We start from the raw sequence: 72,089 nt of genomic DNA, 5'->3' as shown, positions 1-72,089 counted from the left end.
CACATGAACTTTAAACTTGACATATAATATCACTGGCGACAAAATCTAAGTACACTAAAATGAGATCATATATGCATTATAGGGACTTTGTAATCACATAACTTTAATTTTTCAGTGATAACCATATCCGACGTGTTGTGATGGTAAGTGACATGTGGTCGGATTTTGTTGCCGGTGCTGAAAGTACTACTATATAAGTTCATGATATTATATGTCAAGTTTAAAGTTCATGTGAAAAAACAAACTTTGTCAAGTTTAAAGTTCATGTGAAAAAAACAAACTTTTGGAAATATTCGTGATATCAAGCGCCAGTATCTCATTGCATTTTGGTTCAGACCAACTACATTAGCAACAAATAAACATCAATTAATAGTTCCTCAACATTTTATTACTAAGCTTGTCTTTGTCCTGACTTTGAAATACCTACTTACATGAAAATGTCACCTTCCTACAATGATAGTAAATAATCTGCCCACTTTCCTGAAAATGTTACATGTAAAATAAGATAGTACCAAATCATTACTCTTGAAATTTGACAAACAAAACAGAGGATGCATTTTTGCAAACTAGTAGAAGAAAGAAGTAGTGATTGAAATCAATGAATGTGAAAGATGAGAGGAATGTTTTGACTTGCTTATTTTAAAATACAATCCAAATAAAAGTTGCTCTGCACAATAAATAATGTGGGGGCAAGTTGAGAGTAATGAATCATAGTGTAAGTTCAAAATGTAGAACAAGAATCGAGACAATAACAGCTCATATTGTACTGGCAGTTTTATACTAGTATTTGTCATGACATTTCCAATTTGATTTCTTGTGTTTGTGCAGCTCACTTTTTTCTGATGCCCTCTTCTCCATGCCTCTAACTTTCATGCTGAGTTTTATTTTTTCATTTGGAGCTATATCACAACTTTCTTTGAGGGGAACATGCTTTCTTACCCACCAAGTGTATCACATGTTTCTTAGCTGTATATAGGAACACTGTAATTGTAGTCTGGTAAATGGTAAATTTCATTGCTTCTTCAGACTGAGAAGAAAGAAAAGATGCAGTTAGGTTGGGGAGAATCAATTCTTCTGCAAGTAATATTAAAACATGGGCTATAAATGGAGAGGTAGATCAAACCTATCTACATTTGGTTAAGAAAATTTGAAATAAGCATGTTTGAATGTAAATGGCATTAATGGTGATTTGGACTCTTCATAGGGTGTCAACCTGCTACACTTCTCTCTCAAGAAGCTTTTGCCTATTGAAAAATTCAACACCAAAAATTGACAGAAAAGCCTTCTTCTAATAGCCTTTGTCATCTGATGCATTCTGCAATCCAGGAAAAAAAGAGAATAATAATATTAATGGTTTAATCTGTTTGTGAAACTGGAGTTTGGGTAGACTAAATCGATCTGCGATATCTTAGACCTTATGTCATGATTTAAGTGGCACAATGAAACAGTTACTGGCATCTACACCAGGCAAATGTGTTCACGATGGGGTGCGACGAGCATGGTTCGTGAGCTGAGCTACTGTTCATATCATACTCTATTCATGCCAGTATCAACTCATTTAGGGGTCATTCAGTTTGCAAGATTGTATTTCAGGATTAAATATGTAGTGTGTTTGGTTCATGAGATTGAATCTCACAACTCAATTCAAGATGGATAATCATGTGATAATTAGTCATAGCCAAACCTCATCCAACTAAAATAATCTCATGACTTAATATTTTGGACTATTTTATCTAGGAAACCGAACATCAATCATGCACCTAAGAGAAAAGAGAGTAGAAAAACCTAAGTTTAACCTTATTTAGTTGATTAACAGCATCTTCACTGCATGACATTCAAGAAATTACAGAAAGAGATATAGCTATTCACATCGAGAGGTTACCACACACTAAAGAATCCATCAAAATTTTATCGAATTGGTCATATTAAAATTTAGGAAGGAACAATTAGTGTGTTCTTAGAATGTAAGTTAACAGAATAAATTGAGGAGTACAAATTGTAGATCTAGATTATTACATAGGTGGGATACATCGAACGGATATACAGAACCTGGTCTCCTAAGAGGCAGTAGCTAATTCTGTTGCTTTCTCCTTTTCTTTAGCCACTCTCTTCCAGTTCTCTGCACTGTCAATAATCTCTCCAGGGTTTTATGACCTACCCTGCTCACCACATCCTTCTCTTTTGAATATAGCATAACATTTGAGGTGTGAATAGGAGCTTCGATCTCAAATAGATAATACATTAAACTTATCACTTGGACTTAGTTGCATATCACCATATAAAATTTTCAAGCGTGGATTGTAGGTCGAAGCTCAAAGTTGAGGAAAGAAAATAACCTTGATTATCTGGCCTGGTTCATCCTCCCCCTTGCTCTTTAATTACAATGCTGCTGTTATGCGTTATAATCCTGCTTACTTCGCTGACTTTCCCGAAATGACTTTTACAGTATCTCCAAGTTTAACGTGCATTTTGTGTAGCACTGTTCGGTTTGCACTCTTTCCGCTCCCATCGTTTAAGCTGTTTGTGAGATTTTAATATAGTTAGTAAGGGAGCTTTAGTTGCAACTTTGCAGATACATTCAGATTTGTGGAACGCTCTGAGATGTGTCACACTACAAAATGTCGAAACAGCAAGCAAGCAACAAGAAGGTCATTTTTAAAAATAATCATGACACCATAAAAGAACGAACGTAATACAACTGTTGGAAGCAAGAATTGTTCATGTCGATTCCTAAACTACTTATGAAAGAATTAGTATCATCAGGTTATGATAAATATGCAAGTTATGCACTGGGAGACAATAAGAAACATATCCTCCTACAAGGGCTCAGGAGAAAATTTATAGATCGACGAAGCTAAGTCAGGTACATTTCTTCCCTACTAGGAACAACAAATGGGTGTAAACATGATCAAAAGAAAAGCACCTTGGCGACAATAGAACTCGGCTGCTCTGGTAGCTTAACCTGCAATCAGAAGCACGAATTATTAAAACATAACAAAAAAAAAGAGATGCACCAAGCTTCACGACTTCAGGAATATAAAAGGACACCTCACACATTTAACCAAAAACAACTCTTCAAGTTTACAAAGCATGCTATATGTATATGTGCATTGGCCTCTTAAGCCTAACTATGTTGGACCAATAGCTCAGAAAACCTCTGAGTTTTATGTTTCCAATTCAAGTGTATTGATGTGTGAAAAGAAGCATACAAAACTGTAATCAATCAATTCAGCTGCTTCAACATTTCTGTCGTTACCATCAAACAAGAAGACATCGTTTAATTTTCAATCGCTCATAACCACTAGAGCTATTTATCCCAAGGGAAAATATGGCAATTCACGACAGGGATAACACAATTTAATTGGACATAGTGAAATTTTAAGTGATGATTTGAAGAAATGAATTGATAGTAGAGAGGGAAATTGAAAAGAAATAAAAGTAAGTTAGGCTAGATGCATGCTTTCCTTCAAATTCATAATAAGCATAGTAGTCTTCAAACTTCATTTATTACGGGAGTAATTAATTATTCTACCTTGAGACCAGGCCGCAATTTGGAGTTTGATAAAAGCTCTAATAATATAACTAGAACTGTAACAAAGGTAATGTAATCAGTAATCACGCATCTTTACAAAATTCTGGGAATGACCAGTCTCCAACAAAAAAGAGCATAAATAGCCTAACACATAGTGCTAGCAACATTTTATCAGTTCATATATTGCATAAACAACTCTTGCTTAAAAATCATAAAAATAAACCTCAAGCAGCAACTAACAATGGCTGTGGATCAGCTTATCAAATTAATAGGAAACGACATCGTTATTTTGCTTTCCTGATTCCAAATTTGCATTTACTATTTTAAAACAAATTACCGTTCAAATCAACAAAAACTACGATCTACAAATATTAAACAACGAATCAGCACAACATCAAGGCTGAATTTGATGCGTAACAAAGAAATAACCGAAAACATATTCCAAATCTCGAGATTAAAAGACGAATTGCATACCTTTCGCTGGAGCCATTTCTAAACGCTGCTGCTGCTGGCTGTAGAGAAGAGTGGCGTTTTTGGGTTTTGGAGGAGAGTGGCATCAGGCCTATTATAAAAATACAAGTCCGGCCAAAATAATACACATTCCGTCCCTTAAGAGTATGCATTGTTTGCTTTTGACTAAAGTCCCAAAATGGTCCTTAACATATTGCGTTTTTTTTTTATTTTGGTCCAAAACGTTATCTTCTGAATTATTCGGTCCCTCACATTTGAAATCGGACCACATTTGGACCATTTTGGACTGTTCCGTCAAATATTTGACGATTTTAATTACCGGGTCACAAATCCGTCACTAATCCGTCACTAACTGGGAGAAACTGATCCATCACAAATCTGTCACTAATCCGTCACAAATCCGTCACAAATCCATCCCGTTTTTATTACCACACCATAACTAACTTTCTAATAATAGAAATGTAGTAATCAAATAAATCTAAACCAAGAAGAGTGAAACGAGGACTGGTAATGAACCAGCACAAAAAGCAGGAGCAGCACCAGAACCAGCCCGGACGCCGACCCCGTGTCGCCGTCAGAAGCCGCGTGGTGATAGTGGTGCGCTCCGAAGTTGTAGCGCAGGAGGCAGTGGAGGAGCGTGACGAGGTTGAGGACGACGATGGGGAGCAGAGGCAGCAGGAGGAGGCTGAAGCGGAACCCTGTCTTCCGTTTCTCCATCATCTCCTTGTAGTCCGAGTGCGTCGCCAAGTAAACCAGCATCAGCAGCACGGTCGTGAACGCCATCAGTGGCGGCGGCGGCGCCCCGAAGGAGGCTATGGCTTGCTCTTTCCAGCTCATCCCCTTTTTCACTTGTAGAAACCAACCCATCTCTATCTTCTAAATTGTTACAGGAATTGATGGATTGGAGAAGAGAGAATGGATGATTTTATTTTTATCACCGACTTTGGCCTTTTCGCTATATATAAAGTTTGATGCCCAATTTGAGTTACTTTTTTTCGTTGCTAAATTTTGAAAAAATTGTTAACAAAAGACTTTAGTGATGGACTAGTGACGGATTAGTGACGGATCAGTTTCTCCCAGTTAGTGACGGATTAGTGACGGATTTGTGATCCGGTAATTAAAACCGTCAAATATTTGACGGAACCGTTCAAAATGGACTAAATGTGATCCGATTTCAAATGTGAGGGACCGAATAATTCAAAAGATAATGTTTTGGACCAAAATAAAAAAAACGCAATATGTTAAGGACCAATTTGGGACTTTAGTCTTTCCTTTTTCATCCATCTTCAAAGAGTATAAACATTCCAATTTTGAAAACTCTCTTCTCTCTAATGAGGTGAGACTAACAATACTTAAAAAACTTTCTCTATCTATCTCTCTCTTACTTTATCAATAATGCATTAAAACTCGTGTCGTATCCAAAGTTCATACTCTTGTGGAAGGAAGGAGTATTATTTCATCAAAATTGTTAATGGAGGAGAATATGATGAGCTAGTAAACACGTCAATCATGTCAGTCCGCTCGGGTTTGGATCAGTCCGCACATATAGTGAAGAAAATGTAATTTTTTTTACATATTATGATAGGTTTCAAGCTAAAATAACAAAATAAAATAATTATTTTGATGTTATTATTTTTTAACATTTTTTAAAGATATAGATTATAGTTTATATAATATTTAAAGTTTGCATTTAATTACATCACTGCCACAACAACTATGTCTAACAAGCAATAAGTTTATACACTAGGTCATTCAAGTTCTTATCCTACTTACCAATTAACAGTGGCGAATCCAGGATTGTAGATTAGGGGTATGATAAATAGTTATATCAATTTAGAGATTCAAAATTCATTTGATCTTATATATTTATATTGTATATAAAAATAAAAGTTCTTATATATTTATATTTTATGAATGTTTTATTTCAAGTTTGAAAAATATATATGAATACATCCCTATATATATATTATTTTTAAAAAAACATTTCAATTATTTAAGCAAAGTTTTAGTTGTTTTAAAAAGTAGAAAAGATACATATTTAAATAGATTATAGAAAGAGCAGAAATTTTAAATTGCATTAAAATGTTTACAAGTGATCAAGAAATAATAAAGATAAAAAAATGTATTACAGAGAATCAAACAATATTTTATAAGAGAAAATTAATACATTAGTTAGATGTACAAGAAATGAAAAGATAAAATAATTACACTAGCAAAAATATTATACAAGATATGTATTATAAATCAAAACGAGAAAAAAAACATAATTGAATAGACTAGTAGAAAATAAAAAAAGAGAGAAAAGTATAAAGAAAATAAAAACCATGAAATATACACTGGCAAGAAAAAATAGTGACTGAATAAGTATTGAATGCATTGCTCTTAAGGGGAGTTGATCTCATGTTTCCCAGATGCCAAGGCAGCAAGTCTACCACTAGGCAACTAATAAAATATTGTTTTGGAGATACACTCGTACCCCTTTGTTCCAACATAGATTTGCCCCTGCATATTAATGACATCTACCATAATCGCAACTCGATTACACTTTATTTCACATCAACCACATATGCACATATAGCTCAAGTAATTCGCATAGAACTCCATACTCACAAATATCATCAATATTAACATTACACATCAATAACAACAACTTGCATCCATAGCCTCATTTCTATTACACATCATATAAATCATATATATCATCACATGATTCATGTAATGTCACATAGCAGTTTAATATCATAACCTTGTATAATTCTTGAGTGGGACGGAGGGAGTATCAATCTATATCAACCTGTAGTATAATACTCTTCACTGCAGTGTTATGATGTCCTAGGTTAATTTGCATAAGACCTAAGTGCAATATATATAATGTCAAACTCTCTTTGTCCCATGATAGTTGAGCCTTATTCCTTTTTGCATCATACCAAGATAGTTTAGTCATTTACTTTTTGGTAAAAACTTTATTACTACATCCGTCCCACATCAAGTGTCACATTTAGTGTGGGCGCGGACTTTAAGAAATGTAAAGAAAAGTGAGTTGAATAAGTTAGTGGATTATGGGTCCCACTTATATATATTAGTTTTATAATAAAATGTGAGTAGAATTGATTGGTGGAATGTGGGGTCTACGTACCATTTATGGTAAAAGTGATATGTGACTCTTATTGTGGGACGAACCGAAATAGCAAAATGTGACAATTAATGTGGGGCAGAGGTAGTATTTTTTACGAAAAGAAATACCCTAACTAAAGTGAGACGGATAAAGTAATATTTCAGTGTATTTCTCAATTTGCAATGAAAATGACAACTGTCATATTCCAACAAGTTGCATATAATGAAGTGAGTTGTAGTGGTAAGGGCAACATATAGAAAGGATAGTGGAAGTAGTGTTAACTGAGAGTGGGGTCTACATTATTAATAGTGTAGTTGGTTTCTAAAATTAGAAAGTTTATACTTTTCAGAGACGACTAAAAAGGAGATAGTTCATACTTTCTCAGGGACGGAGGGAGTACGGATGGAGTATATTATACTCTCTCTGTCCCATAAAATATGTGCACTTTCCATTTTCATCCGTCCCACAAAAATATGTACATTCCATTTTCGGAAAGTTATATCAATTTAATAATATATGACGTACTATCCACTAAAACTACTTTAACAATCGTTCTTATCATCTCTCTTACTTTATCATACCATTCTCCTTCTCTCTCTTACTTTACCAATTTTGTCTTAATTCTTGTGCCATACTCATTGCCCTTATTTTTATGGACGGCCGTCACGGCTAAGATGATACATTTCTTAGTTAACACATAATTTTATTGAATTATTGGTTAATGTGTTTAATTAGAAAAGGAAAAGGTCGGTGAAAATATTAAATGGAGAGAGACAGGGAGTTGGATATAATTGTAAAGTGAAAAAAGTGGTTAGGTGTGTTAGTTGAATATCGAAAGTTTTCAAAAATAAAAATATGTCATCTTGTGAAAGTGTATCATGTTTTGTACGAAAAAGATGTACTCCTTCCATCTCACTTAAAACGACACACTTTCCTTCTTAGTTTATCTCAACCAAGATAATATATTTCTTTTTTTGGTAACTTTTTCCCTCTAATTAATACACTAACTATTTTTTTCTCTTTACAATCAACTTTTTAATTCTCTTTTTCTCTCCATTTAATACTTACACACAATCTTTCTCCTCCAATATACCATAATAACCATAACTCCTAAAATCAATCCTATATCAACTAACAAATGTGTTATCTTAATCGGGATGGAGGGAGTATAAACCACAACATGGATTGGTTTAATAAGATCAAATGTATGGTTGACATACTGAAACATGACTGCCACTGAAAATATGCCAAATGAAGACCCTACACAATAAGATTAAATTATATTAGCTCACATTACAATTATTAATTCACGTATCCTGATAGATTGGGTGTCAAAACAACTGCTTTCTTAAAATTGGATTATTTTATGAAATAATAAAGTTGTCAACAAAATATTTGCCACATGTAAAAAATGAATTTAAAAACAACTTTGGTCGTATGAGTTGTTGCAATATTATTTTTATATGTCATCATTCAATGCTTCGACACGGTTTATTTTATTTATTTCTCTTGTCCCAAATTAATAACAAACAAATATTTGTCTGGGTTCATCAACTCGAATCAGAACACACTCATTCTCCATTAGTTTTTTAGTTTAAACACTTTAAAGCTAAATTCTTAGGACGTCCACAATAGGGGAGCCGCGGCTCCCTATTGCTGGAGCCACCGAGAGCCACGGCGGGGGTGTTAAGGACTCAATTCCTCAACGGTGATCGGCGGCGAATTTGCTCGGAGATCAAGATACTTCCGGCGTCCTGCGACAGGATCGGCGGTAGCTCTAGTTCGAGCTGTGCGCGGAACTCCTCCGACGGGTAGCGATGGAACTAGGGTTTGATTAATTCACGTTTGTTGTGGGCAAGAATACTATATTTTCATTCATGATAAATGAACATAGCCCTATTTATAGACTAAGGACCCTAGGGTTGGTTCGACTCCTAATATCTCGGGAAAGAACCAACAAAGAAAACCCGAAACAGAGCTTATAATTATGCTCGACTCTTTAACATAATTAAATAATCAAAATAACTAATATCCAAAATAAGAAATAAATAAAAGGAAAGTAATACTCCTAACACTACTTTGGAACGTAATCTCCGAACAACTCTGGCGGGCGTCGGTTTCTCCTTCCTTTGGTCGTCGCGATCGATGGCTGCATGTCCTTCTCCACCGATGCCGCGGCCTCTCGTGCTGTCTCTATCGCCGGCCGCTGTGGCTCCTGTACGGGGTCCGTATCAACTCCCCCCTCCATAGCGACCTCCTTGTCCTCAAGGAGCACATTTGGAAACTTGCGCTGCACTAGTTCAATTGGTTCCCACGTTGGCGACTCAGTTCCATCGGACCAACGTACCAAAACATGCTCCACTGGTCTATCATCGTGCCACAAAACTCGCCTATCCAACACTCGCACCGGATAAACCACCAGCCTGTCTCCAAAGAACTCCGATGGCAGCTCCATGCCAGCCCCAGAGTCGCCGCCTGTCACAAACGCGCGAAGAAGGCTCACATGGAAGACGTTGTGAATCCTACTTCCTTCCGGCAAGCGCAACCGATACGCGACCGGCCCAATGCGCTCCAACACCTCAAACGGGCCATAGTATCGACGGGACAGCTTGGCCTACTGCAGACGGGCCACCGAATGCTGTCTATATGGCTGAAGCTTCAAAAGGACCATGTCGCCCACCTCAAACTCCAAATTGCGACGGTGTTTGTTGGCCGACTCGCGCATACGCTGCTGGGCGCGCTCTAAATTCTGCCGCAACTCCACCAATAACTCCCCCCGTTGACGGATCAATTCTGCCACGGACGGGGGCGTCGACATCGATGGGGCCACAAAAATCAAACTCGGAGGCTCTCGGCCATAGAGGGCATTAAATGGAGACATGCCCAAACCTGCATGATGGAAGCAATTCAAAGCTAGCTCCGCCCAAGGAAGAAAATTAGCCCATTTGGATGGTCGATCGGCCGTGAACGCTCGCAGATACTGTTCCAACCCTCTATTCCGTACCTCCGTCTGACCGTCCGATTGGGAGTGGTAAGCCGTCGAAAAATTCAACTTTGTACCACTGAGGCGCATCAAATCCCCCCAGCACTGGTTTAAGAACACGGAGTCCCTGTCGGAGACCAACGTCTTCGAAAAACTGTGGTGGCGAACAACCGTGTTGATAAACAAATGGGCCACCCTTAACGCATCAAACCTTGTTGGTAACGGAGCAAAATGTGCATATTTAGACAAACGATCTACGACCACCATGATTACCGTGTAGCCCTGGGATTGAGTCAAGCGGGTAATAAAGTCCATGGACACGTCCTCCCAAACTTGGGACGGAATTGGAAGCGACACCCAAACCTGTACGCTGGGTAGGAGTCGTGGCGGCTGGCGCTCCAAACGGCCTTGTTGTTATTGTGGTGGTAGTTGTTGTTGTCGAATCGTTTCATGAGTACTGGATGAAAGCACCAGATGTTAAGGACTCAATTCCTCAACGGTGATCGACGGCGAATTTGCTCGGCGATCAAGATACTTCCGGTGTCCTGCGACAGGATCAGCGGTAGCTCTAGTTCGAGCTGTGCGCGGAACTCCTCCGTCGGGCAGCGATGGAACTAGGGTTTGATTAATTCACGTTTGTTGTGGGCAAGAATACTATATTTTCATTCATGATAAAGTTTATGAACATAGCCCTATTTATAGACTAAGGACCCTAGGGTTGGTTCGACTCATAATCTTAGTTCATCTCGAGAAAGAACCAACAAAGAAAACCCGAAACGGAGCTTATAATTACGCTCGACTCTTTAACGTAAGTAAATAATCAAAATAACTAATATCCAAAATAAGAAATAAATAAAAGGAAAGTAATACTCCTAACACTACTTTGGAACGCAATCTCCGAACAACTCTGGCGGGCGTCGGTTTCTCCTTCCTTGGTCGTCGCGATCGATGGCTGCATGTCCTTTTCCACCGATGTCGCGGCCTCTCGTGTTGTCTCTATCGCCTGCCGCTGTGGCTCCTGTACGGGGTCCGTATCAGGGGGGTCGCCCAACTCAGCGCCACAAAGCTGGCCGGGCCGGGGCGCGGCGCCCTATTGTGGCGGCCGAGAGCTGCGGCGCCCGCCCAAGTGCAATTTTTTATTTTTTATTTTTTCAGTTTTGGTGTTAATTTTAGGGATTTTGGAGAAGATGAAGTGTAGAGAGAAATATGGAGAGAGAGAGAGAGCGTAATTAGACGTCCCCAAACCGAACCGAACCGGACGAACCGGCCTGAAACCGGAACCGTCGGCGACGGTTCGAACCGTGACTGGAACCGCCGGTTCCCCCGGGCCGGTTCAGGTTCCAATTATTTGCAAACCGTAACCGCCGGTTTTGTCGGAACCGGCGGTTCGGCGGTTCGGCGGTTCCGACAGCTTTTCAGGCCTATTTCCGACCTACACACTAGCCTTTTCAGAAACCGTTGACAAAACCGACGGTCCCATCCAAAAAACCGGCGATTCCGCTGGTTTTTCGAAAATTTCAATTTTTGAATTTTTTTTATTTAATTTAATCACATTTTTCCCCTATAAATACCCCCTTACTCTTCATTTCTACTCACCCCATTCTTGTGTTAACAAGTCTTTCTCTTCTCAATCTCAATTTCTCTATTCTCTATCATCAGTCTCTCTAATTGCTCAAGTTGTTTACGTTATTTGCGCTCATAATTTACTTACGTTGTTTACGTTATCATATTCACACAATCACACTACTCTCTATTCTCCACTTTCAATTTCCATCAATATCATGTCTTCATCTCGTCGTAGGCATCTCAACTTAAATTTTAAATTTAAGTTGAGCTCATGTCCTTTTCCTTTATTTCTTTTTTCTCCCATTTGTTTCGGATATGTAATTTGTAAATTGTAATCAAGACTATAAGTCTTTTGTAATTTATAATTTTTAAGTTGTAATTCGTAAATTTTAAGTTGTAATTTGTAATTTTAAAGTTGTAATTTGTAATATAGTTGAAATTTGTATCAATAAAATTGCATTTGTACATCGCATTATTCTAATTTTATTTATGCAAGTATATTTACATTTTTTACTTGAATTACAATTTTAACAAAAAATAAAAATAAAAAATAAACTTGAATCGCCTAACCGGCCCGGAACCGGCGGTTTCGGACCTTGACGTGAACCGCCGGTTCACGGTTCAGGAATCGGAACCGTCCAATCTACGACGGGCCGGTTCAGGTTCAAGAAATTTTGAACCGGAACCGGCGGTTCCGAACCGTGAACCGCCGGTTCCCGAACCGTGGTGACGTCTAAGTGTAATTAAATCATCTCTAAAACTATGAAATAAATCATGCCAGTTTTCAAAAAATTAATGTAGCATTAATTTAACATTAATTTAGAAAATAAATCATATCTAAAACTAAATCCCAATTAAAATGGGTCAACTTTTTAATTAAGGATGTGATTTCAATCACACCCTAATTACGGAAATAATTCAAATTCGAATTTTCAATAAATATATTTACTTGTAACTGTTAACTTTTTTTAATTAATTTATATATATATATATTTAATTTATTATAGTTGATAATTTTTATTCTAGTTAAATTAAAATATAAGTAAAAATGAAAAAATAAAATAAAATTGGTGGCTTGGACTTGGACTCCACTACTGTGCATGCCCTTAGAATCTTATTCTTTGTTAGGACAATGTCTTAATCAATTGTACGGTTATAGATAGGCATGCACAAACCGAACCGGACCACCGGTTAACTGGCAGTTCGGAACCGCCAGTTCATGAACCGGAACCAGCGGCGGTTCAAGCGGGCCGGTTCATGTTAGAAATATCACGAATTGTAACCGGCGGTTCACCGGTTCGAACCGCCAGTTCAATAAATTTTTTTAATAAAATTCATTATTTATAAAATCAATTTTTATATATAAAAATCAATTTTCATAAATAAATAAATACAATAATTTCATAATAGCCCATATTTATTTGTTGGGCCTATGATTCTAAGAAACCATTCTTGGTTGTTTCTCTTTTATAGAGACATCCTTGAATATTTTGTGTTTCACTTTCGATGTGGGACAAAATATGTTGAATTATTTTCTATTATAAGTACATGTTTAGATCATTCATTCATCTTTTTCCAATGTGGAATACAAAACTTTCATTTGTTTTCTATTTTTCTTTATTTTTTACTACATTTTATTATTCACTAACTTTATCTTTATTTTTGTTATGATTCATTTTCTAAGACAAATTTATAGATAATAATAGAATCAAATAGAATAGTTCAATTAAATTTGAATGTTGCATGTTACTCATAATTATAGAATGCGGATGTGTTCAAATAATAATAATAATTGGATTTAAATGTGCTCACTTTTAAGAATTTTAAGAAACATTCTTGGTTGTTTCTCTTTTATAGATACATCATTGAATATTTTTTGTTTCACTTTCAATGTGAGACAAAATTTGTTGAAGTATTTTCTTTTATAACTACATGTTTAGATCATTCATTCATCTTTTTCCAATGTGGGATACAAAACTTTTATTGTTTTCTACTTTTCTTTATTTTTTACTACATTTTATTATTCACTAACTTTATCTTTATTTTTGTTATGATTCTTTTTCAAAGACAAATTTATAGATAATAATAGCATCAACTAGAATAGTTTAATTAAATTTGAATGTTGCATGTTGCTAATAATTTGTATATTTATAGAATGTGGATGTGTTCAAATAATTGGATTTAAATGTAAGTATGTTGTTAATTTTTCTCAATATATTGATTAAAATGTGAAAAAATAACAATTAATATAATTGGTATAATAATGATAAAAATAGATAACTAAAGAATGATTTGTTTAGTGGTATAATATAGTTTATATATTAGTAGTAGACTAATAGTATGATTTTGTATAATAGTTGTTATTCTAATAGATGTAGTATAATTTATATAAATAAAATTATTATCTGTGAATATATTCTTGATAGATAAGAATAAACAATTATTGAGTAATATGATTTGTATATAGATAAATAATATCCATATTATAGTTATCACTATATTAATACAATTTGTATAATAATTATTCTCTTAATGTGTATAAATTATAATGGCATTTATTAGTTAATATACACATAAACTTATACACAAACAAATCGATAATGATAAAGAATTAAAGAATAATACTTTATGTAATTATATTTGTTGTTAAGTTATAATAATAGAAGATAGTTAAGATATAAACTAATATAAACAAAGATGGTGGAGATGTATCATGTAGTTATAAATAAGGAGTTTTATCCCACATTGAAAGAAAGAGCAACACATCCAAGAACATGTAGCTATAAAAGAGAAACATCCAATACACTATCTTTCAACCAAAAAGCTCAAGTCCAACATTAAGTATAAATTGTAACTTAAAAGTTGTGACTTGTGACTTGTAGTCTCGTTGAAATAAACACTAAAACGAGAAGAAATGCAAAAAAAAAATATTACAAACCGCCGAACCGGCCCAGAACCGGCGGTTTCGTGATCCGGCGGTTTTTTGAACCGGAACTGGAACCGCCAGGACCCTTGGCGGGTTGGTTCCGGTTCATGGGAATGATGAACCGTGAACCGCCGGTTCATGAACCGGAACTGGCGGTTCCGACCCGTGTGCATGCCTACCGTATAGAGGAGAGGATATGTTAATTTATGAAATGTGCTTTTTATTTCTTACGATTTCTTATTTTTGTGTAGCTTAAACAATAAATCGTAAACTGCATACATAATTTCCTAAAAACAAATTAAACGTGAATTATGCACTCTAAACGCTAACTCACACCATCAAGACTACAACATCGATCTACCTTTAGAGCACCCACAACGATGGACGGACGACGTCCATCCGTCCGTGCCAGTGGCACGGAAGATGTCGTCCGCCGCTGGCACGGCGCTGCTCGATGCATCGAGCACGTCCGTGCCAGCGAGCAGGTGACGTGTCGACGGCTGATTGGGTAACGGCATAGTCGTTGCATTTGAATATTTTTATTTTTTTTGCAAAAATTTAGTTTTTTATTATAAAAATCGATTAAAAAAAATATTTTCCCAATCCCAAAAAAATGGCCGTTTTTTTGCCCGTTTTTCTGTATTTTTTTTTATTTTTTCCCCAAAATCATCTATCAATACACACATTCATCATCCATTTTCCACATCAAATCATCTCTCATTCATCTCTCATTCATATTTTTCATACAACTTATCTACACATTCATCTCTCACTCAAAACCTCAAATGGATTTCACCCATCTTATTGCGGAAGCGGAGCGCGAAGAACAAGAATACTACGAACAACACCGTGCCGCTTATGATGCATATGTCGCAGCGAATACCCCCGCCCCTCCTCCTCAACCAACTAGATAAACTCGCCGCTACATCCATCGTGATCGGGGGGGAGCCCACGAAAGGCTCATTGCCGACTATTTTGCTGACCAGCCGCAGTTTCCGGCGGATTACTTCAGGCACCGTTTTCGCATGTCAAAGCGCCCGTTTATGCGTATTGTCAACACATTGTCCGCCCGTGTTGAATTCTTCCAAACAGGTCTAGATGCAGCATGCCGGCAAAGTATCACTCCGTTGCAGAAGTGTACGTGTGCCATCCGACAACTCGCTACTGGGCAAACGGCCGACCTCTTCGACGAGTATTTGCATATCGGTGAGTCTACTGGAATCCTTTGTCTTAAAAAATTTTTCGAGGGCATTCATACAGCTTTCGGTGATGAATTCTTTCGGGCACCCACCACCGATGATTGCCAACGGTTGCTTCGTCTTCACGAATCAGTCCATGGCTTACCCGGAATGCTTGGTAGCATTGACTGCATGCATTGGAGGTGGAAGAATTGCCCGACTGTGTCACGACCGCATTTTCTAAGGATAGAAAACACGGTTGATCGCGACTAGGGGAGGATTAAAGAAGCGGGGAAGAAAGGGGAAAACACAAATCGACCATAGCTCGAAACAAATGGGAATAACTCGAAATAAAATCAGAGTTTTGAACAAAATAGACTTGAGTCTTTTAAGATGCACAACGGAAGCAAATGAACGCGGTTCCATGTATGAAGACATGAACCTCCGAGAGTCAAAATCTGACTGAATTAAGTATCTTGTCTCAATAGCACTTCCTCCACTACTTCGCTGCTCAACCTGCACATTTAGAAATATATGCAGGGCTGAGTACAAAAAGTACTTAGTGAACACATTGCCGAAAATTACACATATACATTTGAAAATATTGTCAAGCCATCATCACAGTAACACTCGGGGGTGTTATTTAAAAGACCTGAGCTTACTAAAAATATCACATTGGGCTGCAGCCCCTTTTTCCTGTACTTTTAGCCATATCTGATCACATTGTGCCGTCGAGATGGTGTTCTCCCACGGTCACCTTATATTTATGTGCCGGAAGGTGGCCACCTTCCTCGGTCACCTGCTCTGCCCAACATGTCAGAGGTAGCTTGTGTACACTAGTCCAAGCGGGGACACCACCCTCACTGGGACCCGAATTCGACTTATATCATCATTCATAATTCCTTTGGCCTTAGCCAAACAGATAGGCCCCATACAAAAACATTTATGGCAAGACAACATCTTTAAGAATCACGAACATGTGTTCGTGTTTCATAAAATACGATTTGTATTTTTAGTATAGGAAAGCTCACCTTGAATGTTTAGCTCCCTTAGCTTGAATCTTTCGTTCCGACTTTACTTGCGGACGTACCCTTTTTGAAAATATCACAATATAATAATACACTAATTAGACTCAAGGGCAGAACTACTTAAATTAGAATGCATGCACTCTCATTAAAGTCTTTTATCTCTTTTCTTGATTTTTGCGTATTTTCGATTATTCGGCGGCCGCCCAAGGCGTTGCGGGGCGATGCCGGTCGGCCACTCACGCCCATATTTCCACCTTTGACTCCTCGTATTTTCCTTCACGATATCGAATTAAAATCCCAAAAATTATAAAAGTGCACAATTAAATTATCGCAACCATTTCCCTTCGAAAAAATATATTTATTTCGGACTTAGGATAAAATTATTCATCCTTTGAAATATTACGGGATTATTTAAATAATTCATCACAATTAATTATCGACCCAAAACTTAATTAGAAGCCCCAAAGCTTAATTATTTCCCCACTTTATATCTCTAATTAAAAGTTTAAAGCCCAAAATAAAAATAAATGGAGTCCAACTAAACAAATCATCCACTTTAATTTAATGAGGCCCAATTCTTTTAAAACTAAAGGCCCAACATCTAATTAGAGCCCATTTCAAAACTAAACTAGCCCATATACTCCCCCTTCCACCATACGTATCATCTACTCTCTCACCTAAACTACTATTCATTTTCTTCCCCAAATTTCCCAAAATGCACAGCCTCTTACTCTCCCCTCTCTCTCTCGTCGCCGATCCGCCTTCGCCATCCTCAGCACCACCGTCCGCCGACGTCTCCTCCCTCTTCTCTCTCTCTCTCTCCTTCTCTCTCCCTCTCTCTTCCTCTTCTCTTTTTCTCTCTTCTTCCCCCTCTCTCTCTCTCGGCTATGCTCACGCCGCCGCCGCCGCCGCCGCCGCCGCTGCTGTACGCGCGGCGGCTCGCCGTCGCGGCCCTCCACCTCCCTCTCTCGATTTCCACCGCCATCACATCATCGCTGCTCCACCGCCTCAGCCGAGACCCCTCCCCCGCCGTGCGTAGCTTTCCGACAGGTAACGTGAGTTTTGCTTTCTTTATTTTCCTAAGTGTCAAATATCTTACCAGCTTTGTGTTTTAACTTTGTAGATTTGTCAAGATTTTGAATTTATTGAAAGGCATAAGCGTGGGGCTGCCCTCGTCGTCTCCGGGCTGCCGAAAGGCAGTCGCTGGAATCCGGCAGATTCGTACACATAAGATAAGTTTCTTTAACTATCTAGTTCTAGCCATTGTAGGATTTTAGTCTCTCTATTCGATGGGTATGTGTTTGGTGAATCATGGTGTTACTTGCTGTGTATTGTTGACTACTGATTTGAGCAGATCCTACTTCCTCTTTAGATATGCATATGCGTGTTCTTATGTGCAAGAAAGGAAAGGTTTGTTGTTTACCTTGATGATGGTGAGGAAAGTAAAGTGTTGGGTTGTAGTGTTTGCGTCTACAATCGTGTGAAATCTCCCTCCTCGGACTGCTCTATCCACGTTGGGTTGGTGTGTGCAGAGAATTTAGGATTTGATGGTGATTTGGGTAAGTGGCAAAAATGATTTATATATATTTATGTATACTTAAGAGATACACTTAAGAGATGGCACGTGAAAGTGACAGTATAGCAAGTTATATGATTTGATTTGCCTTCGTCAGGAAGGAAGGAATATGATTTGTTATTCTCCTTAGTCAGGAAGGAATATAATTTGTCTGCACTAATTAAATGCCGTGTCTAAAAAAAATCGATCCACTTGATCTGCTCTCTCTCTTTCTTTTATATTTTATTTGTTTTATTAAATTTTATTATTTGCATCTTTATTTACTTATTTATTTAAGTTGGTATAGGAAAAACCCAGTTTAATGTTTCTGAAAGTGGCGTGGCTTTGGTGTAGGAAAACAAATAACATCCATAGTCTTCCATGATGATGTACCGGACTTTCTTGGAGTGCAAGCACGACCATTGAACGTCTGCGTGAACTTTTCTCTAATTGTAATAGATAAGGATTTGATAAATTTGTATAATAGTAATTTAGCGGACTTCGGAGATATGCCGGACATTATAAATTTTTATTTGGTGTTACTTTTTTTTTTTACTTGAAATCTTCGTTCGAGAACGAAGAAATGATTTTTTTTTAAAAACCAAGATTTCGAATACTACAACGATCACTTATTATTTATCTTTAGGCTAATAATAAAAAAAATAAGGTACGAAAGTTCGGGTTGTTACATTCTACCCCCCTTAAAAGAAATTTCGTCCCGAAATTTAGGAGTTATCTAGGCAAAATCTCGAGATATTTTTTCCTCCGTTTTCTCTTCTAGATCCCATGTTGCTTATGCCTGTCCATGGTTTGTCCACAAAACTCTTACTGTAGTAATCGATTTATTCCAAAGTTGCTGCACTTTTCGATCTAGTATTTCCACCGGCTTTTCTTTGTAACTCAGGTTAGGCTCTAGGGCGATTTTTTTTGGTAGCGAATCACATGTTTTGGGTCGAACACGTATCTTCGAAGTTGGGAGGCGTGGAATACGTTGTGTACGTTCCCAAAGTTGGGTGGTAATGCCAAGCGCTATGCTACTGGGCCCACTTCCTCTAGAATTTCATAGGGTCTCACGCGAGGAAATATAGAGTTGATCTAACTGTTTTAACTTTGATCGGAACTGAATTTGGGATTCCAAGAGAAATATTCTAATAGTTCTTGCTTTGTGTAGGCTCCAAGGTAGCCATGAAAATAAAACGATTATAATTATTTCAGTTACATGAGTGTTTGGTTCACCACAAACTTTCACCAGTAGCTTGCAACAAAGGTTTTCATGAAGTGCAAAGACTAGGCCCAATTGGGCTCATTATGATCACTCCCAGAAGAGAAAAGATACAACTTCAAAGGGCTTGAGCTATACCCATAGAGCTTGGGAATTTTATTGTGGGAAAACTTACCAGATGGAATAAATTGCGAAACTGAGGGTATGACGAATAAAAATGCAGATGTCAATAATAGGTTGCCAATAATATAATCAAAATGAACAGTGAAGTAGAAAAGTTTCAAGTATCCCCGGATGATAACATGAAGACCTGAGATGGTTGGTTACAAATGGATTTGAAAAGAATAGGAAAAATAAACAATTGCAATTTGCTCAACAACACTGTGATAGAAGATCAAATCAATGAAATTTTTAGAGTTTGTAAGCAGTTCAGGGAAACTGACTAATAAAGAGGGCAACAAGAGGAAACTAGCCAAGGGAGAAGCAATGTGCCCGCTTTAACATGGAGCTTGCAGAAAAGCTCAAATCAAGAGACAACAATCATATTTGAATTCAGAAGATGAGAATATTCATGTAAAACAAAGAACTTGTCAATAATTATGTCTGAAAACACAAAGGGTCAAATTAAAAGGTTTAAGGTCTCACCAGATGTCTGCTCGAATATAATGAGACTGAAAATAATTGGTCTCAAGTGGATTTGAGAAGAGGAATAACAAGCAACTACCCTTTTGGGTCAACAAATTCGTGATACTATATCACGTTAACGAATTCACAAAGTTTATAACCAAATCACGGAAATTAACTAGTAGAGAAGACAATCAGAACAAACTAGTTCAAGGAGAGAGCAAATTGCTTTAGACCTGGAGTTGCTGAAGATCTCACAGCATGATGGAATAATTATAGTGGAATTAAGAAGAGGTGACTGTTCTTTATAAAATAAAGAGCTTGTCAACAAGCACTTTTGAAATCACGAAAGGTCTTCCAACGATCTTTGAAGAATATATTATCATTGAAGAGACAATAGTTTAGGGAAACATGTTCATTCTGAAGGCTATAAATAAAGCAGCTCTTAGTATAGGAGTTTGGTGGCAAGAATTCAGAGAGTCAAAGTATTGCTTTTATACATAATGAGTAAAGAATGACCGTAGTCACTGCAGGTTATCAGAAAACATGAGGGAGCAAGCTCAAAACTGAAAGTGATTCACAACCTTGACATAGAAGAGGGAAAATAATGGCACATTACCTTGAAAAGGAAGTCATTTAAGATCTTAATTCAACAAAAGTATTTTGATCAAGGGAGTGCGAGAAAATGGAATTCATGGGAATCTAAGTAAGCATTGCTGATGAATCTTCTTGGTTAACTACGACGGTGATACTCCGTTGTTTAACTCTTTATGGAGGATGGTAACTGAGTTATGGGAAACTTTGGTCACAAGCTACTTTCACCTTACGATTACATCAGATGACCATATGTGGCGATTACAACTCTCTGGTACTCTTGGTTCGTCATAAAGCTCATCCTCGTAACACGTTGTTACTTTCTCGTAACGAAGATTCTTTCTTATTGCGTCCTTTATCTTTTCGTCGCTCGGGAAAGCGATAAATGCCCATACTGTACTTCTAAGTTCGAGTTCATATTGTGTTCTAGAAGGATCGCATAACTAAGTATTCTAAGTTCTTGGAAATTTCGATTTCCCCACTCTAGCAACATGATTCAATGACTAACTCAAAAGAGATATCATTTCACCAACTCAAAAAAAAAAATATCATTTCAACAATTGGTACTAGACTCATATACTTTATACTTTCATATTCCATTACCCTTTTTTTTTTTTAGGAAAGTTGCTCCTTTTATTCATACATTCACAGTCTTTAGCCAAGAAAAGACATATTAACTCTTTCTTTAAGCACGTTACCCAATCAAGAAACATCAACTCTTTCTTTAAACTCAATATTTTCATCTGTTCAGTCAAATTAACTGCATGAGCTATTTCTCCATTTCACACTTTTAAATATCTTGACTTTCTTTTGAAAAAAGAACAAGTTACCTTTTTCCTCGTTGAGCGCGATGGGAGGGAAGTGCTAAGAGCATTTTCATCGATCAGACAGTCTACTGGAACAAGTCTAGACCAAAGATTTTCGAAGAAGACTCTCGGGTTCAGAGCGAGAAAGAATGCTCTGATACCACTCTGTCACGACCGCATTTTCTAAGGATAGAAAACACGGTTGATCGCGACTAGGGGAGGATTAAAGAAGCGGGGAAGAAAGGGGAAAACACAAATCGACCATAGCTCGAAACAAATGGGAATAACTCGAAATAAAATCAGAGTTTTGAACAAAATAGACTTGAGTCTTTTAAGATGCACAACGGAAGCAAATGAACGCGGTTCCATGTATGAAGACATGAACCTCCGAGAGTCAAAATCTGACTGAATTAAGTATCTTGTCTCAATAGCACTTCCTCCACTACTTCGCTGCTCAACCTGCACATTTAGAAATATATGCAGGGCTGAGTACAAAAAGTACTTAGTGAACACATTGCCGAAAATTACACATATACATTTGAAAATATTGTCAAGCCATCATCACAGTAACACTCGGGGGTGTTATTTAAAAGACCTGAGCTTACTAAAAATATCACATTGGGCTGCAGCCCCTTTTTCCTGTACTTTTAGCCATATCTGATCACATTGTGCCGTCGAGATGGTGTTCTCCCACGGTCACCTTATATTTATGTGCCGGGAAGGTGGCCACCTTCCTCGGTCACCTGCTCTGCCCAACATGTCAGAGGTAGCTTGTGTACACTAGTCCAAGCGGGGACACCACCCTCACTGGGACCCGAATTCGACTTATATCATCATTCATAATTCCTTTGGCCTTAGCCAAACAGATAGGCCCCATACAAAAACATTTATGGCAAGACAACATCTTTAAGAATCAAGAACATGCGTTCGTGTTTCATAAAATACGATTTGTATTTTTAGTATAGGAAAGCTCACCTTGAATGTTTAGCTCCCTTAGCTTGAATCTTTCGTTCCGACTTTACTTGCGGACGTACCCTTTTTGAAAATATCACAATATAATAATACACTAATTAGACTCAAGGGCAGAACTACTTAAATTAGAATGCATGCACTCTCATTAAAGTCTTTTATCTCTTTTCTTGATTTTCGCGTATTTTCGATTATTCGGCGGCCGCCCAAGGCGTTGCGGGGCGATGCCGGTCGGCCACTCACGCCCATATTTCCACCTTTGACTCCTCGTATTTTCCTCCACGATATCGAATTAAAATCCCAAAAATTATAAAAGTGCACAATTAAATTATCGCAACCATTTCCCTTCGAAAAAATATATTTATTTCGGACTTAGGATAAAATTATTCATCCTTTGAAATATTACGGGATTATTTAAATAATTCATCACAATTAATTATCGACCCAAAACTTAATTAGAAGCCCCAAAGCTTAATTATTTCCCCACTTTATATCTCTAATTAAAAGTTTAAAGCCCAAAATAAAAATAAATGGAGTCCAACTAAACAAATCATCCACTTTAATTTAATGAGGCCCAATTCTTTTAAAACTAAAGGCCCAACATCTAATTAGAGCCCATTTCAAAACTAAACTAGTCCATATACTCCCCCTTCCACCATACGTATCATCTACTCTCTCACCTAAACTACTATTCATTTTCTTCCCCAAATTTCCCAAAATGCACAGCCTCTTACTCTTCCCTCTCTCTCTCGTCGCCGATCCGCCTTCGCCATCCTCAGCACCACCGTCCGCCGACGTCTCCTCCCTCTTCTCTCTCTCTCTCTCTCCTTCTCTCTCCCTCTCTCTTCCTCTTCTCTCTTTCTCTCTTCTTCCCCCTCTCTCTCTCGGCTATGCTCACGCCGCCGCCGCCGCCGCCGCTGCTGTACGCGCGGTGGCTCGCCGTCGCGGCCCTCCACCTCCCTCTCTCGATTTCCACCGCCATCACATCATCGCTGCTCCACCGCCTCAGCCGAGACCCCTCCCCCGCCGTGCGTAGCTTTCCGACAGGTAACGTGAGTTTTGCTTTCTTTATTTTCCTAAGTGTCAAATATCTTACCGGCTTTGTGTTTTAACTTTGTAGATTTGTCAAGATTTTGAATTTATTGAAAGGCATAAGCGTGGGGCTGCCCTCGTCGTCTCCGGGCTGCCGAAAGGCAGCCCCTGGAATCCAGCAGATTCGTACACATAAGATAAGTTTCTTTAACTATCTAGTTCTAGCCATTGTAGGATTTTAGTCTCTCTATTCGATGGGTATGTGTTTGGTGAATCATGGTGTTACTTGCTGTGTATTGTTGACTACTGATTTGAGCAGATCCTACTTCCTCTTTAGATATGCATATGCGTGTTCTTATGTGCAAGAAAGGAAAGGTTTGTTGTTTACCTTGATGATGGTGAGGAAAGTAAAGTGTTGGGTTGTAGTGTTTGCGTCTACAATCGTGTGAAATCTCCTTCCTCGGACTGCTCTATCCACGTTGGGTTGGTGTGTGCAGAGAATTTAGGATTTGATGGTGATTTGGGTAAGTGGCAAAAATGATTTATATATATTTATGTATACTTAAGAGATACACTTAAGAGATGGCACGTGAAAGTGACGGTATAGCAAGTTATATGATTTGATTTGCCTTCGTCAGGAAGGAAGGAATATGATTTGTTATTCTCCTTAGTCACGAAGGAATATAATTTGTCTGCACTAATTAAATGCCGTGTCTAAAAAAAATCGATCCACTTGATCTGCTCTATCTCTTTCTTTTATATTTTATTTGTTTTATTAAATTTTATTATTTGCATCTTTATTTACTTATTTATTTAAGTTGGTATAGGAAAAACCCAGTTTAATGTTTCTGAAAGTGGCGTGGCTTTGGTGTAGGAAAACAAATAACATCCATAGTCTTCCATGATGATGTACCAGACTTTCTTGGAGTGCAAGCACGACCATTGAACGACTGCGTGAACTTTTCTCTAATTGTAATAGATAAGGATTTGATAAATTTGTATAATAGTAATTTAGCGGACTTCGGAGATATGCCGGACATTATAAATTTTTATTTGGTGTTATTTTTTTTTTACTTGAAATCTTCGTTCGAGAACGAAGAAATGATTTTTTTTTTAAAAACCAAGATCAATTATTATACATGAAAATGGCAGATTTCGAATATTACAACGATCACTTATTATTTATCTTTAGGCTAATAATAAAAAAAATAAGGTACGAAAGTTCGGGTTGTTACAGACTGCTTGGAGGGGGCAACCCTTACGCGGCCACAAAGGCGGTGACCCAACACTTATCCTTGAGGCGGTCGCCGACTACCGCCTATGGATTTGGCATGCATATTTCGGCATTGTCGGATCCAACAACGACTTGAACGTGCTCTATTCTTCACCCCTCTTCAATGATGTATTGAATGGTGTAGCACCGGCGATCGACTTCACCGTCAACGGAAATACATACCACATGGGTTACTATCTCGCCGATGGTATCTACCCAAGGTGGTCGACTTTTGTGAAGACGTTCAGCGACCCGCAAGACCCGAGACGAGTTCTTTTTGCGCAGCGTCAAGAGTCCGCGCGGAAAGACGTCGAAAGAGCCTTTGGGGTCCTTCAAGCCCGATTCACATTGTGAAGGCCCCGGCTCGGCTGTGGTACTTGAACAATATCGCCGACATCATGTGCACGTGTATTATCTTACACAACATGATTATAGCCGACGAAGGACCGAGGGCGGCTAGCTTCTACGACGAGGATGAAGCCGGAAGCTCAAGCGTGAGCTCTCCCCCACGCCGAGGTGTGCATACGACGGTGGGTGAGAGGATCCAAACAATGCGCGATACCCGAACTCACGTTGAGCTACAAGAAGACCTAATCAAACACATGTGGGCGAAATTTGGCAACGCGTAGTGGGTTTTTTTAATTTTACGAATTTAATTATGTAATTTTTAATTTTTAGTATTTTAAGTATGTAATTTTTAATTTTTAGGATTTTAATTATGTAATTTTTATTTTTTAGGATTTTAATTATGTCTTTTTTATTTTATTTGTAATTTGTAATATTATTTCGGTTTTTTAATGAATTTTAATGTTATGGGAATGTTTTTATTTAAAATGAATTGTACTCGTCCTTGCGGAAAAGCACAGCTGTGGGTGTTGTGCTCTTGCCTAAGAGCAGACAGGAATAGTGGCGCCGGGCCCCCAACCGTGCTCATTGGCAAGAGCACGGTTGTGGGTGCTCTTAATTATCTTCTTTGGCACCATCAATCCATCCATAAAAAATAATTTTTTCTTTTTATTTCCATTCATCCAAACAAAATTCGTCTTGTACTAAAAATGGAGAGCTATTATTCTTCATTTATTATTCAATTTTTCTTCCACATTTTTTATCCTCTCACTTTATCTATTTTTTTTTCTTTCTAATACATACATGTAGATGTAGTCATCAGTGAATTATGAACGAATATAGTATAATTATTATCCTCTAATTTTCTCTCACTTTTGTCTATGATAATATTATACTCCTACTTAGTTTCCATTATTATGGTAAGTATAGAATTGATGCAATGTTTAAATTTTATAAACGTATTAAATCGTATGATCTGTATAAAAGCATTCAAGCCTAAAAAAATATAAAAGTATTCTGTAGATGAAAAAAATAATTAACACTCCCTTCTTTATTAATTGAGTTATTTTTTTATATCTTAAAAATTTTAAAATAATTGAGTCAATTCTATTTTTCGCAAAAAATAATATTCTCTCAGTCTCATTATAAATGATCAACTTTCCATTTTGGATTATTCTGTAGCAAGTGATTGTTTTCATTTTTTTTGATAAAAAGCAACAATTTCTCTCTCTTACTTTATTTTATCTCTTGTATTATTATTTCTTTCCTACTTTATTTTCTCTTTTCATTTTCTACTTTTTCTATCCCATACTTTATTCTCTGCATTTAATTCAATAGATATAATTTTTCTTAAATCTCTTGCTCAAAAGAAATCAATTACTTGTAGTGTGGTGGAGGAAGTACTCTCTCTTACTTTATTCTATTTTCATTTTTCTTACTTAACTTAACGTACTAAAACATTTAAGTTCTCATTTGAGTTAGATAGGAGTTTAAGAAATATTCTTCTTGTCCCTGAAAAGTTTAAACTTTTAGTTTGCACGAGTTTTAATATGCAGTTGATAAAGTGAGAGATAAGAAGAGAAAGAGTAGTGAAAATAATATTAGTAGAGAATGTGGGTACATATTATTAGTAGTATAATTAGATTTCTAAAATTAGAAAGTTCACACTTTTACAAACTAAAAAGAAAATAAGTATAAATTTAAGTGGGTACAAGAAGATAGTGGAATGTGAGATTTATTTTTATATACTCGTTATGTTTCTTAAAAATAAAAATTATTTCATTTTGATGTATTTCTAATGAGGTGAGACCTATTTTTCATTAACACATTTTTTATTATATTTCTTTTAGTTTACCAATTTTATCTTTAAATTTTTTTATCGTTTCTGAAGTTTATATCTTAAGATGCAAAAGAAATATTTGATTTATAATAAAATGTAAGTGAATTAAGTTAGTGAAATATGAATTTACCTATTATTTATAATAAAAAATGAATCCAGACATGGATCAATTAAAATAACAAATCGAGACTTTTAACAATGAATCAGGATGCATGAAGTGTTTTTAAATTTGTATGCTCTAAGGCCACCCGCGACGCGTCCCGCGGGTGGCTCGTATCTCATCCCGCCGAGACGAGACGGTGGCGAGACGTGTTGCAGCACCCCGTCTCATCCCGGTCTCGCCGAGACGCCCGTCCCACTGAGACGTCTCGCGGGCTGTCTCGCCACGCACCTGCGCCATGTGGCGCGCTCTGGCGCCACGCGTGACGCCCACTCGCCGGCCCGCGAGTGGGCTTCGTCACGCTGACGCAATAAATCATTTAAAAAAAAAATCAAATTTAATAAAAAACTAAAAAAATTGAAAACGGTAATATTACTATAAATACTCCTATTTCATCCTCATTTCACACACAAATACACATCTATTCTTCCTAAATCATCTCCATTTCCTCTCCAATTTTCATCTAACCTCTCCAATTGTCATCACAAAATGTCCGGCGACGACAACTATGGCGGTGGCGGCTCCGGCGAGTTTGACATCAACGCGTTTGGCGACTGGGGGGCATGTACAATGTCTTGGGTGGTTCTGGCTCTGGTTCGTCGACGCCGGGCACCCAGGGCTCATCGACGCCGGCGGGGTACCAACCACCCCATTTTGATGTTATGCATAAGCTCGTCCCTCCGCCCCGAGGAGTTCGCAGGGATTATCCTAAATTCGGGAGGATTATCAGGATGAACCCACTTCGGAAGGAGGACGAGGCGGTGGAAGCTCCAGGGCGGTGGAAGAAGAGGCGGAGGCGGCCGAGGAGGAGGAGGATGTAGGCCGGCTTCCATACAGCCACAAGGACACGATGATTGTGTACAACGCTTGGATCAGCATCTCGTACGATCCCATCGTCGGGAATCAATAAACCCGGAAGTGATTCTCGGAAAAGGTCACCGAGGCCTACAACGAGATTAAGCCGAAAGGGTCCCGCCGCCGCACATTGAAGATGCTCCGCGCTTACTTTGACCTAGTCGACAGAGAGGTCAAAAAATTCTGCGGCATCTACAAGAACGAAGCGGCTCATTACCAAAGCGGAGCCACGGGAGCCGACATTCTGAGATCGGCTTTGCTAGTCTATTTCGAAGACACCGGCAAAGAATTCAGACATGTCGATGTTTGGGAGGCCGTCAAAGATGAGGAAAGGTGGGCTGACGGTGTCCGGTCCAGCTCGGGCTCGACCTCGGAGCACATGGCGAGTGGCCAATTCTCGTCTAGTGGGGGCGGTTCGGGAAGCGCCGCACAAGATGTTGCCTCGTAGGAGGTGAGGGCACGACAGACGATGCCGGGGGGGTCCTTCTGTGGGCGTCGTCTGCCGCAAGGGACCAAGGCAGCTAGAGGGAGGAGGGGCCGAGGTGAATCAAGCCAGGCGGGCTCGGGCTCGGGGGTGGCCTCGAACACCCTAATGTCCATGTACTTGACCGCCACGATGGCGGACACTTCCCGCATGACGCCTCCCCAATACCAAGCCCATCTTGCCGGAATTGAGTATTTGGCAAGACAAGTTGGTATTTCGCATTCAGGTGGCTTCAGTGCACTGCCACCGCCTTCGGGGGATGATTCGCCGGCAGAGTAGTTTTTTTTAATTTCTATAAAATTGTATTTTAAATTATGTAATTTTTATTTTTTTAGGATTTTAATTATGTGTTTTTTTTATTTTTTTGAATTTTAAGTTGTATTTTTATTTTATGTTGTCATTTTATTTTATTTAAATAAAAATAAAAAATGAAATTGAATGAATAGTAAATTAAGAGGTGGTCAAGAGAGAGTTGCAGGTTCTGTCTCTTAGTTAAGAGATGTAGTGAAAAGTGCAGGTTATGTCTCTTAGTAAAGAAATGGAGTGAAAAGTACAGTGAAGCCCACGAATAGTTAATGGATGAGAGACGGATAAGAGACAGCGTTGCGGATGGCCTAGAGAACGTGACTCAATTAACAAAAAAATCAATTAACGTAACAAGAAACGGAGTGATTATTTTATTGTAGATGGAAAAAGCGGTTTGTTGTGGTATGAGGTCGGAGCTGACGCCAAACACTACTATTCATGTCTACTTCTTAATATACATCTGCGTGGCACTTCTACACACTCTCTCTCTATTTATATATACTCAATTCGAATAGTTTTCATATAAACCAGAATTCATTCGAATACAGCTACTTCATTTCCCTTCATTTCTTCGTTTATGGATTTCCTAACTGTTTTGTTTTTCCTGTCAGTTAAATATTCTGAATTTTTCTAAATTTCATGGAATTAAGAAACAAAAATATATGCCAGTTTCTTCTCTGCTTTCGATTGAGTTTTGACCAGAGATTTCGGGGGCAAAACCTTGGGGTGATTTCCATCTCTTCTACGGCTGTTTTTTAGTTACTAATTATTGGAGACATTTATTTTTGTTGTTAACTATGTTAAACCTCAATTTTGCATTACCCTGTGTGTTAGAAATTCATTGGGTTATATCATAGAATCAATCAGTGATAAAATGAGTGATCAATTTGTGAATGTTGGAGGGAGGGGGTTAGACTTATTTGTGAAGACCGGCAATTTAAAGCATAAATATATTGTTGGATCAGTCAAATTTTCTAGATATACTTTTGAGTCAAGCCACGAATCGCTTTAATACCATGGCATAAAATAAGTGGTGATTTGATATACTATTTATTTTCTTTTTTTTTTAAATTTGGCAACACTGTTTATCTGATAGAGTTAAGATGTTAGTAATAGGAGATACATGTGTTTGTGTTTATACAGAATTAATATGGAATCTGAGTGCTATGGCTTATCCTATCATGACACTCAATATCAATTCAGCTCCAGAGAAGTTACTCCCTTGTGCTTTCAAGACAGCATTGATGGAGAAATCAATCGGCGCTCTCTGGACGAGCTGGAGCGTGCTCTGATGGCGGCCACACGGAAGCCATCACATCCCATTTCCAGCCTCCGAGAACAACTTGGACCAATTCGAGAAGCTCTTGGAGCACGCTAGTCGCGGCGTGTCTATAACCGGGGCGCCAATAGAGCGCCTCGTGGCCTACATGCTCTAAGGCCTTCTCGCCGGCATTTACAGAGCCTTCAAATGCCATGGAGAGGGGGAGCGTGGACCGGATCGATGTGGAGCAGCATTGCTTGGCGAGGGACATAGTGAACGTGATAGCGTGCGAGGGGAGGGAGAGGGTCGAGCGACACGAGCTGTTCGGGAAGTGGCGGTCGAGGTTTAGGATGGCGGGTTTCGAGCAGTGTGAGATGAGCCCTTATGTGAATTCGGTGATCAGAGGGGATACTCGGAGCATTATAGTTTGGTGGAGAGAGATGGAGCCATGCTGTTGGCTTGGAAGAATAGGAGAATTTGATCTCTGCTTCTGCTTGGCATTAGTTTTTTGTTTTACTTTAACTTGTATGGATGGATAGTAATAATAAGATGTTATATAACAATATTAGGAAAGTATAGAGATGATAACTCTGTGAAACGTTGACGCTTGAAAGACGATTTCCACACTAGTTAAGAACATTGAAGATCATGAATCCAATTTCCACACTTCGGAATTCGTTAAGAACATTGAAGATCATGAATCCGAAATCATGTAGGCTTCCGTTTTATGTTTACTAATTCTGTGAATCATTAATTTGAGTTCAACACATATTTCCTGAAGATTCAAACATGCATATACTCCGTTATGCATCACTTGAACACTAGAACAAGAAATAAATGAATAATTCATCAAAAACACAAAGAAATACTACTGCTAGGTTGCAACTGTGTTTTTTCAAATTTAAATTAATACAAATTACTATATATTGTCGGGCTGGTCCCGTTATGTGGCAGCCCAACTCAAATTGGCCCAAAATTAATGAGCATATTTTTTTTCCTTATTCTAATCAGTTTGTGTTTAATATAAGAAACTGACATCACATCTTTGTGATTTTTATGAATCACAAATTAAGCGGTAACACAAAGAAAAGAGGGTGGTTTTCAGTAACTCATTCCAATCACATTTTATTATTAAATTAATATATAAAAGAAGATTTTAGGTACCACTAACTTTTCTATCCACTTTACTTGATAAAATCAAATAATCTTTTAAATCGTATTAGTCAAATATAAGATATTTAATCATGAACAACTAGATAAATAGGAATCAAACATGTGATTGGAAGCGCAAATAGGTGAATTCAAACCACCTAACAAAGTCGGTAAATAAAAACAACAATAAAGTTGGATAGGAACGAAATCACATAAAACAAATCCATAGCAACAAAACAAAGAAAACATTGTCAATTACTTGACTTCAACTTTATCGACAGTTTCACCCGACGACCCAAAGAACAAGTCGGAGACGGTAGGCAGCTTCATCTCCCCGTCATATGACATCGGGATCGTGAAGCTCCCGACGACGGGGAGGTCGATGATGAGCCCCAGCTCCAAGCAGTAGTCAATATCCCAGTCGCCGCTGATGTCGCGGATCAGGCTGATTGCGGCGCTGTGCGGGACCTTGACGGTGACGTCGAGCTGCGTGGACGCGCTGGCCTTGAGGGACCCCGGGTCCGGGATGGTGCCGGAGGCGATCACCCTCTCCTTGCTCTTCACCGTGTACACGATCTCCCCGATCGGGATGGGCACGCCGTACGGGTTGGACACGGACACCTTCGAGAGGAGGGTGATGCCGTCGAGGCCGAAGCCTTTTAGGTCCACGTCCGCGATCGTTGCCTCAGGGACCGGAACATTCGCGATCTTGTCGGAAACGAAGTTCTTTGCCTTCTCCAATAGGTCCATTTTTTTTAGATATTTTCAAGTGAGAGGGATTTAGTTGTTAGGGTTGCTTGCAGCTGCTTATATATACATTCACACGTGTTTTAGTGTATAATTTGTAAGTCAATAGATGGTGGGATCCAAAATTAATAAAGTGAAAGAGAAAAAAAAATGTTACTATATGACATATTTTTATAGAACGGGAAGAAGTATATGGCTTTCAATTAAACATCTCAATTTTCTATCTCTGTCGAATTGTATTTAATTTTTACTTTATTCTATTGACCATTATTATAAAACTAGTAGTATTGCAAAAGTATGATCCATACAATTTTTTTTACTTAAATTTAAATTCGTATTGTTTAGAGAAAGGATAATTAGTAGGGATTGAAAGGTCAAAGGAATATACGAGTGGATATGCGCGAAGAAATAAATGAACGCGTTACATTAATTTTATAAGACGATTAAAAGAGTAAAGAGCAATTGATGCTATTGCTGGGCGTAATTATGGCTTCCAATCTACATCATTTATAATTTATAAAAATCCGCACCCAATGCATCGTAATATCCTATAGTACTGGAATTTATTGAATGCGAAATAAATTAAGGAAAAAAGATAAATTTATATGAATTGTATTTTGATTAAGTATTTTTCTTTGTGTTATCTTTTCAATATTGTGTTATTTTTCCTCGGCCTCTTTCAATTATTATTACATATCTAAAAACAAATGACAATGCGAATATTTTTTTATTTCTATTTGATGTTGAGTAAGTGTTTTCAATTTATAGTAAGAAAATATTAATCGTTATCTCTTCTTTAATTAATGCGGATCGTGATTAAGTAACTAAAACTTCAATTAAAAGTGATAAATCTCATTATTCTTTTTAATTATGAAAGGAAAAAAAATACAATTCTGTATTTACAATAATGTTGGGTCAACGTTTGTTGTTAACTTGTTAAACGTACTTTATGATGATGTAACTGTGACAATTAAATGACAATTATATAAATTAATAAATCAATTAAGAATCTCGTTATAATAAAAAAATTGAGAAAGATTACGTTACCGACCAGATTATGAGCTATTCTTCAAAACAGTGAAAGATTAAAAATGCTACTAAAAATCAATTGACAAAGGAAGAAAACAAAACATGCAAGAAAGTGTTTTAGTGAGTTTTTCTCAAGAAAATAGCTCCAAGTGTAAGTTGTGAGAATATTTGGAAAATTGTGAGTTCGAAAAAGAAAATAAAAGTATTTTCTAAGTATCACATATATATGGTTCATGTATCATATCAATTAAAACATTACATGACTACACAAGGGAAAATAATACATACATGTTTACGTGATTGAACTCAAGTCCTTCTATAAAGGAGTCTTGTGGTACCTTACTCAAGGTCACATTAATTATCAAAAGAGAAATAAAATCATATTGATGTATAGTGAAAATAATAAATTACTATATTTCAAAATTAACAAGATACTAGGGTTCCTAATTGTGTTATAGTCGAAATTTTCCATTGTATAATTCATTTTTTCTTTTTAAATTTTTCTATGAGCCAAATAGGTTATAATCATATTATTGCATACGAATAAGAGAGAGGCAGGCACGAATTATAACTAAAAAACTCAAAGGCTCTAATAATTACAATGATGTCAGTGATATTAATGTTTTTATCAATATTAATGAAACTTAAATAAGTACAATTTGTACTACTTAATTTGATTATGTCGGATTTTCATCGGATCCTATGGTTTGGACTCGTGATTTCCCCACTTGTTGATTATAATCAAGAATCTTTATAGTACTTTTAATTTTTAAAAAAAGGAAACACTCAACTTGACTGCAAATCAAATTAATGTGTAGGGTTTTTATTTACTAAATGCTGCTAAACAGATCATCTATCCCATTATTTTAGTATTTCTCTACTACTCAAAATCGCTGATGACTTTTCGTATAAAATAAGTATTCCTCTTTCCCATATTCTTGGTTTTTTTTTTAGATTTTTCAAATAAGCGAATCAATTCTTTTTTAAAAAAAACAATACGGAGTATTTTTTATTTTAACTATTTTATTCTCTTATAATTTATCTTTTATTAAAATATAAAAAAATACCAAATGGAGTATCAAAATACCGAACTTATCGATCATACCAAAAACACCAAATTTTGGTGTATCGTGTTTTTCGCTACTGTATAATGCATTACCTAAATATTTCAGTATAGTAACGGTATGAAATTTCATATATTGCGGCATACAGAAATTGCAATATATACCAAAAATTACGATAATACTGTAATTTGTGGAATACCGTGTAAATACTAACATTAACACATTTCGTGAATACATAATATATTTATGTACTGGAAATAATGGTATAACGGGATTGCAGTATACCACACCGAAGTTTGGTATTTTGTAAAATTTTGGTATACCGAATTTCGTAAAGTAAGGAGTGCAGGGGCCATCAGATCTCAGCTCACTTGTTCAGTGACCGTATGATTAGAATTAGTAAAGGATGTTTTAATCCTAACCGTAGATCCCTCAGTCTTTCGGTTAGAGCTGTTGATGCCATTGTTGTACACACACTTTTCTATTCTCTGGATCGAAGCTCTAATCTCAATATATATAGAAATCGTTTTCCTTTTGTTTACTCAAAGGGTGTTCTTGTTCTTTGTTTCAATTCCGATTGCTTTTATATAAATATAAATATAGGGGTGCATTATAATGATAACCCCAATTTCCGTAATAACCCTATAACTAAATCTGGACCACACATTTTTAAAATCACGTGGTCTAGATTCAAACTTAGCTTTACTTCATAAAAAAAGGCGCAGAGGGTAAATATATCATTTCGCTCATTTAATTTCTGAATTTCGCTCATGATAAAATTTACGTATCCAAATTTCGCTCATTTAAATACGTAAAATCTTATTTCCCATGATCTATAGATGTATGAGGTTCAGTTACACGTACGTATCAGGTTCAGTTATACGTAAAATCTTATTTCCCATTGTATACAAATTTCGCTCATTTAAATACGTAAAATCTTATTTAAGTATCATTTTATCATTTTATCAGTCAAAAGTAACATGTTATCAACTCAGAGTATCATTCTATCCGGCAAAACTATCATTCTATGCAATAAACCTAACATATATCATTTTATCATTTTATCAGTCAGTCAAAAAGTATCATTTTATCAACTCAGAGTATCATTCTATCCGGCAAAACTATCATTCTATGCAATAAACCTAACATATATCATTTTATCAGTCAGTCAAAAAGTATCATTTTATCAACTCAGAGTATCATTCTATCCGGCAAAAACTATCATTATATGCAATAAACCTAACACATATCATTTTATCAGTCAGTCAAAAGTATCATTTTATCAACTCAGAGTATCATTCTATCCGGCAAAACTATCATTCTATGCAATAAACCAAACATATATCATTTTATCATTTTATCAGTCAGTCAAAAGTATCATTTTATCAACTCTGAGTATCATTCTACCCGGCAAAACTATCATTCTATGCAATAAACCTAACATATATCATTTTATTATTTTATCAGTCAGTCAAAAAGTATCATTTTATCAACTCAGAGTATCATTCTATCTGACAAAACTATCATTCTATGCAATAAACCTAACATATATCATTTTATCAGTCACTCAAAAAGTATCATTTTATCAACTCAGAGTATCATTCTATCCGGCAAAACTATCATTCTATGCAATAAACCAAACATATATCATTTAATCATTTTATCAGTCAGTCAAAAGTATCATTTTATCAACTTAGAGTATCATTCTATCCGGCAAAACTATCATTCTATGCAATAAACCTAACATATATCATTTTATCATTTTATCTGTCAGTCAAAAGTATCATTTTATCAACTCAGAGTATCATTCTATCCGGCAAAACTATCATTCTATGCAATAAATCTAACATATATCATTTTATCATTTTACGTGATATTTGGTGAAATTCAGAAATTAAATGAGGGAAATGACATAATTACCCCCGTGGTTTTTTTTATGAAGTAAATCTAAGTTTGAATCTCAACCACAAGATTAGAAAATATGTGTGGTTCAGATTTGGTTATAGGGTTATTACGTGATTTAGGGGTTATCATATGATCACAACTCTATAAATATATATATATATATATATATATAGGGATGTATTCATTTCCTTTTTATATCTTTTCTCCTATTTCCTTCTTAATCTCAGCCCCACGATTTTGTCATCCGACGGTTAGATTGGTGTCACGTGTCATTTAATAATGCAGATTTTCAGTTAAATAATGCACACCGACTAATAATGCATCATTATAGTGTAATAATGTAGATTTTCAGTTGAATAATGCACACCGACTAATAATGCACCATTATAGTGTAATAATGCAGATCATCTGGACCGTTGATGAATGAGATCTAACGGCCCATATTAAGAAGAATAAATGATCTAAGGGATGAATAGGAGAATAACGCTCCCCTATATATATATATATATATATATATATAGGGTAGTGATCAAGATATAACTAATCTTAAGTGTATAAATAGAGAACAAATCTCAGCCACACATCTTAATACTCCAAATTAATCCTATGGCTTAAACAAACTTTCAGATTTTTTTGAAAAAAACTTGTCCAAGGGCATTTTGGGAACTCAATACATGAATGTGAATATGCCAAGTGACTGTCGGGCTCGGTTGTGACCCTCCGCCTCCTCGCCGCCGCCCACTCCGACGCCTTCTCAGACGGCTCCGGCGGCTGCACCGCCGCCGTCTGTGGTGATCTCGTCGACTTCTTCGGCTCTGGCGCTGTATGCATAGTCCGTCGGTGGCTGTACCTCTACATCGGACTCACCGGGATCAACGTCGGCACAACGCGATCAGCCCTCCAGGGGGTGCCTTATCTAGGAAGCATCAACGTACGCCGCCTCGTCCTCCAACTGCGTCAGGTGGCCGAAGCGAGGAGTGGGGATCCCGGCGGTCAGCTCTGCCCGTGTCAGACAATTTGGCGTACATTGATAGCAGCGAGTTCGATACGGTGAAATCTGAAGTGAAGCCGAGTTTGACGGCTTTGCAGTGGAGATGGCGGCCGAGAATGCGGGGAGATTGGGAATGGGTGCATGCTTTGGTGATGGAGGGGATGAGAAGGCGGTGTCTGTGGTTAATTGGGAATGTTCCTTTAAATTATAAGTACGTAATCATTAACAAGTAATATTAATAAAATAAAAATAGTAGTAGGAGAAAAATTAGTCCTTATTTTTCATGACTTTTGAGGCCAGATTCAATTGTACCAATGATTAATCTGTAGATTATGTTATAATCATGACAGCTTGTATATTGATGGCTCTTAGAAAGTGTAACAAATTAAATGAGGTTACAAAACACATCACTCTTAGGCATGATTTTACTTCACTCTCGTTTACAAAACACATCAGAATAAGAGTGATGTGTTTTGTGAACAAGAGTGAAGTGTTTTTCTGAACAAGAATGAAGTGTTTTGTGAACAATAGTGAAGTAAAATCAGAATAAGAGTGATGTGTTTTGTGAGCAAGAGTGAAGTGTTTTGTGAACAAGAGTGAAGTAAAATCAGAATAAGAGTGATGTGTTTTGTGAACAAGAGTGAAGTAAAATCAGAATAAGAGTGATGTGTTTTGTGAATAAGAGTGATGTGTTTTCTGAACAAGAGTGAAGTAAGATCAGAATAAGAGTGATGTGTTTTGTGAACAAGAGTGAAGTAAAATCAGAATAAGAGTGATGTGTTTTGTGAACAAGAGTGAAGTGTTTTCTGAACAAGAGTGAAGTGTTTTGTGAACAAGAGTGAAGTAAAATCAGAATAAGAGTGATGTGTTTTGTGAACAAGAGTGAAGTAAAATCAGAATAAGAGTGATGTGTTTTGTGAACAAGAGTGAAGCGTTTTCTAAACAAGAGTGAAGTAAAATCAGAATAAGAGTGATGTGTTTTGTGAACAAGAGTGAAGTAAAATCAGAATAAGAGTGATGTGTTTTGTGAACAAGAGTGAAGTGTTTTCTGAACAAGAGTGAAGTGTACTCAGAAATGATGTGGAGGAATTGGCGAAGATGCCGTTTTGATGAAAAGCTGTTGTCGTTTACTCATTTTTAATTTTTTAAATTAATTTTTCTGCCCCACAAAAGCATTATTTTACTTCACTCTCGTTTACAAAACACATCACTCTTAGGCATGATTTTACTTCACTCTTGTTTACAAAACACATCACTCTTGGCATGATTTTACTTCACTCTTGTTTACAAAACAAATCACTCTTGGCATGATTTTACTTCACTCTTGTTTACAAAACACATCACTCTTAGGCATGATTTTACTTTACTCTTGTTTACAAAACACATCACTCTTGGCATGATTTTACTTCACTCTTAGGCATGATTTTACTTCACTCTTGTTTACAAAATACATCACTCTTAGACATGATTTTACTTCACTCTTGTTTACAAAACACATCACTCTTAGGCATGATTTTACTTCACTCTTGTTTACAAAATACATCACTCTTGGCATGATTTTACTTCACTCTTAGGCATTATTTTACTTCACTCTTGTTTACAAAATACATCACTCTTAGGCATGATTTTACTTCACTCTTGTTTACAAAACACATCACTCTTATTCTGATTTTACTTCACTCTTGTTCACAAAACACATCACTCTTATTCTGATTTTACTTCACTCTTATCATCTGCTTAAAATCCAGCTAGTCAATTGATCAAACACCTTCTAGCATCAGCATTTACAAATTTCTCTCTGATCAAATAAATAATTAAGAATGAAAATTTAGCCGAATTAGAAGAGGATGAACTTCAATTACTATTATTACAAGAATTTACGTAGCTCAATTCACCGTATTTATAGCTGAAACCGATCGCCGCCTTTGCTCGGGCAAATTCTAGCTTTGATGAACAGAGCTCCGAATTCTTCAATAATTCTTGAATTCACATACAACATTCAGCAACCTAAGAGTAATTAAACTCAATTTCGACCCGGAATTCCCATACCGGATGATGATTCCGGCGAGCAGCGACTTGTCGATCACCGTCTTCAGCTTCACATTCTTCGGCCCGGTCAGCTTCTGCGCGCGCTTCGCGATCTCCGCCAGATGCTGCGGCTCCAGCTCCACCACCGACGCCACTGTCGCCACCTCCGTCTCCGACAGCCGGTTCGCGATCAGCTCGAACTCCGCCGCGATCTCCTTGATCAGATCCACTCGCTTCATGTCCGTGAAGTTAACCTTCAAATGAAGTAAAAATTTACATAATCTAATTTTTTTGTGCAATGACCATTATACCCCACATTGTTATTGTGAAGTAAATTTGTGATAGAGGGAACTAATTTCTCCTTAAATTAGAAAATTAACCCTAGCCCTTGATTTTGTTGATCTTGTGGTTGTGATTTGTTCTCTAGTTATTTGGTTAAGGGGTGTTTGCCATAGATCACTACCATATATATATATATATATATATATATATATATATATATGGTTGTGATCAATTGAGATTTTTTAGCCTAATTGAGAATTGAGATGCATTATTAGCCACTCATTTTTATTAAATGAGTGGTCCAGAATTTACCACATGGAAAATATTTTTACATTAATTAATTGTGAAAGGGCAGAATGGTAATTTCATCATACATTTTATTTAATAAATATTTTTTTATTTTTTTAAAAAAAAATTAAATTTTTTTTTCGATTTTTTATTTTTTTATTATTTTTATTTTTTTGTCAACTACATATACAATTCATGTCAACTACACACATATAATGTCAACTACATATACAATTCATGTCAACTGCACATATATAATGTCAACTACATATATGATTCATATCACCTATACACATATAATGTCAACTATAAGCTGTTGACATTTGATGTGCAGGCTATTGACATTTGATGTGCAGGGCTATTGACATTTGATGTGCAGGCTACACATCGTAGTTGACATCGCGTGAAAATTAAAAAAAATTAAAAAAAATTAAAAAATTTTTTAAAAAAATTTTAAAAAAATAAAAAAATATTTTTTTAGTTGTTGACATTTTAATACGAGTTGTTGACATTTGATATTCTGGCTATTGAAATGAAATGACGATAATACCCTTAGTTGATATAATCTACTTGTAGTTGACATTTCAAAATGAGTGGCTGAAAATGCATCTCAATTCTCAATTAAGCTAAAAAATCTCAACCTAACAAGACCCTATATATATATATATATATTGTTAAAAAACTCATTTTTGAGGGTAGGAGAGAAAACGAAAGGATCAGATCCAAGTCACCCAATCGACCACCATAATGTGAAATTAACTTCAATATATATAAGATTCGAAGATAACAGAAATGGAATGCACAATACGCAAATATTTACGTGGTTCAGTCGAATGACCTACATCCACAGAGAAGATGATCCCAGAATTTTATTCAAACACTCAGAAAGTGATTACAAGAGTCAACACTTGATCGACATGATCAAGAACACTCAAACTCACATACAAACGTTTTTCCCTCGACAATCACAGCCGATAACGATGTGATCTCACAAAGATAGTGTATCTCTTGTCATAATGAACAGTCTCAATCTCGTTATTCAGATCTCGATGATTTTGTTATTACTTGGTCATTCCTTTATATAGAGTGTCGCGCATAACTGCTGCGCGTCTTGCGACCATTCCGAACTGATGCAACGCTTGGTCAATCGCTACCTTCAACCGCTAGGTCAGTTGTCGTTGCTTGATCAAGCCATTGTTACTTCAACCGTTGCAATGGTTAGTTTCAAACAACATCATTCTTCCATTCATTTAGCTTCACCTCCAACAAATCTCCACCTTGGAGCTATATGAATAATCCTGAATCATCTTCTCGATCCACTCTTCATTTCCTCTGGACCAGACTGATCAACTCCATACATTTTCTAACTTTGGAGTTGGGCAGCGTCTTCATCAACACGTCTGCGGTGTTATCCTCAGCCGAAACCTTGGCCACTCTTACTGTTCCCTTGTTGACCTCATCCCTTATGAAATGGAGTCTGACATCAACATGTTTACTCATCTCATGAAAGGTCTGATGTTTGGTCAAGCAGATGGCACTTGAGCTATCGCAGTTTACTTCTACGGATATTTGCTCAATACCAAAATCAGAAAGAATTCCTTTCAGCCAAAAACTCTCTTTCACTGCTTCGGTTAAGGCTATATATTCTGCCTCCGTAGTAGATAAAGCCACTACTGACTGCAGTGAAGATTTCCAACTGACCACGCTTCCGAACAGACAAAACACATATCCGGTTTGTGACTTCCTCGTGTCTATGCTTACTGCATAGTCTGAATCTCAAAATCCCTTGAGCGGATACTTCTCTTTTTCTTCATGCTTTTCAAACATGATTCCGAGGTTTGTGGTTCCTCTCATATATCTGAGAATCCACTTGAGCGCCTGCCAATGCTCCATTCCTGGATTTGCCATGAATCTACTGGCAACACTTATGGCGTGGCTCAGATCAGGCCTGGTACAAATCATGGTATACATGATGCTTCTCACTATACTTGCGTATGGGATCTTGTCCATATGCCTTCTTGCCTCCTCGGTATCTGGACTTTGGCTTTGACTCAACTTGAACTGCTGAGCCAGAGGAATGTTTACCGGCTTCGATGACTCCATCTGAAACTTCTTGAGGGTCTTATTGATGTAGTCCCTCTGACTAAGCCATAGCCATCCCGCTCCTCTGCTCCGTACTATGTCCATGCCCAATATCCTCCTTGCACACCCCAGGTCTTTCATCTCAAACTCTATTTTCAATTGATCCTTGATTTTCTGCACTTCTTTCATAGTAGCTGCAGAAACCAACATGTCATCAACATAAAGGAGTAAGTATGCCACTGCAACCCCATTCTCCTTCTTGATGAATACACAATTATCATATTCAGACATCTCAAAACCAATCTTCTGAATATATTTATTGAAAATGAGATACCATTGTCGTGAGCTCTGCTTCAAACCGTAAAGGCTTTTCTTGAGCAGATAAACTTTATCTTGATCTCCCGGCTTGATGAAACCCTCTGGTTGTTCCATGAAGATCTTTTCTTCAAGGTTCCCATGTAGAAAAGCAGTCTTCACATGAAGTTGATGAAGCTCCCAATCCTTTTGAACGACAATGGCTAACAGAATCCTGATTGAGCTATGTTTCACTACTGGACTGAAAACTTCGTTGTAATCAACTCCTTCCTTCTAAGTGAAACCCTTAGCCACCAATCTTGCCTTGAACCTGATGTTGTCGTTCTGAAACGCTTCAATCTTCTTCTTGAATATCCACTTGCATCCTACACATTTCTGATTCTTTGGCTTCAGAACCAGTATCCAGGTTTTGTTCTTGTACAAGGAGTCTATCTCTTCCTGCATGGCTTTCAGCCATTTGTCCTTCTCATGAGTCCTTACCGCTTCTTTGTAGCTTGTTGGCTCATGATATTCAATTTCTTCTACCACAGCCAGGGCATAGTGTAGCATTTCGTAGTCACTATACTTTGTTGGCAGATTCCGAGTTCTCTTGGATTTTTCTCTGAGTCTTCTTGACATTTCTGGTTTCGTTCTGTGAGCTCCTCCACCTTGAGATAGTAGATATTATTGATTCTTTCGACCTTCATGAAAATGGCGTGGTCTTTGAACACCTCCATCTTGCCATCTCCGACTCTGGATGGAAGCCTTTCTTGTCCAGCAATCCTAGCGAGATCAAATTCCTTTTGACCGAGGGGATGTATCTTACCTCAGTTAGAACTTTAACTGACCCATCGAACATCCTCAGCCTGACTGATCCCAATCCCTTTACTTTACAAGTATGGTCATTTTCCAGGATTACTGATCCTTCCGCAACATCAATCTTTGTGAACCAACTTTTGTTGGATGTCATATGAAAAATGCAACCAGAATCCATGATCCAGCAATCTATCATGGATCTTTCTGTTATATTCATAATCTGGCCATTTTCAAAATCCTCAACCACTTCTACTTGATTAACTGGCTTCTGAACATCTGCTTGCTTTCGCTTCCATGCATAGTCGTCCTTTTTGATGAGTCCTGGTTTCTTGCAGTAGTGACAAGACCCAGTCTCCTTTCCTTCACTCTGCTTGTACTTCCAAGATTGCTGCTTCTTTTTTCTTTCCAGCCCTTCTTGAAACAACTTTTATACTCAGGCTTTCAGCAGCTTGATCAAGGGGTAGACTGGAGTTCCTTCCCAGGAGAATTGCATCTTTGAAATTGCTCATAGCATCCGGGCAGAGAATTGAGGAGCATCAAGGCTTTATCCTCATCTTTCAACTCCTCCTCGATCGCCTCCAAGTCGTCAACACATTTTGCCGAAATCTTCTAACTGTTCAAGAATGCTTCTGGTTTCCGAAATCTTGAATGTGAATAATTTCTGCTTCAAATGGAGCGTATTTGCTAGTGACTTGGTCATGTAGATTGATTCAAGTTTGGCCCAAACCCCGGCAGCCGTTTCCTCCTTCGATACTTCTCTTAGCACCCGATCATTCAAACTGAGAATGAGTGTGCTATATGCTTTATCTTGGAGTTCTTGATTCCTTGCCGCAGTCTTTTCATCTCCTTCTTGAGCTACGGGATCATTGTCGCCATTCAAGATTTCCCAGAGCCCGTTCTGCATCATCATTGCCTTCATTTTGAGTTTCCACAACCCAAAATCGTTCTTTCCATTGAACTTTTCCATTTCAAATTTTGCTGTCGACATCGCAGTCAGTAGACTTCTTCGGATGCGCTTCCCACAGAAGACGCCAATTTGTGAAATTAACTTCAATATATATAAGATCCGAAGATAACAGAAATGGAATGCACAATACGCAAATATTTACGTGGTTCAGTCGAATGACCTACATCCACAGAGAAGATGATCCCAGAATTTTATTCAAACACTCAGAAAGTGATTACAAGAATCAATACTTGATCGACACGATCAAGAACACTCAAACTCACATACAAACGTTTTTCCCTCGACAATCACAGCCGATAACGATGTGAATCTAACAAAGATAGTGTATCTCTTGTAATAATGAACAGTCTCGATCTCGCTATTCAGATCTCGATGATTTTGTTGTTACTCGGTCATTCCTTTATATAGAGTGTCGCGCATAACTGCTGCGCGTCTTGCGACCGTTCCGAACTGATGCAACGCTTGGTCAATCACTACCTTCAACCGCTAGGTCAGTTGTCGTTGCTTGATCAAGCCATGCTGTTGCTTGATCAAGCCATTGTTACTTCAACCGTTGCAATGGTTAGTTCCAAACAACACCATTCTTTCATTCATTTAGCTTCACCTCCAACACATAAGAAACTGAAAGGATCAGACTTGGCGACCATCATAACATGACGTTTTATGAAAATGAGTCATTCAATTTTAATTTATATAAGAATTTATCTAGTTATAATATTTTCAAGAGTTAGCTAAATCCAAAATGTTAAAATAGATAGATCCATGCACATCTGAATGGAAATATCATGAACTGATAACCCAAACCTCTTCAGCCCATAATCCAATAATAAGCCCAATCTGCACAAGTTACACTCGAAAAAAAAATCAAACGCTTTTCCTCTGTTTTTGCTTTTCTTTTTTATTACTTGGCTCAATCCTCACCTCATATCTAATGTTGAATAGTTTATTAACGGAATATTTATTATGAATATGCATTGTGATAGGTTATGTGGGAAAGGAATATTTAAAATAATACTCTCATCATCCCCATTGTCCAATTTCACTTATTATTTATCCATTTTCATTTTTTTTTCATAAACAATAAGTAGATCTTAAATTTTACTAACTCATTCTACTCACTTTTCGTTATAATATAAAAGCGAAATTCATATTCCATTAACTTTTTTAACCCACTTTCCATTACAATTTTTAAAACTCATACCGGAACCAAAGTAGACAATTATTTTCAGCATGGTATTTGATAAGAAAGTATGTGTTAAGGGTGCACTCCCTTAACAAGATTCCGGCGACGACGAGAGGTCGACGACGGAGGGATAAAAGTGGACGTCTCGGGCTTTCCCCGGGATCAGCTCCGAACTAGGGTTGCGAAACAAAGAAGACGAAAAAGATAGGAAAAATATGTTATTTCATTGATTGAATAAAAAGAGAACAATGAGTCCTATTTATAATACTAATTCTCTAATACCCTAACTTAGTGATCAAGAAAATAATCATAAGCATATATGGAAAGATATGAAAAATAATTGATAGACAAATTAATAGAGATATGGAGATATCTCGTATCAACTTCTCTACGGTTGAAATCCACCTTGTCCTCAAGGTGGAAACCACGACACAATGAAGAGCATCGTGAACACAAGCTTTGGCGAGACCTCCCCTCCTGGATCAACTGCAAAAGATTGTTGTTTTGTACGCCCATAATCGACTATCACGTGACAACGTATCTGAATTATTATTTTCGTTCCAATAAATGATTCAGACTTCTTCCAATCAGAACTTTGGGAGATATTTCCTCCTAGATCAAATATACCAGACTGCTTAGTCCAATAATATTCTTCATTTGGCTCCATAGAAAGCCACCGTGACACTAGCAACATGGTCCCCAAATGAGAACCATTCGCATGAAACAGAAGAGAGTCTTCATCTACCCTTTCCATGACCTCAAGCATTGTAATATCAACATCAAGCAATGCATCGGTCATTTTCTTCTCCACTGGTACTTGAGGAGCATCTCCTCCAGATTCCATTGGATGATCACCAGAATCCATGGGCTGGTCACCACCATCATTGGTTTTATTGTCCTCAAGCATTACCATATCGAAATTCATAGGGCAAGTGACAACAACTTCATCAGGAATGAACTCATTCATGGATTCTAAACTGCCATAAACTGCATCGTTGTCGATGCGGCGGTCGATTTCATCAAAGCGAGACTCCATCCTTTTGCACGCCTCCAATAATTGTTCAAGCATCGCTTCAATCGGGTTTGGCGTTGTGGTGGCTGAACGAGGTGGCTGCGGCGCGGGCTGATTCCATCCTGAGTTATGGTTGGGGGGAGCGACTGATCGTATGCCGAGACCTCATGGAAGGGGCGTTATCTCAGTGTCTCCCAGTAGGCAGGTGGGTCCCAGCAAGTAGGACGACGTTCGGGCGGTGGTGGAGAGTACGTATCTAGCTCATAGGATGGCGGTTGTTGATATGTGGCGGTCTGGCGCATCCATGGTAGGTCCCAGCTAGTGGGCTGTCGGGCGTGGTAGGGGTGACGCTGTTGGTGCCCGTCCGGCTGGTATGGTAGTTGCTGTAGGTGGCATCGCCAATCGGATGATTGATGATCTAACAGCGGCTGCTCATCGGACAAGGGAATCGGACTTGGGGATTGATATACGGGCTGCCATGGGTTGTACGAGTACCCGACTGTTGTATATCGCGGCTGTCCAAAGGTCCCCGTTGGATACATAGATGGAGAGTGAAAATGGTGACTTCCATCGTGGAGATCTCCTTCGTCAAGATGCGTCGATTGTGGAGGATGAGCATGGAATGAAAGCACCAATTGTTAAGGGTGCACTCCCTTAACAAGATTCCGGCGACGACGAGAGGTCGGCGACGGAGGGATAAAAGTGGACGTCTCTGGCTTTCCCCGGGATCAGCTCCGAACTAGGGTTGTGAAACAAAGAAGATGAAAAAGATAGGAAAAATATGTTATTTCATTGATTGAATAAAAAGAGAACAAAGAGTCCTATTTATAATACTAATTCTCTAACACCCTAACTTAGTGATCAAGAAAATAATCATAAGCATATATGGAAAGATATGGAAAATAAGTGATAGATAAATTAATACAGATATGGAGATATGAGATATCTCGTATCAGTATGATACTATTCCTTCTGTCCGACAATAAGAGTCATATTTTGCCATTTCGACAAGTTCCACAATAAGAGTCACATTTCACAAGTAAGTATGTCCCAGATTTCACTAACTTTTCCAATATAAAAAGTGGATTTCATATTCCGCTAACTTTTCCAGCTCTCTATTCTTTATATTTTTTAAAATCCGTGCTCACACCAAATCTGAGTTTTAATATGGAACGAGGGAGTTCCATAGAAGAACTTTAATAGCTGAACCCAAAATCTAACGCCAGAAAAAACATATTGACAAAGAAATGGAGTAGAAAGTTTTATGGTATTCATATTTACAGAGATTGAAACAAGTGGTAGGCATAAATTATATTCTATGAGACACATCAGAGTATACAAATGCAAATTAGATTGGGTTGATGTTAAACGACTGCTTCAAAACATGATGGCCGCAGGTGAAAAAGTTGGCATTACGGTTGACATGTGGGCCCTCCTGCATCACCAAATATAACTCACAATGTTAATAAAATGCTGCATCTTTAACTTTATCCAGTCCTATTAATAATGAATTGAACCATCTGTTACTAAACTTGATCCAATTTTCATGATGTATACAATTGAACTTTTTTGTATTTCTTTTCCGTATTTTGACTTGAGAATGGCCTTTTAAAAAAAATAATGTTGACCTCAATTTATATACATTGGGATGTACATTAATAACCTATTAGAATTTATTTTTTAGGAAATATTACCTCCGTCCCAAAAAAATTTGTCCCACTTTGACCCAGCACGGGTTTTAAGAAATAGAAAGTGAGTTGGAAAAATTAGTAGATTGTGGGTCCTACTTTTATATATATTAGTTTTACAATAAAATGTGAGTATGAATGAGTTAGTAGAATATGAGGTCCGCTACTAAAAATGGTAAAAAGTGAAATGAGACAAATTTTGGGGGATAGACTAAAATGGAAAAATGAGACAAATTTTCAGGGACGGAGGTAGTAACATTTTCTAAAAAGACTGTTATTTCCCATAAACTATAAAAGTGGTAAAAAACTATAAACTTTGCTTGAGGGTGTATGTTAAGAGAATTATCCCTTAACGTGATACCGACGTCGACGAGTGATCGACGATGAGGAATAAAGATGGACGTCTCGAGCTCGCCCCGAGATCAGCTCCAAGAATCGTATCAGTGGACGTCTCAGGCTCTCCCTAATATCAGCTCCGGTTTATAGTTTGCAAATAAAGAAGAGAACGAAAGAAAGAACCAAGGAAAATATTATGTATTTCTTGATTGATTAAAAAGAATAGCTATAGCCCTATTTATAATAAGCAAAAGATATGAAAGGATATGCTAAATCAATACTAAACTAAATAAGAGAGATTCGGAGATATTCGAGAGATATTCTCGTATCAGTGTAATTTTTCCTAGCCCGACCCAATTTTTTAAATTTTCCTGCAAAATACGACCTACATGAACAATCATAAAGTCTGTGCGTGCACACCAGAAATTTAAAACCTTAGTTTTTTCGATAAATCCAAGAATTCAACTAAAAAATCGTAGTTTAAAACTTTCTAGATTAGTTCTGCACATTTGAAAAAATGTTTTCGCATTTGCGGAAATGCCACATCACATACCACGTCTAACGACAACAAGGATTAAAAGTGGCACGTGATCCAGTATTACCGGAAATCATCGTGAGCGGGAGACCGGCGGCGATCTCTCTGGGGAATGGCGGCGACCTTTCTCTTGAGGCTGCGGTGCCACCCCTTCGCCGGCTGTTGAACATTACTACTATTAATCCTCCTCGCCGTTAGCACGTCCTCCGATATCGACGACAGCGAAGGCCGCCACTCCCGGCCGCCGCGCCGCGCCACCAACAACCGCGCATCCTCCGGCAGCCGCCTCTCCTCCTCCGACGATGATCCGCAACAAGCCACCAATTCGAGCAAAAACTTCATTTCTAGCTTACAAGTTAGATTTGTCTAATTAATTAACAAAATCGATGGATTAATGTTGATTTCGTCGATCCATGTTTGGGAGAGAGAGGAATGAATGATGAGTTAGGTAAGTTGTGGTGGAGTGTTGTATTAATAGATAGGTGGTGAGGTTTTGTCCTTATCTTGAATGGGGAGATTAATGCGCCATCAATTCTAATCAATAGTTTTAGTTACTAACATAAGGTTTATATGTATGTGTGGGGTGTAGATAAGAGTTAATAAATGATATATTTCTAAGCACTATTAATATCTCCTTATAAATAGTGACCCACTTAATCCAAATCTTGTCTACTTCCATACCCAAATGCCTGGATCTTATGCTTTATGTGATTGTATTATTAATATTGTCTATGTTATATGGATACATGTATGAAGCTTAAAGCTTCCTTTGTGAGTTTTCTCCCCATTTTGGGATAAGATTTTTATGAATTCCACTTTTGTGGTTGTTTGTGTTATTTTTAATATCATTGAGTAAATGTGTGCTTATTAGTTTTGTGTTGCTAGTTGGTTGAGTCATTATAGATTAAGTTTCGGTGATGATTTTTTACTCCATTCGTCCCATAAAATATGGGCAATTAATAATGTACTTTTTATTAGCACTAAATAAACCTGTAAGTATACAAAGTATATATAGTATAGCTAAAGGTCAGTACCAGACACAAATTGTCTACTTTCTATTAAGCTTCTTCTACTATTTGAAAAACCGAAAGATTTGAGATTTTTGAAAATAAAAACTATAGAAAACAGAATTAAACAACTAATGCAAATAAAACACAGAGATTAAACATATGAGATAAGGAAATTCCAGGGATGTGCTTTCACAGTTATAGTTATACAAATTCCAATTACAATACCCTACCACAGTTCATACTTCAGTAGGACGAGTCACATAAGTTTTGCCCATGTGACACAAGCGTAGATTACATACACTAGGGGCGTCAATCCTAAATTCATAACTCCCTAAAGCTCCTAAGACCATTGAAAAGTCATCACTCTCAATTAACAGTGCCGTTTTAAATGAAGCTAATTGTAGTGTCAACTAAGGTCTTCGAACTCGCCAATTATGTAGCAAGTCAATAGATCATCACAGAATGTCGCATTCAAACGTGAAGTAATTATCCAATACTTGGAATAGAAACGAAGTATGAACAAAACGGATAGTAAATAAAAATGAATTGCATAACCAAAGTCGTTACTAACACATCCCTAGAATTCTATGAATTTAGTTACACATGATGAAATAATCTAAAGACATAGTTCTTTGGGAAAACAATGAAAACATAAAGAATAAAGCAAATAAAACCCAAAGGTTGAATCCTTGTAGCCTTGATCTTCTCTTGAATCATTCTTCAAAACCTTGAACAATGAAGAACTCTCAAATATTTCTCTCTCTGGAATTATGGAGCAAAAAGAAGATCCTTAATGATGAAGCTTGAGGGGGTATATATAGCCATAATTTCGTGCTCCTTAATTAAGGTAAAAGGCAGCAAAGTATGGTAAATCCTGGGAAGAAAGTAGTTCAAATCTGTGCGCCGCGTTTTCCCAGCGGGCCGCTGCACTTTCTTCAGCGGTCGCTGGCGAGTGATCCGTAGCTTCTGTCTCTTGATCAGCGGTAGCTGCACATGGATTCAACGGTCGCTGGCAATCATCCCGTAGCTACTGGAACTTCTGGAGTAGTCGCTGCGCGCACCCCAGCGGTCGATGGGCGTGTTCTTCTTTTCAGCATAACTTTTCCGGAGCGGACCGCTATCTGTTCAGCGGTCGCTGGCTGGGTTACAACGGACCGCTGGACGTCTTGAATGCTCCAAATTTCCAACTTCGACTTTTAGCTATCTTTTTGGGCTTTATTTTACATATTTCTCACAAAACACGTCAAAATACCAAAATAGATAAAATATGCAAAATATGGACATGTAATGCGACTTTGACATTCAAAACGGACCAAATAAAGGCCTTAGAATAGTGTAAAATCCGAGCGTATCAATTAGTATGGCACGTGAATAAGATACAATTGTTAAAGTAAGAGAGATGAGGGGAAATGTAGTTAAATATTGTTAGTGGATAGTGAGACCCACATTAATAATAGTGTTTAATTGTGGTAAAAGTTCTAAATAAGTTGATGTATTGATGCACTATTTATTAGCACTACAGGGTAGATCTAGTATATCTAAAGGTCAGTATCGGGATATCAAACACAAAGAATAAGATTGCAACTGTCTATTAATCCTTCCGTCCGCGAATAAGAGTCTCATTTTTCCATTTTAGTCCGTCCGTGAATAGGAGTACCGGTTCACTTTTATATAAATGGTAATAAGGTCCTACCTTCCACTAACTCATTCAACTCACATTTCATTTAAAACTAATATATACAAGTGGGACTCCTATTCCACTAACTTTTTTTCACCCACTTTTCTTAACATTTCTTAAAACTCGTGCTGCCAAAAAAAGGGACTTCTAATGGCGGACGGGAGGAGTATATACTAAGCATTATACACAATCTAGAGACACGAGATTTTTGAATTAGGATTTATAAACTAAACATAAGCAAATAATAGAAATTATAAAAATAATATAATACAAAGCAAGCTAAAGAATATAGAGTTTTAGGATCCAACTACTACGACATAGTGATGATTAATCTCACAAAACCTTTACCTATATGTGTCTCTAGGATTATTAGGAAAGTCGCGATTTTAGGATAAGCCCTCTCTCGAGTGCACCTATCCAGTAGATTAGAATCTAACTATTAAAGTCTCATTCCAATAGATTAGATTCTAACTCCTTAAGTTCCTATGACTCAAGTCCTCACAAAGGGTCCCCTCTCTCGAGTGCAGATAAATCTATGTGTTGTACTCGTTCTTTTTACCACGTAAAACTAGCTATCACTCGATAAATCTAGTTAAACGAACATAGTTCTAAAGTGGGCCGGACAAAAGAGCAATAAAAGCACAAGAACAAACAAAACAATCAGAAGAACTAGGAAATTTAATTCAATAAATTAAAACATATTCATAATAGTCTTCACCTAAAAAACTATAAAGGATGTTTAATTACTCATAGACAAGTAATAAAAACTATAAAAGTACTAGACATAAACCCAAGGTTAAATCTTCAATTTTTAGTCTTCTCTTGCCTGGATCTATAGAGCTCCGCTCCAATGGAAGATGGATAGTTATATTTGAAATTTGGAGTGGAAGAATTTATGTGTGGAGAAGGATTGGAGGTTTTGAGAGGAAGATTATGAATTAGGTTATGGATATTTATAGGCTAGAAAAATTTGTCCTCCAAGTAATATAAAAGATACTATTATTTTCGAATCCTTCAATTAATAGGAGAGATTTGGGTAATAATTTCTTCTTTCCTTGAATTTCCGTGTAATTTCTGTCAGCTTTGACTGAACTGCGCAATGTTCGTAGAATAGTCATAACCTTTTCCACCTAACTTCGATTGAGATGTGCAAGGTATCCACGCGAAGCTCTTTCGAAGCTGAAGAAAATGGTATGCATTAATCACTTATTGGACTTCTACACTGCCGGAAAACTCAGCTTGAACTGAGGCTGCTGCACCTTGGCCTTTTTGCACCTTTTTCTGTCATTTTTAATCATTTCTCAACAAACACGTCAAAATACCAACATGTATAACATATGCATTTTAAGAACATAATTTTCATGATTGACATTTAAAACGAGTCAAATCTATCCCTTAAAAACATGCAAAATCCGTGTTTGTCATGTATATGGGAAATAAATTGTAATAAATTTCCATAAAAGGAATGCACATATTTTGTTGGACGGACAAAAATATAAAGTGCACATATTTTTATGGGACACTATTACTCCATTCGTCCCATAAAAGTATGCACTTTTGGTTGGGCACGGATTTTGATGCACAATTTGTAAAATAAAGAGATTAAAAAAAAGTAATTAAAGTATTGTTAATGGAGAATGAGTCTCACCTCAATGGAGAGAAAAATAATTTCAAATTAGACAATGCATACTTTTATGAGATGGGCTAAAAATGAAAGAGTGCATACAAGCGAGACTCGTTTACATATTTTGAAACTTACATATTAAAATTTTGAAACTTACATATTCAAGAGTGCATAGAAAGAGTGGCTGATGGAGTAAAATTTTGAAACTTACATATTAAAATTTCAAAATTATATAGTTGAAATAAAATATTACTTCCTCAGTCCGCGAATAGGAGTCTCGTTTTTCCATTTCGATCCGTTTGCGTATAGGAGTCCCGACATTCCATTAATTCATTCCACTCATATTTCATTTAAAGCTAATTATATATACAAGCGAGACTCGTATATCACTAATTTTTTCCATCAACTTTTCTTACAATTTTTTAAAACGCGTGGCGAAAAGAAATGAGACTCCTATTCGCTTACGAATGGAGTATAACACTACGTTTACTTATGATTTATAAACAAAATAATTTATTAAACTATGACAAAATATCCTTCCGTTCTTCTATATATGAGTCGAATTCCTTTTCTATTTGTCTTATTGTAGCTTAGTAGTAATTTTTATTTTTTGATATATGCAATATATTTCCTCTCTTACTTTATTCTATCTATATATTTTTTTTTTACTTTTTATTTTTTTAGCTTTATTCTTTCTTTTCTTAATCCACTTAACTAAATTATTTTAAATTGCATATCTACTTTTCTTAATCCACTTAACTCAAATTTTTTAAATCGCATATCTAGTGTATGTAGGAGTTCTACTTACAACATACGTTGTATTTTCGATCAACACTAATGCGGCTTCTGAAAAAGCACATAAAAAAGTTGCAACAATATTATGTTTGGTGGTTAGTCATTTACATATTTCGCCTAATTCGAACCAATTGCAGATCGTACAAATTGATTGTTACGCCCAGAATTAAAAATTGTGTTGTAAAACAAAAAATAAATAATAGTAGTATACTATCAAACCCTGAATATCATGGAACAAAGTTTTTAATTTGTATACATGATAAACAAGGAAAATGAAGAATTATAAACAAGTACTACTATCACATATATGCCACATTCCTTGGAAACGACGTCGGAACACTATACCATGAACTATAGATATAGATGTTGCCACCATGTTTTAGGTATTTTATTATTTAATTAATGCATTATATCTTATATTTGACGTGCACTTAGTAAATAAAATTCGATTTTATGATATCAAACTGTAAGAGAATATCTTCTAGTTGAAAATATATCTAATTTGCCTACTGCCCTGATCAGGCGATCACATTAACTAAGGTCTCTGACTTAGATAAATGAAGATCTCATTTGTTTGACTGTTGCGGTCGGAGATGGGCAGCTGTCGTTTGAGAAATCGATGGGAGAGATCTCTGTCTCACTCCATTCGTTGTGCATGTTTTAATTCATGGTCCTTGTATTGTATACTTCATCAATTAATCACCTCTTTTCTTCAATTCCATTTCTTTATAATGTTTCTTTGCTGCCTCTCAAAATTAATTTTCTAGTACTTTCTAGAGGTACCCATTTTTGGGATGTGTGATTGCGTATAACTTATTAGTCAGAAAAATCACAATTTTGGGTGAGGTGAGTTTGATATTTTTTTTACGAATTTTAACCCTTATTTTTAAAAACATAAACCACCGCATTCTAATGTGTAATTTTCCGAATCCGACCTAAATAAAAAAATATTTAGTGGAATTTGATCCTACGTGACCAATCTTAAAATTTTTGTGGTTTAGTTCGAATTATATATGAAAATGGCATCGCCTAATTCTTGAATTTGACGTTGAATAGTGTGTGATGTCTTGTATATATATATTTGGTAGGATTGAAGAATGTCATGTTGTGGAAAAATTACATCAATCTTAAAGTGTATTTCCTCCGTCCCAATAAATAAAAAACATTTGGTTTTCGACACGAGATTTTATGCAGTGTTATTTTGTGAGTTAATAAAGAGAGAGGAAAAAATAGAGATAGTGTTGTTTCCATTTTAGAAAACATTTCATTTTTAATGGGACAACCAAAAAAGGAAAACGTTTCATTTCTAATGGGACAAATGTGGTATGATTTATGACCACTTTTAAAGTTTGTAATAAATACCAGAATTCGTCTAATTTCTACTATTTCCGTCTCAAGGTAGTAGGGTATTTCTTTTGAGCCTGAGATTTAAGAAATTGATCTGTTAAGTTAGAGTGGAGAAGAAAAATAAGAGATAGAATAGAATAAGAGAGCGTAAAGTAAAAAAAGAGAAAAAAAGCTTTTAACAAACTAAAAGGAATACGACCAATATCAATTGATAACACAATCTTTACGCAATTTTTCCTTTCCAAAAAGTTGATCGGGTTTTGTCCGAATTTGATTATTTGTTTTGTCTCAAAAGTTTTAAAATCGTATGTTGGTTGCAACGATTTTAAAATCCCTAGTTGGGGAAATGAGAAAGTGCTGCCTGACCCTGACCTTGATTTTGGTATGAAGCAAACGTTAAATCCTTCAACAAACTCTCACACTCTTCCAGCAGCCAACAATGTAGAGAATACCAATTTGGTTTTAAACAGAGACAAATATTTGAAGGAGAAGATTAAAAACACACACAGATAGAATTAGTTGCATCAATCCAGTGTTTCATTGAATGTCTTTACCAACTTCGTATACATAACATGATTATGTAAAAAATACACTAACAGCATTCCACACATGAACGAGAGCAAGACCAACTGGATGAATTACATAAATCAATGTTTCGTTGATAGACGATTCTTCACCATTGACGCTGAGGCGCTGCATTGTTCAATGGGGGTAAAGGACTTCTCGGTCTTGCATACTCAACGAATATGACCCAACCTTCCAAAAACTGCAAGCCACGGTATCAACAATCAACAAGCATTTCAACCACACTACAATTGCCAATAAAAATAGCTCTACATAAATTTTAACACATCAGTGAAACATGTACATATTGGAAAACCCAAGTGATAGGATTTAAAACTTCAGTTACTTCTTTTAAAAAGAAAAAAATGAAGAATTTTCCTTGAGATCACACACACACACACACACACACACACACATATATATATATATATATATATATATATATATACACATAGAATACTCTAACCACCAAAAGAATATCCACAATTACAGTTTCTTTCAGAAAAAAGAAGAGAAATCACCATTTTAAATTATGACAATTAGTCAAAACAAAATAGCCATGTAATCACGAACAAATGCTTTAAACAATTAATTGCATTGACATACAACACTGTGAAACGATATTGAATTGGTGATTCTCTATTTATTTAATTTAGCTCTTTTGGGGGGGGGGGGAGGGGGGGGTCAAACATTTCCTGATAAGGCATGATTAACAAATTAATCCAGGTAATCATCTAAATTGATGATTATTTTATCACTCCAAAGTTGGGTTGATTGCTTAGTCATCCCCCTAAAACCTACATACAATAATAGTTTGATAAATTTAAAACCTAAATATAACTGAAAATTTGCCAGGTCCCGAATTATGGCCATGCAAATTCGGAAAGCAATCAATTAAAAATAAGATACTAATATTTTTAGGAAATCTTAGTGTATATTTAAGGTCTTGACAAAACTATAATAAATTAATAATTACTAAAATTTCCCTGATACAATACAGTACTCCATATGTTATCCACTTGAACATTCTAAGAAAATTTAGTAAAATATTAACCTGCTGTTACTTGCTTTTTGATGGACTTTATCGGCATTAATCTCATCATTATATATTGATCTACTTCTATGAAATGTACATATATACGTAAGTCTTTAAGCCTAAAACGTTTTCTGATGATCAAGCTTAAGAATCTCCTCGTAAGAAACTGGCCATAACGCAATTTTGATTTTCGGTGCAAGCAATCCAGTTAGCATTCAAAGTTTATTATTGTAAACTAGTCATCTAGAGTTTTTATATTCACCTCTCCATCCATGGCTTTAAGTCCTGATGTAGCTTCTTCTATGGTTGCATATTTCACAAAACCAAAACCCTTAGAGAATCCAGATACACGATCAGTAACCACTTTAGCTGCACAAAGAGGTAGAAATCAACCAATTGCTTTTAACCTTATCCAGAACCTACTACAAATACCTTTGAATGGGAAAGATAAAGTGATAAACATACCTTCGACAACTTCACCAAATTTAGCAAATTCTTTATGAAGTCCTTCACTTGTGGTGCGTTTGTTAAGCCCTGGAAATCATACACGAATTTGAATTTAAAAAACTAAAGAAAGATGCAGAGGGGGAAGTAGAAGAATTTGATGATGATGATGATGATGATGATGATAATGATGGCGTTTGTTAAGCCCTGGAAATCATACATGAATTTGAATTTAAAAAACTAAAGAATTTGATTGCAACTAATTTGACTAATGATACTCTGATCAAGAGTTTAATACATTTCAAAGTACATATATGTACAGGTTTAAAGTTTTTGGTTTTCCATGGGTATACTCACCTTGCCATGCCCTGTGTATATTAAGTATTAACAGCTACGTATATATAGGCTTATTAGTAGTTAGTAGTCTAATAACAAACAAAAAACATATTTTAGTACTAAGGCCTCCGTTTCCTTAAAATAGAAACCTTTCTATTTTGGTCCACTATCCCACATTTCCTTTCTATCTCTCTTACTTTACTACTCTCTCCGTCCCACAAGAATATGCGCTCTTTCCTTTTTATTCCGCCCCACAAGAATATGCACTTTCTAATTTTGAAAAGTCCTTTCTCTCTAACGAGGTGGGACCCATTCTCCACTAACAATACTTTAATTACTTTTTCCCTCTACTTCTCTCTTACTTTACCAATTTTACACTAAAACCCGTGCCGACCCCAAAGTGCATATTCTTTGGGGACGGAGGGAGTAATTTGTATCAAAACTCCTGTCGTTTCAAAAGTTCCTATGTTTAGGAAATGGAGGGAGTATATGTTTTGAGCCAAGCAAGCATTTTGTAACTTCGATTGGAATATGAGAAAAGATAGAACACTACCAAACTCTGTATGCAGAAAACCTAACATAGATATATTGGTTCCATAAGATCGTTTAATTAAAAATCAAACATCTATATAATTTAACTGAGTGATAAATACAGCAGGAAACCCACGGAGATATGAACCTAGACAGCAAGCATGGCGTGCAAAGCCGGATAACCTATTTCAAACTCTATTGAACTTCCATAATGTTTCTTCTGTAAAGGCGAAGCTCACAGGTCACAAAACAGTTGCGTATAACCTCGAATATTGTAAGCACAGTGAAGTTTGGATTGCATTGGCCATCAGTATCCAAAAGCAAAGGAGATAAATAGCATAAATTGAGTGCTTCCTATAAATCCATACCTATCTAAGTACCTATATCAGAACTCACTATGAACACATACAGAAAAAACCCTAAAGCCCCAAATTGAATTTCAGGAGACGGCAATAGTTAGCATTTCAGTAAAAAAATGTAACTTGATTACCAACATCAGGACATGGATTAGCACAGCAAATTGCTGTATTATAGATTACGCAGGCCCTAAATAATCGTTACCCCTTAAAACATTCAAAAATTGACTACAGAAAAGAAATTGCAACTCTAGGAAGTATTAATTTCAGAATTTATTTTTTCTATTATGCGTGTGTGTGTGAGAGAGAGAGATAGATACCAGAGACGAAGAGATTGGTAGAGGGATCAGCGGGAGGAGGCTTCTCGATCTTAGACTCCGGTAGTTTAAAGGGAAATCTGGAAAAAGTAGAGTACAGAGCCTTCATTCCTGATCCCATTCCAATTTGAGAATTAGCGGACAGCGCTGCCCTCGCCGCGGCTCTCATCGCCATTTCTGGGTTTAAGCTGTTTTCCTGAATTGGGGTTTTAGAACTGACGAGAAAGAGGAATAGCGTGAGAAATTAGGTGTATAGTATTTATCATTTTACTTTTATTTTCTTTTATTCATAAATGAAAAATAAACGAGCATTTATTGTTTATTAAGAAAAATATTGAAATCAAATAAATAAGATTTGTTTTAGTCTTATTATGATACTACTGACATCTCATTTACGACAGAAATATGTAAATTATATTTTGGTTAAATAAAGTCATGTTTTCTTTTATAAACAACTAGTGTTATATCTGCGCTGCACGAGACAATAAAATTTGAGATAATGAAGATATATTAACAACTAAATAGATTAAAATAAAAAATATATAGTAAATAATATGAAAAAATATTTACAGTTAAGAATATAAACTAATTAAAATAAGTATTTAACACATTATAAACCATTAGCACGTTATAAACAATTAAAAATATTATAAACAACAACAAATAGACATTTGTACTCTTCTCAATCCACTTTAAATGGAATATTTCATATTCAGCATACAATATTATACAATTTTAATATCTGGTATGAGTGTAGTAATATAAATAAAAAAAATAAGAAAACATGAGATGTATTAATAAAATAGAATAAGATATAGTACAAATAAAAGAAGGATGTAGTTCACTAATGCGCTTTAATTCTCCCTACTTAGATTCAATAATAATATATCTATCACTCAAGGTTTCGTCAAAATCTCCAACCACAGGCACAACAACCTTGTTGGGTTTGTGTGGCTGATAAACCAATCGGGCCCAAACAAAAATAATTCGCGCGGCCCAATCTTGAAGGCCCAAGTAGCAGCTGCGGTTTCAACCTCAGGAACTAGCCGTTAGAATAGTTTCAATTCGGTTAAGCTCTCAACCGAATTGCATCACCTTTATTAGCTCGATTCCAGTTGAATCAGAGAACAGTTTTTCAAGAGAAGTGAATACACATTGTAAACATTAGCTAGCTAGTTGAGTTTTCACAATCGAGTAGGATTTCTCCGATTGAGTAGCGAGCTAGAAGATTGAGTGTATTGTAATTGTTTCTTCATTTGAGTTCTTAATAAATCGTCTCCATCTTTGCCCGTGGATGTAGATCCGGTTGTGGATCGAACCACGTTAAATCTTGCGTCGATCTCGCATATTTGAAATCTTCAAATTGGCGCCGTCTGTGGGAAACTATTTGATCGGCGCGATGGCTTCGGCAAAGTTCGAATTGGAGAAGTTTACCGGCAATAACGATTTCGGCCTGTGGAGGTTGAAGATGAAGGCAGTGATGATGCAGCAAGGGCTCTGGGAAATCATCAGTCAAGGAAAGGATGATGTCGTCAAAGATTCGGGTGAGGAGGCCGATCCGAAGGCTCAAGAACTCCAACAAAAGGCTTATAGCACTCTGATCTTAAGCCTTGGTGATCGAGTTCTGAGGGAGGTCTCGAAGGAGGAGACCGCCGCGGCAATTTGGAAGAAGCTTGAATCGATATATATGACGAAGTCTCTTGCTAATCGTCTTCATCTGAAGCAGAAGCTCTTCACTTTCAAGATTTCAGAGACGAAGAGTATCTTGGAGCAACTCGAGGATTTTGGCAAGTGTGTGGATGATCTAGAGAACATCGATGAGCAGATCAAGGATGAAGATAAAGCGCTCATGCTATTAAACTCACTGCCAAAGAGCTTCGAGCAATTCAAGGACGCTATACTCCTTGGAAGGGACTCCAAGATCACCTATGAGGAGGTGTATTCGGCTTTGAAGCTGAAAGATTTTCAGAATTCCTCAGTAAAGTCGCATGATCAAGCTGGGGAGAGTTTGAATGTGAAGGCCAATATCAAGAAGGCCGAAAAGTGGAAGAAGCAGGGCTTTGACAAATGGAAAGGGAAGAGCCATAAGGAATCATATCAGAAGGATTCTAGGACTTGCAATTATTGCAAGAAACCGGGGCATATCAAGAAGAACTGTTTTGCTTGGAAGAAGAAGCAGTCCGAGAGCAGCTCTGATCAGAACACTGCTGATTGTGCAGCAGAGTTAGAACCAGCTCAGATCTTGAATGTTGCTGAGAGATCCATTGCAGACTCTTGGATCATAGACTCCGGGTGCTCTTTCCACATTTGTAGCCACAAGAGCTGGTTTGAGGGCCTCACTGAAGCACAGGGGTCAGTTTTACTTGGAAATAACCAGGTATGTGTTGTCAAGGGAGTTGGAAATGTTCGCTTCAAGGTTCATGATGGCTCTATTAAATTGCTCACTGAAGTCAGATATATACCTAGTATTAAGAGGAATTTGATATCTGTTGGTGTGTTAGAAATGAAGGGATTCTCCTGCATATTTTCTGATGGATGCATGAAAGTCATGAATGGTAATGCCACTGTTATGTCAGCATCTAGAAAGTATAGGCTGTATTATTTGGAAGCTGAGGTTATTGTGGGTGATTCATGTATTGCTGAGGATCAAAGTTTGGTCTTATGGCATAAAAGGCTAGGACATGTGGGTGATAAAGGACTCAAGTTTTTGATCAAGAAAGGCATTTTCACTTGTAAAGAAGATGAGAGTGTGAAGATGTGTGAGTCATGTTTGTTAGGAAATGGAAAGAAATTACCTTATGGCACGGGAAAACACAGTTCAACAAGGCCTTTGGACTACTGTCACAGTGATCTATGGGGTCCAAGTCCAGTAAAGTCCATAGGAGGTGGAAGATATTTCTTGAGCATTATTGATGACTATAGCAGAAAGGTTTGGGTCTGCATTCTCAAAGAAAAATCAGAGACTTTTGATAGATTCAAGACTTGGTATAAGGCTGTAGAAGTTGAAAAAGGGCATGGTTTGAAGTGCCTAAGGACAGACAATGGGCTCGAGTTCTTATCAAATGAGTTTGACAGCTTTTGCAAGCAGCTTGGGGTGAAAAGGCATAGAACTGCTCTAGGGAATCCTCAGCAAAATGGTACCGCAGAGAGGATGAATAGAATACTCCTAGAGAGGGTCAGATGTATGATGTTCACCTCTGGAGTTCCCAAGAGATTTTGGGCAGAAGCTGTCTCCACTGCAGCAAAATTGGTGAATAAATGTCCAAGCTCGGCCATAGGTTTTGACACCCCAGACAGCAGATGGTATGGCAGTTTGGGAGGCTATGAGAGGCTTAGAGTTTTTGGATGCAGAGCCTTTGCTCACATCAAGCAAGGAAAGCTAGAGCCTAGAGCACTAAGGTGCATTTTTCTTGGCTATCAAGATGGTGCAAAAGCATATAGACTATGGTGCACGGAGGAAGGAAATCAGAAAGTCATCATTAGTCGTGATGTTGTTTTTGATGAATCCATCATGCCATATAAGCCAAGGGAGCAAGTAGAGACATCTCCAGAAGCTACTAGCATCAGTTTTGAGCAGACAGAACCAGCAGATAATGGCTCTGAAGCTGCTGATTTCAGAGAACAATTGATACCCTCAGATGATGAAGATGAGCAGCCTACTGAATTGCATCCAGACTTATCTGAACAGGAGCCACAGAACCAGCAGTATGCTCTGGCAAGAGACAGGACCAGAAGAGAAATAAGGCCACCAGCCAGGTTCAGAGATCCAGACTTCGTTTACTATGCACTGTGTGTTGCAGAAGAGCTGGATGTTTCTGAGCCAAACACTTACAAGGAAGCTATTGGGAGTAAGGATAAGGAGAAGTGGATAAAGGCCATGAAAGAAGAGATAGATTCTCTCATTAAGAACAGGACATGGATCCTTGTTCTCAGATCCCAGATCCAACAAAGGCCTATCTCATGTAAGTGGATTTACAAGAAAAAGGTGGAGGCATCTGAGAATGATAGTATCAGATTTAAAGCTCGTTTGGTTGCAAGGGGTTTCACACAGGAGGAGGGGATAGACTACACCGAGGTCTTCTCTCCCGTTGTGAAACACAGCTCTATAAGAATCCTTTTGGCTATAGTGGCTCGGAGAGATTGGGAGTTACAACAACTAGATGTAAAAACAGCTTTTTTGCATGGTGAGTTGGAAGAAACTATCTACATGGAGCAGCCACAAGGTTTTATAAAGCCGGGGGATGAAGATAAGGTGTGTTGCTTGAAGAAGAGTCTATATGGACTCAAGCAAAGTAGTAGGCAATTGTACTTGACTTTTGACAGACAGATGGAGAAGATGGGCATCAGAAAATCTGCATTTGATAACTGTGTTTACATGAGATACAAGGGAGGCAAGGCTGTTGCATACTTGTTACTTTATGTAGATGACATGCTTGTAGCAGGGCCTAGTAAGGCAGATGTCACACAGGTGAAGGAGGATTTGGAAGAGGCTTTTGAGATGAAGGACTTAGGGAAGGCAAAGAGAATTCTTGGTATGGACATTATCAGGGACAGGGCTGCTAAGAAGCTATGGCTGATGCAGCATAGCTATATCAAGAAGATGCTGACTAAGTTCCAGATGATGGACTCCAGAAAGGTGTCAACTCCAACAAGTCCACACTTCAAGTTATCAGTCAGTCAGAGACCAACTACTGACCAAGAAAGAAAGCTAATGAGCAAAATCCCTTATGCAAGCATTGTTGGAAGCATTATGTATATGATGCTATGTACACGGCCTGATCTAGCTCATGCCATTAGTTTAACCAGCAGGTATATGGCAGACCCGGGTGGCACACATTGGCAGGCCCTTAAGTGGATAATGAAGTATCTAGTTGGTACACAAGATTTGGGTTTGTTGTTCTGCAGAATGGAGGATGAAGATGATCTCATTGGATATTGTGATGCAGACTATGCTGCAAATGTTGACAGCAGAAAGTCTCAGTCAGCTTACATCTTCAAGTTGTTTGGTACTGCAGTGAGTTGGAGATCCAATCTTCAACCAGTGGTTGCACTCTCCACAACAGAGGCCGAGTACATTTCATTGGCAGAGGCAGTCAAGGAGGCAAAGTGGCTAAAGGGAATCTTGGGTGACTTTGGTGTGGTGCAAAGTTCTGTCACAGTCTTATGTGATAATAATAGTGCCATCAGTTTGGCAAAGCATCAAACCTTTCATGAAAGAAGTAAACACATCGACATCAAGCTCCATTTTGTGAGAGATGAGATTAGCAGAGGTGACGTGGTGATCAAGAAAGTTCATACATCTGAGAATGCAGCTGACATGATGACAAAACCTCTGCCGAGTGCTAAGTTCGAGCATTGCTTGGACTTAGTTAATTTGACATCTAGGAGATGAGGGAACTTTGGTGAAGGTGGAGATGGTTTGTTGGTAGGTGCAGGTGGATGCAGGAGGTTGCAGCCAAGGTGGAGTTTTGTTGGGTTTGTGTGGCTGATAAACCAATCGGGCCCAAACAAAAATAATTCGCGCGGCCCAATCTTGAAGGCCCAAGTAGCAGCTGCGGTTTCAACCTCAGGAACTAGCCGTTAGAATAGTTTCAATTCGGTTAAGCTCTCAACCGAATTGCATCACCTTTATTAGCTCGATTCCAGTTGAATCAGAGAGCAGTTTTTCAAGAGAAGTGAATACACATTGTAAACATTAGCTAGCTAGTTGAGTTTTCACAATCGAGTAGGATTTCTCCGATTGAGTAGCGAGCTAGAAGATTGAGTGTATTGTAATTGTTTCTTCATTTGAGTTCTTAATAAATCGTCTCCATCTTTGCCCGTGGATGTAGATCCGGTTGTGGATCGAACCACGTTAAATCTTGCGTCGATCTCGCATATTTGAAATCTTCAAACCTCACACATAGAAAGTAGAGTACAGAGCCTTCATTCCTGATCCCATTCCAATTTGAGAATTAGCGGACAGCGCTGCCCTCGCCGCGGCTCTCATCGCCATTTCTGGGTTTAAGCTGTTTTCCTGGATTGGGGTTTTAGAACTGACGAGAAAGAGGAATAGCGTGAGAAATTAGGTGTATAGTATTTATCATTTTACTTTTATTTTCTTTTATTCATAAATGAAAAATAAACGAGAATTTATTGTTTATTAAGAAAAATATTGAAATCAAATAAATAAGATTTGTTTTAGTCTTATTATGATACTACTGACATCTCATTTACGACAGAAATATGTAAATTATATTTTGGTTAAATAAAGTCATGTTTTCTTTTATAAACAACTAGTAATACGATATTATACAATTTTAATATCTGGTATGAGTGTAGTAATATAAATAAAAGAAATAAGAAAACATGAGATGCGTTAATAAAATAGAATAAGATATAGTACAAATAAAAGACGGATGTAGTTCACTAATGCGCTTTAATTCTCCCGACTTAGAGCACCCACAACCGTGCTCTTGCCGCTGGCACGGTTGTGGGCCCGGGCGGTACTATTCATGCCTGCTCTCTGGCAAGAGCACAACACCCACAACTGTGCTCTTCCGCAAGGACGAGCACAATTAATATAAAATTCAATTACACAAAAACATTTTCATAATACTAAAATTCATTAAAAAAACCACAATAAAAATTACAAATTCCAAATAAAATAAAAAGACATAATTAAAATCCTAAAAATTAAAAATTACATAATTAAAATACTAAAAATTAAAAATGGCATAATTAAACTCCTAAAAATTAAAAATTACATAATTATTGGCTAATATTACCCGAGGAAGACTACGCATCCGGCGGCACCAACCCTAATTGTTTTTGGAGACCCAATATCATGGACTCGTGCGTTTGAAGTTGCGTGGGGGTCATAGTTGACCTATCGGCCATATTGAGTTGGGCCAAAAGGGTCCACAACGAGTTGTTCGGGGGTGGAGGTGGAACATAGGGTGCAGGTTCGGGAGCGGGGGCAGATGGAGTCGCGGCGCGACGGCGTTCGGCCGCCGCCTTCTTCCTTCCTTGCGGTCGGCGTCGGGAACCGCTTGGTCCGGCGTCGGGGCTACCCAAGTTAGCTTCGGCGAGTTGGCTAGCCACTTCTTCGCGGGCGTCGGATAGGGATGCCGACGGTGAGCGTTTGGAGGAGCCGCTAGAGGAGGATGTTACGCCTCCCAGATACTTCGGGTGCGTCCTCGTTTCCTGCCAAACATTAAGGTACTTGAACGACTTACCGTTCATGGATTGGTAGGTGCTCAGCGCGAACCGAACCATTCGGGGTTCCAACCGTGGGAGCCGCTTGGGTTGTCGTCGTGACCGGACATAGTGGTGTTGTAGGGTGTGAGAGGAAGATGAAAATGGATATGAGAGATTGAAGATGAGAATGGAGATGAGAGAATGATGATGAGAATTGTGTAGTGAAAGTGTGAATTTTTGGGAGTGAAATTGGGGGTATTTATAGATGAAAGTGTGTATTTTTGGGGTAAAAAAAATGAAAAAAAAATTAAAAAGGTGTAAAAAACGGTTATAAACGGATATATTTTTTTGGGGAAGTGAAATTTTTTTTTTATTTTTTATCGGTTTTTTAATTAAAAAACCGATTTTTTTTTAAAAAAATAAAAAATATTTAAACTCAACGGCTATGCCGTTGACGAATGGGAGGGCGACACGTGTGCGTCCGCTGGCACGGACGTGCTCGATACATCGAGCAACGCCGTGCCAGCGGCGCGACTGCAGCGGCGGCGGTCCTTCGCCTTGCCAACGGCGCGGACGGCGGTGGCGACTTTCGCCACCGCTGCGGATGCTCTTAGATTCAATAATAATATATCTATCACTCAAGGCTTCGTCAAAATCTTCAACCACAAGCACAACAACCTCACACATAGAAGGTAGTATAGCTATAAGTTCTTCCATTCCCTACCTCTTTCACAAAACAACTTTAAAGTAAAAGAGAATGAGAAAAAATGTTATCACAACAGGAATTATTTTAATGGAACAAATAAAAAAGAAAATATGATATTTTTCTATGGGACGGTGATGCAGACGCCCCAAGAACCGGAGAAGGAATCGTCGTCTTCATCCAACAACTTGACCTCTCTCACTACCCCTACGCTCCCATTCAGAAACCTGGCCTTGTAAGAGGCCTCATGAGGCGAGTAACTGACAACTCTCCTAAATCCATCTGTCGCCTTCTTTATATCTCTATACGAGTAGCGTTTCAGCAGGACCTTACACAAAATTATACATGAATTCATCACTCATTGCTCAAATCAGTGATCAAACAACCATATTTTGCCACACCTTTCTTTACTACAATGAATCATTCTTAAAAACCACCCTAATGTCATCATTGTTACACCTAAATACAAACAAGCTTTGACCCACTTTGATTCTACTTTTTATTCTTGGCTCAATAAACTTTTCAAGATTTAATTTTTATAAGCTCAATTCCAAATTCCAACCTTAAACTAAGCTGCTAATTCACACAGGTTGAACTCTAATTACTAACGATCAACATCAATTTCTTCGAAAATTATCTGTAAAGAGCACAAAATTAAGCAACAACAAAAATGGAGTACATTCAAGAATCAAGTTCAATATACTTTTCAAGATTTAATTTTTATTATCAAATCCAATTTTCACCTTAAACCTAAATTGTTGATGATTCAGACACAGTGAACTCAGAACTAATCATCAACATCAATTTCTTCGAAAATGGTCTCTAAAGAACCCAAAATTAAGTAACAAAATGGAGTAAATTCAAGAATCAAGCTCGATAAACTTGTCAACATTGAATTTTTACAAGCTCAATGCAAAATTCCATCCCTAAACTAACCAAATTACTGCTGATTATAACTAATCATCAACATCAACTTCTTCAAAAGCAGTCGGTAAAGAACACAAAATAAAGTAACAAAATGAAGTAAATTCAAGAAATCAAGCTCAATAAACTTCTCAAGATTAAAATTTTATAAGCTAATTCCAAATTCAAGCTCTGAACTAGCCAAATTGCTGCTGATTCAGGCATAGTGAACTGATAACTAATCATCAACATCAATTCCTTCGAAAACGGTCTGAAAAGAACACAAAATAAAGCAACAAAATAGAGTAAATTAAAGAATCAAGCTCAATAAACTTGTCAAGATTGGAGTTTATAAGCTCTATTCCAAATTTCAACAAAATGGTGTGTAAAGAACACAAAATTAAGCAACAAAATGGAGTAAATTGAAGAATGAAGAAATGTGGAGTCACTGGGTTGGGATCGGAGGTGAAATAGAGGAAGAAGCAGCAGCTTGATCTTGAGAAGTATATTGGGAAATAATGGAGTGAGTGAGAGAGGTGGGAAGGAATCAAGAATAATTAAGTACTGAGACAGTGGATCATTTTGATCCAGTGGTTTCTGTTGAGTTATTAAACTCAATTACTTCATGATTAAGAAAAGTGATGAAGTAGGTGCATCACCTACTTAATATATGTGGATGAAATTTTGTTTCCTCATGATCAAAATGAAGCCACAATTCCAATATGTAATAGGCGGTGGAATATATGGTTAGTATGTGATAGCTTTCTAAATAAGCTAATCATGATACGTAGTGGATATGTGTATACTAGGTAGCCTAGTTTATCCATCTTTGAATATCTATAAATAGGTGTAGTTGTAGTTTATTGTATTATCAAGGAAAGAAAGAAAAGAGAAGGAAGAGTTTTGTAAGAAAGAGCCGTAGCTCTAAGTTAGAAAGGAAGGAAGAGTTTTGTATTGTGTATTTTGTAATACCTTTGTGAGAAGTTTTAGTCCCACTTATCTTCCATACTTTTTCCTTGTTGAGTACTCTTATATTTTGTGTGTCAAATATCCAACAGTTTCAGCTTTGAAAATTGGAGAAGTTGCAGTGAAATAAGCGATGGAAGTTTCCACTTTGCTGTTAGTAGTCATCTTTTCCGTTTCTTCGGTTAAAGTAAAAGTGTGGAATTTCACATTGTTACTGTTGTTTGTGAATTCAGTGATTCAAATAGAAATAGAGACAAAACTAAAATTCAAATATTTAAACCGCTTTCAGATCGGATAGGTTGATTTCATGCGGCATAGATCGCTCTACAGTCCGCGATTCCACGCTCGTGTCCATTGCATTTACAGTATTGTTTTAAATTTTAGCATAACTTATTTGATCCAATTTCGAGCATACTCTTTTTGTTCAGAATTTATAGTCTCATGTATGTATGAGTTAAAAAAAATGTGAAAGAAAATTGCGGTTTAAGGGTTTAGGGTTAAACTAATTTCGTTTGCTAACAATGGTAATGAGTATTGATTAAAATGTGAAAACGAGAAGATGTATAGAGGAAGTAGTATACTAGTATTAAATAACGCAAGCTGTATACAAGGATTGTAGAGGAACATATATGGTACGTTGAAAACTATACTTTCCTTGTACTGATGGAAATTAAAGCAGCAGACTTATCTGTTGAAAGTTGATTCAATTATTGTGTAAATATTGGATAAGTTAGGAGTTGGTTATTATTAGATTAGGATAATGTCAGTTATGGTTAGACGTTAGGAAAAGTAGTTATTCTTAGCATTATAAAAGTGTTGCTGTATATTACGTTTGTACAAATGTTTTTAATCAATAACAGAAACAAAGTTTCCAGCCTAATTTTTTACTTTGATATGCTTTTACCACAATAAGTGGTATCAGAGCGATTAATATTTCCAGGTTTGATCCCCACCCAAACTCAAAGGAAAAAATGGCAGGCAACTGAACACCATCTACTTCACTGTCCCAAATTCCAAATTTTAGGGGAGAAAAATATCATCTATGGAGTCTTAAAATGAAGACTATGTTCAAATCCCAAGAATTGTGGGATTTGGTGGAGAACGGTTTTACTTAACCGAATCCGGCACCGGCTGTGCCCGATCAGCAACTGAGGGAGAATCGCAAGAAAGATGCAAAGGCGTTGTTCTTCATTCAGTCAGCGTTAGAAGATGATATATTTCCAAGGATTTCAGCAGCAAATACAGCCTATGAAGCATGGGAAATACTGAAGCAGGAATATTTGGGTGATCAGAAAGTAATTAAGGTACGATTGCAAACGTTTCGCCGCAGTTTCGCTGAATTGATGATGGGTGAGAAAGAAACTGTGCAAAATTATTTGTCTAGAGTGACTGAAATTGTCAGTCAAATGTGTTCGTATGGAGAAACTATCAGTATTGAACAGGTTCTGGGCAAAGTTTTAAGAAGTTTGAATGAAAGTTTTGATTATCTTGTTCCTGCCATTGAGGAGTCGAAGGATCTGTCGACTTACACATTTGATGAATTGATGAGTTCTCTGTTGGCTCATGAAACCAGGGTGAGAAAACCTTGTGATAAGGTGGAAGAGAAGGCATTTCAAGTAAAAGGAGAGTCTTCTTATAGAGAAAAGATTGAAAATTCTGGAGGTCGATATGGCAGAGGCGGATTTCGTGGCCGAGGTCGTAGCAATGGCAGAGGACGTGGACGCCATGATAACGGACGTCAAAACAAGTACAATATTCAATGTCATTATTGCAAGAAGAATGGGCACAAAGAAACTTTTTGTTGGATCAAGCAGAAGCATGACCAAAAAGCAAATTTCACAGAAAAAGTGGAAGAGGAAAACAATTTATTCATGGCACACTCAAATGTATATGTTGATGCAACTTAAAGAATGTGGTTCGTGGACAGTGGGTGCTCAAATCATATGTCCGGGTCAAGGTCACTGTTCAAAGATCTTGATGAAAAACAAAATGGGGAAGTGCGTCTTGGAGATGATAAACAAGTTTCTATTGAAGGCCGAGGTACAGTTGCTATCAAAACTATTCAAGGTGATATCAAACTTATACATGATGTGCAATATGTGCCTACCTTAGCCCATAGTTTATTAAGTGTTGGTCAATTGATGGCTAGTGGATATTCTATTGTGTTTAATAATAAGACTTATGCCATTACTGATTAAAAATCAGGTCATACAATAGCTCTTATTAAAATGACACAAAAAAGGATGTTTCCTCTTGATGTATCTAATGATATTGGAAGTGCATTAGTGGCTAAGAATGACACTGAAACTAAACTATGGCATTTTCGTTATGGGCATCTGAATGTGAATAGTCTAAGGGTCCTAAGTCAAAATGAGATGGTTGTTGGATTGCCAAAAATTGGAGAACATGTCTTTTGTGAAGGGTGTGTGTATGGTAAACAATGCAGGCAGCCCTTTCCCTCCGGGAAGGCATGGAGAACGTCACATGCTTTGGAGTTAGTACATGCTGATTTATGTGGGCCAATGCAAACCGAATCTATTGGTGGAAGTCGATATTTTTTTCTATTTACTGATGACTACACTCGGATGAGTTGGGTATATTTCTTGAAATTAAAATCTGAGGCATTTGAACATTTCAAGAAATTTAAAGTGTTGGTGGAGAATCACAGTGACAGGAACTTGAAGGCTCTTCGCACTGATCGCGGTGGAGAGTTTCTAGGTCATGGATTCACAAGCTACTGCGAGGAACATGGGATACGTAGAGAGCTAACAGCACCCTACACACCTCAGCAAAACGGTGTAGCTGAGCGAAAAAACAGAACGGTGGTTGAAATGGCAAGGAGTATGCTGCAATCAAAAGGGTTACCAAAGAAGTTCTGGGGTCAAGCCGTTGCAACTGCAGTGTATCTGTTGAACATATCTCCAACAAGGGCATTCATGAATCAGACTCCTTTTGAAGCATGGAGGGGTAAGAAGCCTCGGGTAAGACATTTGAAAGTCTTTGGTTGTGTTGCTTATGCTTTGGTTCCATCTAACTTACGTCGTAAGCTTGATAGCAAATCTGAAAAAAATATATTCATTGGTTATTGTACTGAAACCAAAGCATACAAGTTATATAATCTGGTGAATGGCAAGGTCACTGTGAGCATGGATGTCAAATTTAATGAGGAAGAAAGATGGATGTGGAACACTGACGAGAAGCAACCAGGAGCATTTATTGAATTTCCACATCCTAGGCATGAAGAACCTGAGGAAAATGGTAGCAGCGACTCGTCATCATCTGACTCTACACCACCAGATAGCCCAACTCAAAACTCAAGCAATCATACATCGCCCCAAAACTCAGCAAGCAGCAGTTCAATAGGCAACAGTTTAGCGAGCAGCAACGCACTATCACCAGCATCAAACTTACCTTCTGGTTCCTCCTCAGATGGAACACCCGGGGAGCATTTTCGTTCACTTCGAAATATTTACAGGACATGTAACTTTGCATTACATGTTGCTGATCCAATTTCTTTTGATGAAGCTGTAGAACACCAAATATGGCAAGAAGCAATGGAAGCTGAATTGGGGCAGCTTGTTGAAAAACCAGCTGATAAGAATCTGATAGGGCTAAAATGGGTGTTTCGCACAAAGTACAACTCTGATGGGAGTATTGAAAAGCATAAAGCAAGGTTGGTTGTCAAGGGATACTCACAATAGCATGGTGTAGATTATGAAGAGACCTTTTCTCCTGTTGCTCGATTCGAAACGGTGAGAATGTTTCTTGCTGTGGCT

The 72,089-nt window shown here is 37.3% G+C and overlaps 4 protein-coding genes and 3 long non-coding RNA genes across 8 annotated transcripts; 1 reads left to right on the top strand and 6 right to left on the bottom strand.

Annotated features, from left to right (window-relative positions):
- Nucleotides 1–4,471: 4,471 nt before the first annotated feature.
- On the bottom strand, nt 4,472–4,870 carry LOC121786767. Its single transcript, XM_042185392.1, has one exon. The coding sequence runs from the start codon at nt 4,868–4,870 to the stop codon at nt 4,472–4,474; it is 399 nt and encodes a 132-aa protein (XP_042041326.1).
- Nucleotides 4,871–16,221: 11,351 nt separating this feature from the next.
- LOC121786566 lies at nt 16,222–18,359 on the bottom strand. Its single transcript, XR_006047215.1, has 3 exons — nt 18,223–18,359; nt 16,803–16,862; nt 16,222–16,287 (listed from the first exon to the last, which is right to left on the bottom strand). It is a non-coding gene; the product is annotated as an uncharacterized LOC121786566 (long non-coding RNA).
- LOC121786567 lies at nt 17,610–18,864 on the top strand. The gene is made up of 3 exons (XR_006047216.1): nt 17,610–17,849; nt 17,923–18,358; nt 18,709–18,864. It is a non-coding gene; the product is annotated as an uncharacterized LOC121786567 (long non-coding RNA).
- Nucleotides 18,865–21,993: 3,129 nt separating this feature from the next.
- LOC121787063 lies at nt 21,994–24,097 on the bottom strand. The gene is made up of 3 exons (XR_006047263.1): nt 23,990–24,097; nt 22,576–22,635; nt 21,994–22,059 (listed from the first exon to the last, which is right to left on the bottom strand). It is a non-coding gene; the product is annotated as an uncharacterized LOC121787063 (long non-coding RNA).
- A 7,265-nt stretch (nt 24,098–31,362) lies between these two features.
- LOC121786138 (desiccation protectant protein Lea14 homolog) lies at nt 31,363–32,125 on the bottom strand. Its single transcript, XM_042184683.1, has one exon. It carries the CDS (start codon nt 32,025–32,027, stop codon nt 31,533–31,535), a length of 495 nt encoding a protein of 164 aa, XP_042040617.1. The 5' UTR covers nt 32,028–32,125; the 3' UTR covers nt 31,363–31,532.
- Nucleotides 32,126–45,218: 13,093 nt separating this feature from the next.
- On the bottom strand, nt 45,219–49,089 carry LOC121785856. The gene is made up of 2 exons (XM_042184324.1): nt 48,592–49,089; nt 45,219–47,400 (listed from the first exon to the last, which is right to left on the bottom strand). Exon 2 carries the CDS (start codon nt 46,020–46,022, stop codon nt 45,366–45,368), a length of 657 nt encoding a protein of 218 aa, XP_042040258.1. The 5' UTR covers nt 46,023–47,400; nt 48,592–49,089; the 3' UTR covers nt 45,219–45,365.
- A 6,404-nt stretch (nt 49,090–55,493) lies between these two features.
- On the bottom strand, nt 55,494–64,596 carry LOC121785997 (organelle RRM domain-containing protein 2, mitochondrial-like). Of its 2 annotated transcripts, XM_042184500.1 has the most exons (5): nt 64,486–64,596; nt 58,566–58,665; nt 57,044–57,112; nt 56,841–56,947; nt 55,494–55,744 (listed from the first exon to the last, which is right to left on the bottom strand). In XM_042184500.1, exons 1-5 carry the CDS (start codon nt 64,555–64,557, stop codon nt 55,652–55,654), a joined length of 441 nt encoding a protein of 146 aa, XP_042040434.1. In that variant the 5' UTR covers nt 64,558–64,596; the 3' UTR covers nt 55,494–55,651. The 2 variants fall into 2 exon arrangements, with proteins under 2 accessions (XP_042040434.1, XP_042040433.1); XM_042184499.1 differs by lacking the exon at nt 64,486–64,596 and having other exon boundaries at nt 58,566–58,805.
- Between the last annotated feature and the right edge of the window lie 7,493 nt (nt 64,597–72,089).

This window comes from Salvia splendens, chromosome 22, assembly GCF_004379255.2.
Source record: "Salvia splendens isolate huo1 chromosome 22, SspV2, whole genome shotgun sequence".
Classification (NCBI taxonomy): domain Eukaryota; kingdom Viridiplantae; phylum Streptophyta; class Magnoliopsida; order Lamiales; family Lamiaceae; genus Salvia; species Salvia splendens.
Note: the sequence above shows the minus strand (reverse complement) of the source record. Positions and strands in the feature narration are given on the sequence as shown.

Bases quoted from the DNA above. Each gene is read 5' to 3' on its own strand.
- LOC121786767 (XM_042185392.1), bottom strand. From the start codon at position 4,870: ATGGGTTGGTTTCTACAAGTGAAAAAGGGGATGAGCTGGAAAGAGCAA.
- LOC121785856 (XM_042184324.1), bottom strand. From the start codon at position 46,022: ATGCTTGAACAATTATTGGAGGCGTGCAAAAGGATGGAGTCTCGCTTT.
- LOC121785997 (XM_042184500.1), bottom strand. From the start codon at position 64,557: ATGGCGATGAGAGCCGCGGCGAGGGCAGCGCTGTCCGCTAATTCTCAA. The intron at 57,113-58,565 runs GTATCTATCTCT...TATGATTTCCAG, and splicing joins TACCAATCTCTTCGTCTCTG to GGCTTAACAAACGCACCACA. The intron at 56,948-57,043 runs GTATGTTTATCA...CTCTTTGTGCAG, and splicing joins ATTTGGTGAAGTTGTCGAAG to CTAAAGTGGTTACTGATCGT.
- LOC121786138 (XM_042184683.1), bottom strand. From the start codon at position 32,027: ATGGACCTATTGGAGAAGGCAAAGAACTTCGTTTCCGACAAGATCGCG.